The sequence below is a fragment of the Dipteris shenzhenensis genome, chromosome 10, assembly GCF_047967505.1.
Source record: "Dipteris shenzhenensis isolate YYH24624 ecotype China chromosome 10, Dip_SZ_1.0, whole genome shotgun sequence".
In the NCBI taxonomy this organism is placed as follows: Eukaryota; Viridiplantae; Streptophyta; class Polypodiopsida; order Gleicheniales; family Dipteridaceae; genus Dipteris; species Dipteris shenzhenensis.
This window is the reverse complement of record NC_141605.1, coordinates 23,537,037-23,590,805: the sequence shown is the minus strand read 5'-3', so window position 1 is coordinate 23,590,805 and position 53,769 is coordinate 23,537,037. Positions and strand designations below refer to the sequence as shown.

The following is a 53,769-nucleotide window of genomic DNA, read 5'->3' as shown; positions in this document are numbered from 1 at the left end:
AGTACTCCATAGGAGCGCACCGGACGCGACGGGGTGCTAGTGGATACTTTGTGTGTTAGCTGGGGACACCTGACTAGCTTGTGTTTTGCCATGCTAGATGGTCAGTATTGTGGGTGATTCCATGTTAATACTGATGTCGCTAGTGTTGTTGGTGTTGTGCTTGATTATTGTGCTTTGAGCGTGGTTATGTTGGGATCGGTTGATTTGGTGATTCATTCAATCAATTGTTAATAACTAATGTAATTGGCGGCTTGAGTACAGGTGATGGAACTCATAGCGAGGATTGGAGTTAGTGCGAGGGTACCGATCGAGGTGTCGCACAGTGCATTTATGGCCATGGGCCAATTTTGTATTTCTTTATTATTGCTAGTTTGAGCAATATATTTTGGAGTGAATTATTTTTTTGGACGTTTTTGGATGGGAAACCAAAAAAGAAGATACAAAAAGGGAAAAAAGAATGTTGCCACATGACTCGGGTAGACAATTACAAAGAAAGCCGAAAGGGACTATGATTGCTGGTGGCCATTCTCAAACCAAGCCGTGCCTTCCAAAAAGAAAGCCATCACCTTGATTTAGCACATTCACTATATAAAGTATAATAAGTAGCATGAGAAAAACAGCCTTGTTCAAAGCTCTGTATCTACCAAATGGTGCACGATCTTAGAATAATGAATAAGACAACATTTTAATTGTCTCTTCATTCTACAACTTTGCTATTCATGTCTTTGTGCCAAGGTCCATCTTCGTCGGCCTCAAATCTGACTTTTAGAATTTGACACAAAATCCCAAGCAAAAAAACAGTCCAAAGTGCTTTTCCATGATGTTTGGATCATCATTTCACCATGCAAACGATTGAACCATGTAAATTTCAAAGTATCAAAGTTGTAGCTTGTTGGAAATTCTTATAACTCTTTCATATACAATTTTTTTATGAATTGATTTCCCATATTTGCGTTTCAAAAAGGAGCAATATCAATATTCGGATGACCAAAATACCAAAAATGTGATAACAACAAAACATAGAAACAAAATAGAGTGCCATGATCTCAGGTCCCACACAGGGCTTCAATTTCCAAATTGCAAATGATAGTGCTTGCCCAAACCATAGGATTCACATGCCACACTCCTCAAAGAAGGAGTGTGGTGGCCACATCAGCAATTTGTCATGACCCTTAAACTTGAGTGGCAATAGGAGAAAGAAAGCAAAACATTCGAGCAACACTCCAAAGTGTCAGTCGCCTCTACAATATTTCCATTGAACTAATATGAGATTCCTTCCCCTTTCATACATGTCTCATGTTGGGATTTGTCTACCCCTTTGATTTCAAAGTCCACTAGAGTGAGTTTTGCTTGCCCCTTTGATTTCAAACGTTGATGGAGTGGATTTCATCTATGTGTCATGTCAAATGGTGTGGGTTCTTCGTGCCCTTTAATTTCAAAGTCTTTGAGATAGGGAGAGTCATCACTTTTCTTCTTCGCAATGTCTTGAGATGGATCCTGCCATATGACTTTGATGTACTTGAGTGGTGTGACCTTAACCGTCTTGAGTACTTGATGTACTTGAGTGGTGTGACCTTCACCTTCTTCACCTAGTCGTTTCATCTATAGTTCAAGCGTTGCTTCCACTCACTCATTTTGCTTTCAAATTCCTCGTTTATCATCTTTGTCACATTAGTACACTATGTTGCATTGAACCCATCCCATAGATTCATAGGATGGGCCTTCCTCCCCAGAGCCCACGACTGCACCTTGAGAGCTCTCCCCTACAATTTTGTTACCCACCCCTAATGTCAAAGAAGTCTGCATAAGATTTCCAATACAAGCTGCTAGCATGGTGACGAGGCATTAGTCTTCAAAGCTAAAGTTCATTTTATGTCTTTCATCCTCATCCCAAAATGTTACCTAGGCTACCTTGATAGAACAATCCCCTGCTTATGATGTCAACAAAGTCTTGCAAGGCAATTATCAACCCAAACTACGATGATCTGGTTCCACGTGTCCAATCTAGCATCCCGTCTTGAGGGCCTAGCCCATTCAAGAGTGTTGACAGCTAAGGTGTCTCTGTGATACATGGGATTACGGACTCAAATATGACAGATCCACCGATCTAGACCTTTATGGTTCTATTGATGCAAATTGAGATGGTAGTTGGATGATAGTATACACCATTTTCTCAATAACCTTGTTATGGTAGAGCAAGAAGCATCCAACAATAGCTTTATCATCTATTGAATCAAAATACTAATGCTATCTCTTGAAGCAATCTGGTTCAAAAGGATACTCTCAGAACCTAAGTGATCCCACTACACTCTATTCACATAACATGGACAGCATCCAGTTGGCAGTATTCAGTTGGCAAGAAACTCATGCTAGAACAAAGCATATTGAGGTTCATTATCACTTCATCTGTGAGAAAAGCTCCTCAATGGGTGAGATTGATCTTGTTTATGTTCTGACACAATAAAAAGTTGCAGATATCTTTGCCAAACCAGTATCCCTCCACAAATTCTACTACTTTTGTCAACTTCTTGGTATTCTTCAAAACAAACTGCAACTTAACAAGAGGAAATAATGGTTGAGTTGTCAAGATGTACTCAATGTACATACTTGCAATTGCATAATCACTGTGCTCAGGTATTTTTCTTGCTTGATCTTGGTTGCTATTATATGCACTAGAAAATCCAAAAAGACATCTTGCACATGCACCCTACTCACCCAATGCATGTTACGAAAAAATTACACTATTTCAGAGAGGACTCTAAAGAGCATAGGGACAAACCCTAACCCTAAAAGATAAAGTTGTACTTGTCCATTATAACATTAATCATCTTATGCATGCACACCTCTCTCTCTCTCTCTCTCTCCCCCCCAATCCATGGCATTCCAATTAGAGGGATCAATTACCAAGGTCTCCATGGTTAAGGATGAAGGGCATAAATTCCTACTTTGAGTTACAAAGGTACTTACATTTGTGTGGAGGAATCTATCTCACAAATTGTGCTTGGTCAACGCTATACTAGATATAGCGCACAATTAGCCTTAATTGAATGGAAATGCAACCATGTACACCATCATAGTCAAATTTTCAAAATCCACCACCTCCATGTGACATACCTAAGACAATCAACTAGAACAAATCTATGAGCGCGCGTGTGTGTGAGACGGAGGGGTGGGCACCTTAAGTAGGAATCAGGGAACCAATAACATCCAAACTTGATTGTCATTATCAAATGAACCCCATTACAAGGCGACCTTCCTAGGCTTGCTCGAAAACACTAGCGCATATGCGCATTGTTGCCTCTAAGTGGGGGACTCATCACTAAAAAGCTTCACACCTCGTGTGTAAGCCTCATGAAGTTTCTTAGAAATGAGCTTGTACGAGATTGATGATGTCACTGACAAATTTAACACAAGTTAGTAGCCCAAGCAATTTAAAATCTCAGTACCGCATTTGACTACGGTGACAGATTCAATTGTTCAAGTAGCAAATTCAAGTGTACTGAGATGCAAACAATTAGGGAATGTGTAGGTAGAGAGTGGCATTTTTCTCCCGCAAACACACAAAAGCGCTTCAGCAAAGATAAAGCACTAAGTTGCTAGGGTTCCCAAATCTTATGTTCGAAAAATGGCTTGCTATGTCTACAAAATAAAACCTTTTCTTTTTTCCAATCATTTTTGGCAGAAACGAAGAACCTTTAAGGAACTTGACCAATTCCCCTTCTATCTTCAAAATTCTTTGGTTCCTGAAGGGATGAATTGCCGATTGACATGGGGCAAAGTGGGAAAAGAGCAAGTAACAACTACAGTCCAATCCATTCCCCAAGTAGGGGCCCAAACGAAGCCTGAGGAAGTGCCATCTCCCAAAACCAAAAGATTTTCAAAAAATGGCTGAATCAGGTTTTTTATGCTGATTCTGAAATATGAATTTCTTTCCCACCCACTTCTGCATGACCAAAGTAATATGCTGATAGAACCGCATTGAATATACCGGTACGGTGGATTCAGGAATGGAATGGGCTCTCCTTGAGCTAGCTGTTTTTACAGGGCTCCCTCCTTTTACTGATTTTGCACTGCAGGAACCCCCAACCAGCTACTTCACTAGTGGGGGGGCATTCACTGCCCAAAAACTGGCGAGTGGAGATACCTCAAAAAACAAGTCAAATGCCTCCGACAATGCAAGTGCTAGTTTCCCTGCTTGTACGCTGGCCTTTTTGCCTGCAGATGATTGGGTTCCCCGATTGGTTACGACGTGATCATGCTAGATCAGCCGGACCCCATGTCTGCAGGTGTGTCAATTGTATGACTGATGGCCTTACACCCAGGTTGCTTAGCACATGAATTTCTTCCCCCTCATAACACAAAGGCAGTGCAGTTTGAATGTTGCAATCTCATAGAGCGTAAGTGTGTGATTTTTTATAAATCTCACCCAGACAAAGAAACATGGATCATGTCAACCTCTACAGATTAAGACATTACAAGCACCTTAGTATGTCATAGAACACTTTTTGTTTCATATTAAGTATCCGTTGGTCCTATTAACTGTTCATGAAATACCACTGCAGCAATAAGGAAACTGGAGGTTCTTTTCAACAACAGGGACAAGGTGACAGAAGATTTAAAGAAGGGCCATAGAATACAGACATTAACAGAGACAAGTCCAAAGCTTTTGAAGTACAGATAAATATAGGCAATCGGCATTTTTTACAGCACCAAATTCTTTTGCATCTCCAGCTTGAAAAAACGTACCGAGTCAACAGGCATACACACTACAGGTTTGATATGCTGTTCTGCATATCAAGCTACAAATCATGCTATCACAAAGATGCAAAAACAGAGCATTCACATATATTTGTGCCCATCCTAGGTCTTTGGCTCAGTTTCTTTGTCTTGGTTCTGACCTACACTGATCATATGATGTGCTCCAGGAAAATGCCACAACATCGCAACATTTGCAAGAAATGTAGCAGGTAGCAGATTTTTCCATCATAACAATAGAACTGAATATGAGACCAGCTTTCTTTCATTTATCCAAAACTCTCAAGCATTAAGCCTTCATACTAAGTAGATTTGACGTACACAGAACTCTTGCAGTATGAAACTTTTAAGCTGCTGGTTGGAACCACCAAAATGGTTTCCAAACTATAATTCTTCACTGCAACCAGACTGCCTAAACTGCTTTTGCAGACAGTAGTGCACGAGCAAATTAGAAGCTTCAGGCAGATAATTTCTACAGACGACACTATATTATGAGGGACCCTATATCCTAAAAATGGGTGACTCGTAAACTTTTGCATGAAAATTGGATTCTTCTGCAGCCTGGGACCAAACGTTTGCAATTTTTTCTGCATATCCCACCTACAAAGCCACAGAACACAAAAGATGAGAAAGTTACTGAAGCAGCTCTCTCTCTCTCTCTCTCTCTCTCTCTCTCTCTAAAACCAAGATAATCAGGTCAACAAGCTGTAAAACTACATGTCGAAGTATATAAGGCATATGCAAACACGGCTTCACAGCCATTAAACCCACCCTATTGACAAGATTGGTTGCATGGCTTTCACTTCAAGGCTGCATCACATGATTTACGGATCTCCCTCTATCCGGAATATGAAGGAGATGTCTGCTTAAGAAAAGTAGTCCTTTGGTAATGCCTTGGTGAAAATAGCTCCCAGACCATTTGTGTAAGAAACATCAAACAGATATGAATGTGCTTTCTTTTCAAAAAATTCACAGGTATCGTGACCAAAACTATGAAGGATTGGTGATCAATACCATGAGAAACTGAGCTTTCCTCTCTTAACCCAAGATCACCAATTAATCTTCAAAGCCACATTCCTTCACTTATGTCTGCAGTGGCTGCCATACACTCAGACTCGATGATGTTGAGAAGGAGGCTTTGATACGCTTGACAGAGCTTCAGGAAAATGCAGTGATCTAGAAGGGGTCTACAGCAGAGGGATCAGCAAACAGAGCCTGTTACCTCAGCGTATGTTTGCTGATGGTGTTGCCACGGTTATGGCTATATTTTGTACTTGGACATACCTCTATTTATGAGAATTGTTTGGTTGAATATCTGTGTGTATTCTCTCCATATCCAAAGTATTCTCTCTATAAATCAGCTCACAGAGTGAGTTGGCATTAAAGTTTTTGTTGTGAAATCTCAATACCTTTCTTTATTCCGCTGCCTTAGGGTTGGCTGTAGCAAGCAACTTATCTATATATATATATATATATACCTTTGTAAGACTAGAATATATATACCTAGATGAATCCAGGAACAGTCCCAAACTCATCCTCTAAAAACACAACATAGTGCAGTTTCAATCTCATGATCGTCACTCATAAGGTTGAAAACCATAAACTCAATCACGCATAGCAGGGACTAGCTACTATGACATCCCCACTGACATCATCAGCGCCCAACAGTGGGTGTAGTTGAGCATCCATTTATGCAAAGTCTTCGTACTGAGTTTCTATCGGCACTCAGGAGGTGAAGGGCAGACTCAGCCATGACGAAGGCTAGCACTAAAGGAGAAGGCTAATCAAAAAGTAGTCCAAAATCTCTTCATTCAAGCTACAACTCCTTGTGAAGTCTAAACGATTTCATTTAGTCTCTCCCAAACGAGCATCTAAATCTAGCTGATAGGGCAACACACCATTTAGATAGAAAGAATTATCACAATACCAGCAGGCCACAACATGGACGAAAACTTCACAAGGTGAAATTTGCATGTCCGCTAATACGACATAAGCATATACCTAGATGAATCCAGGAACATTCCCAAACTCATCCTCTAAAAACACAACATAGTGTAGTTTCAATCTCATGATAGTCACTCATAAGGTTGAAAACCATAAATTCCATCACACATAGCTTATCTCTAACATGGTATCAGAGCAGAGCATCTCACAAGCTCTAGCTTCTTGGAGATCAACACACGACGGGCATTCACCACACTAAAGGGTGGAGACCATGCCGCGGAGGAAGAGTATTCACATGACTTGCAGTAACTGATCAGGACAGTTCCAGTCATCTACACCTACCATGGGATCCAATCCACTCATTCCAAACTTTGGAGAGTCTAAGAAGCTGGACGGAACTAACTATCTTATCTGAAAAGTGAAGGTTCGCAGTCATCTAGTGGCCGGGTAGATCTAGGAGATAACAGAAGGCACGATGCACAGATGTAGACTCCGTGATGGAGGATGGAGAATGTTGCTCAGTCATGAACCAGGCCCAGCACCACCTGCAAAAGCAAGGGACACACCCAGAGATGGAACTTGATGAGCAAGAGCTTACTAATGAGAGCATAAGTACAAGGTTACCCATAGGCATGGAGGATCATGGTACTTTTGGGAGGTACATAAACTGAAATTCCAGCATATGTGTTATAATTATGTTTTGCTGGAAATTTCAATAGATTGCCTGGGGACTAGTGTTCTTACAGGTGCTCTCAGTTCAATGGAGAGTGGAAGGTAGTACAGAGAGAGGGGGATCTCTCATCACGGATGCCTTCAACGTTTGCTGCAAGATTACCTTCAAGGTTAGCAACAAAGAGTTTGACAAGTTCCAGTTGCGGATCAAAGGTGATGATCACAAGACTACTCCAGGCAAGCCCAGTTACATGATGCTAGAAAGACCAAATGACGGTTCTGTCAAAGCCTACAGGAGGCGGATGGTGCCGGTTTAATGCACGTACCTTGCGAGGTTTGGTTGGTCCCTATCTTCTAAGAGCGATGACTGGATGGTTATGTTGATGCCTTGGGATTCTGAAGTCTCCAAAGCATTAGCGAGTTGGACCAAAGGTGTACCAATGTTCCAGACTGGATTTGATTGTTCGTGCATTTGCGGATCAGGACCTAGAGATGTGGGTAGATGGATCAATGTTGTTAACACCCTCTACTTGTCTCAGAGATCTTTTTTGAGGGAGCTGATGGAGCATGAGCATGAGAATCGACATGTGGGTGTGGTGAGGGGGTGTTGGAATATGAGGATCACCTCCCCAATTGTGAGCCCCCATGTCAGGACATGGGGGAGAATGACATACTGTACCAGATGGCACACACTGAGAGAGATTAGGGGTGCCATTATGGCAGCTATATATGTACACACACACCACATGCCTGGCTGCCACATAAGATTTTTCGTTACTCGGATAGTTGCACCTTTGGCTGTCGTAAGAAGGCCAAAACCTATGGCCAGCTTCTCACAGTGTCCAAATAGGGCATCTTCCTTATCCTTGTCAGATATTGAATCGAACACTAAACATAAATCTGGTGCATAGCCTTCCTCTTTCATTACACTTTTTAACTCATTTAACTTAGCATAAATCATGGCTCTCCTGATGGTGTTGTCACAATTCTCACTATATTTTGTACTTGGACATATACCTTCTATTAATGAGATTTGTTTGGCTGAATATACGTGTGTATTCTCTCCATATCAACGTACTCTCTATAAGCACATAGATTGAGTTGGCATATTAAAGTTCTTGTTGTAAGATCTCAAGCCCTTTCTTTATTCCGCTGCGTTGGGTTGGCCGTAGTAGCAAACAATCCTTTTCTCTAACAATAGTACCCATGAGTCTTTCTTTACTGCTCATTATAATATTTAGTAGCTTGCTCAAATCTCTAAGCATGTTTAGCAGGTCCAACAGATAAGCAAAAAATTAATGGCTGCACATAGCACATTGCTGCCCCCCGCACTGTCCCTTTGCTTGACCCTTGACAGGGGGCCTACAGGCTTCTACACTGCCCTGATGGGACTCTATTTGCAAAAGCACCCTATGAACCTGGCCTGGTGCTCACAGGGCAGCCATGAATCCTCATTGCTTAATAAATCCGTCTTAGCATGCATAATATGTTAGCAGCAAATTGAAATTATTCAATTGAGAGGAGAAAAACTTAGAATGGTTGAAATCTTCTGGGGCTATTATACTCTCTCTCAAGATAAATGTGTACCTGATTGTGAATAAAACCTTTGAGCATCTCTGAGAAGTCTCTTTGCCGTTCACGATCAAAACGCTCTAGCTCGATTCGGTTGATTTCCTGTAAGTCCAAAAGAAACCAGGTGAGTTTTCTTTCTTTCTTTCTTTCCTTCTTTTTTTGGGGGGGAGTAGGGGGGGGGGGGACACGCAAAGGTAAGTTCACTTTTAGATTAACATGGTTTATTAGTGGAATGCACAAACCAGTTATTAGCAGAAAACAAATGAGAATTTAAAGCCGACATACAATGCCAATTCAAAGAGGAAAATGTTGTTTTTCTGAAGTTGGCAAAAAGAACTAGTTCAGGACACTTAGGAGTTACATAAGAATGTCATGTCAATTTTAACAATCATAATATTAGATGTTGAATTGATAAAAAGGATGTTTTATTGATAAGAAAAAAAGGATCAAAAACCAAAATGCACAGAAACTCCATATGTGATTTGACATAGCAATTATATAGAATGGCTTCATTGGACAAAAACAGGAGACAAAGATAACACCAACTTGGCTCCAAAATAGCTTGCTTAATCCTGCCACTTCTTATCTTCATCATGCGTAAAATCAATGTCCTGAGAATAATATTCAGCTTAAAGGCGGAGAAGAAAGGTGAGATGGCACACCTTAATGCGTTCATATTCCCTCAATGCACTATCTCGTGCTTCTTCAGTCGTATTAATTGCCTCTTTCAGCTCTTCTATTTTATAATTCCTTGATCTGTCACCGCCAAATATCTTTGAAGAGGCAACCTCAAGCTTTTCAATTCTTGTAAACATAGAAGAGAGTTCTGTCATCAATGTTTGCACAGTTAGCAAAGCATTTGACCGATCATTGAAGGCTGTATGCACTGATTGCATCAAACTAAGATACTCGTGCAGTTGATCCTGCCGCATCAAGAAAGAAAAATGTCACCATAAACTGCATTTTCAAAAAATCGAAGATAAAGAAGCCATGAATTTCACAAATATCAAAACTTTATAATGCAAATATACCCAATTAATAATATCCACATGCATCCTTGATCATTTTTCTTAACTCTTATTCAATTTGAAAAGGCCCCCATTTCTTTTAAACTAGATTTGTCTCGAGGCTTCATTCCCCCTCCCCAAAAAAACAAGGAAATATATTTAACAATTGTAGGCCATCTCCTGGTGGTTCTAGTGATGCCCTATAGGCCATGGTATGTGCCTTGTAGGCATAAATATAGGCACTTGTAGTGTTAGTGCCTTTTAGGCCACATAGGACACTTAGTCCTATGTGACACCTAGGACACTTAGTCCTAGGTCTAGGTACAAGTACCTTGTACTCTCTATTTTCATTATCCTAGTTGACGTGACGGCAGACTCTATCAACCCTTGCACCTTGTACGTGTTCACTTTGGTCTACCCATCCCTTCAATGGTATCAGAGCTAGGCTCGACTTGTCTTCCTGCCCCCCAACTCCCTGCACCCCCTTCCGTACAGTCCGGACGATTGTACGGACAATTGTACTCAAAGCCTGCATACAGGTCCGTACTGTGCCGTACAAGCGTACGGAAGGTCTTGTATCCATTCTGTACATGACATGCCATACAGTTCCGTACTTCAACCACCGTACAGATCCGTACTTCAGTACTTGCGCCACCGTACAACCCCGTACAACCTACTCAGTACTATGTCTATACCACCTGTGTACATGCGCATGTACATCGTACAGCCACGTACTTGCGTACTGTTCCGTACAACCATGTACTTGCGTACTGTTCCATACAGCCACGTACTGTTCCGTACAACGTACTTGCATCGTACAGCCACATACTTGCTTCCGTGCACTGCACTCAATACCTACGCCGTACGTTGTATCTGCACCGTACTTGCTCCGAAATTTGGTACAACCTTTGCACGTGTGAAATCATTTGCAGAGTATTCTCAAAATTTGGGGCTTTTGAGGGCTTTTGCCCTCCTTATCTTCCTTCTACTGTTTGAAATCTTCTCAAGCCATTTCAACAGCTTGGAAAGCCTACATTTTGAGGTCCATACTTTGGGACAGGTGCACTTTTGCAGACAATTTGTGAACAGCAAGTCCTAATTTTGCAGTTGCAAGCCTTGAGGCTATTTTTGGGATTTGGTCTGCAATTTCGCTTTTGATTGCAATACATTGGGACAGATTGGAGATGGGTCACATTTGCAAAAATTTCAGCAAAATTTGGGGCTTTTTCTGCATTTTCACGGATGGCACTAACTATCCGATGTGGTCTTATCTCATGAAACATTTCCTTGTTGCAAAGAATTTGTGGAATATTGTTTCTGGGGTTGATCTGAGGCCAGCCAATGCTACAGTGGTTGCCTCTACTGCTGGTCCCTCTGCAGGGGATACTCCTCATGATGCCTCATCTTCTAGCACTCCTGCTACTACTCTTCCAACTCAGGAACAGCCAAGATGGGATGCAAGAGATGCAAATGCACATTCATGCATTGCTTTATCATGCAAGAGAATCATTATTCCACACATCCGGTCTTGCAGGACAGCAAAGGATGCTTGGGATAAATTGGCTTCTCTCTATCAGATTTGCAATGAAGCACGTGTTGCATATTTGAGAAGGCAATTACAGGAAGTCAGTATGAATGAAGGTGACTCTATGGATGCATACCTGACAAAGGTCAAGGACCTCATGGAACAACTTGCCAACATTGATGAGGTGGTGCCAAATTCACAGCTTGTCAGTACCACACTGAATGGACTGCCAAATACATATCAAGGGTTTGCTACAACCCTTCGATTAGTGGCCATGGGTAATCCAGACCACTATTCTTTTGATCAGCTAGTTACTTTGCTTTTGCAGAAAGAGCAAAGTCGAGCTAATAGACAAGCCATTATGGATGAAGGTGACTCTATGGATGCCTGACAAAGGTCAAGGACCTCATGGAACAACTTGCCAACATTGATGAGGTGGTGCCAAATTCACAGCTTGTCAGTACCACACTGAATGGACTGCCAGATACATATCAAGGGTTTGCTACAACCCTTCGATTAGTGGCCATGGGTAATCCAGACCACTATTCTTTTGATCAGCTAGTTACTTTGCTTTTGCAGGAAGAGCAAAGTCGAGCTAATAGACAAGCCATTATTCCTGATCATGCATTTGCTTCACAGCAGACAGGAAGAGGCAAGGCTTCCAAGCTTATGGGCAAGCCAAAATCTACGCATAGCAGCTGCAATTCCTCCCATGCATCTAAAAATACAGCAAATAAGTCAAAGAAGAAAAGATGCAACTATTGTCGCAATCCTGGACATGACATTTCAGAATGCAGGAAGCACATTCCTTCGGAGAAAAAGAAAGCAGGATTGACAGTTAATGCCTCACATGCTATTGAATCCCATGAGCCAGCAGATGCTTCACATGCACATGCTCTTCAGGATGATTGGGCATGGGCTGTCCATTGCTCATTTGATCCTTCCAAAGCTGATGCATTCTTTATTGCTAATGATGCTCAGTCCTGGTACTTTGATAGTGGTGCTTCCAAGCATGTCACATCTTGCAGACAGTTGTTTCACTCTTTAGCTGATGCACCTCGAGGGGGGACTGTCACATGTGCTAATAATGCTTCATATGCTGTAAAAGGAATTGGAGATGTGCAGCTCACATCTATTTCAAGTCATCCTGTCACTTTGACAAATGTTCTCTTTGTGCCTGGAATTGAAGTTCGTGATGACAATGCCATAGTTCTCACTGGCTGTCAACAGTTTTATCTGTCAACGATTTTATCTATAGCCTGAATCTCTTTTCCTACGTTAAAGCAATCACGGGCGATGGCTATAAGTTATTCCACCCAGCCTATTCTCATGGATCGTAGATCGTCAGATCTATGCGTTATTTCATTCATACTTATCCATGAGACCCTCATTTCCCTAGATAGTTCTCCTTGCCAAATGTCATCATTATAGCCTCTCCACTTGGTGCACCATTTTTACCCCTCTCTTGGGGTACATTAAAACCCACTTGCCCCTTGGCATTATTGCACATTTAGGTGCACCTAGGCATTAGCACTCAGAACTACCTAGTCAATGCCATTCCACCCTCACCTAGGACCTTGGCAGTTACTTCTCTTGACCATTTCAATTACGCACATTAACTATTACAAAAGTTGGTCATCTAAGAGAAAATGCCCACCGATCTATCCGAGGTCATGCTATCTCGGCTAGAGCATAACATTCCTTCTCTCTTCAAGCATCAGCGTCCTCGATGATGAAATCTGGGAACGCTCTCCGTAACTGGTATACGGATTCCCAGGTAGCTTCCGATAGAGGCTGACCATGCCATGCAACCAACACCGTGGGTATCTTCCGATTTCGTATTTGCATTGTTCCTCGGTCCAGGATTCTTGTTGGTTTGCGCCTCGCAATATCCTCTATCTCCTGAAACAAAACCACACCTTCGATTAGTGAGTCACCTGTATGCAAAAATTTCTTTAAGCGCGAAACATGAAAAACCGGGTGCACCTTACACCCCTGTGGCAATTCCAATTTATAGGCTACACTGCCTATTCTCTTTAGAATTAACCACGGCCCACAGTATCGAGGTGATAACTTAGCACACTCTCCTGAAGTCAACGACTTCGAGTGCGAAGGAACTCTGAGAAAAACTTTTTCTCCTTCTTTAAATACTCTTATAGACCGATTTTCATCCGCATACACCTTGGCTCTATCCATAGCCTGGCGGATATTAGCTCTCGCAAGTCCTAGCATCTCCCGCATCTGAACTACAAAGTTCGCGGCACTAGGCACTTTCTGAGGTACTCCAACTATAGTTGGATTGGCTGGTCTATAACCATAGTTCAGTTCAAACGGACTGAACCCGGTAGAGGAATGTTTCCTATCATTGTAGGCAAACTCCAACAATGGCAACCACTTGTCCCATGTATGTTGCCTCAATGACACATATGCCCACAGCATATCCTCTAAAGTCTGGTTGACCCTCTCCGTCTGACCATCCGTCTCAGAATGATCCCCACTACTCATTCCCAACTCAGTCCTTAGTGTCTCAAAACCGCTGTCCAAAAATGACCGGTAAATCTGACATCTCTGTCTGACACTATGGATCTAGGCAATCCATGCAGACGAAATATATGTCTGATAAACAAATCCGCCACTTGCGGGGCACTAACAGACTCCCTAGTCGGAATGAAGTGAGCCATCTTGGTTAGACGATCAACCACCACAAGGATAGAATCATACCCTCCTTGTGTCGTAGGCAGCCCTACAATAAAGTCCATGGAAATGCTCTCCCACTTACTTAGTGGTATCTCCAAGGGCTGTAAAAGTCCGGGTGGCTTCACCCGCTCGGCCTTGCTTACCTGACACGAAAAACACCGTGTCACATATTCATGAATATGCTTTTTCATCTTTGGCCAAAAGAAATCTCGCTTCACGAGATCATATGTCTTCTCGACTCCTGGATGTCCCGCACACGGGCTATCATGGCATTGTCGAATGACTCTCTGCCTGAGATCATTCTGACCAGGTACTACAACCTTGCCATTTCTAACTAGCATACCATCCCTTATGGTATATCTTGCATATGTTTGGCCTTTTCTGGATGCCAGGTCATCCTTCACATTTTCCCCGGGTTTTAACACATGAGCCTTAGGCCATAAGCTCTGGACAAACTCGTCCACTTTTTGAGTTTCTCTTATCTCGGTCATTAGAGCACTCTCTAATACCGTGAAACTCAGGTTGTGCATAATGCGAGACAACGCATCAGCCACCTTATTATCTTTTCCTCTTCGGTACCGAATCGTTAAATTAAACTCTTGCATGAGCTCTGCCCACCTAGCTTGGTGGCCCCTCAAGTCAGGCTGTTTACAAAAATGTTCCAGAGTATCATGATCTACATCCACATAAAACTCTGAACCATACAAATAATGCCTCCATGTTTTCAAGCATGGATAACAGCATACAACTCCAATTCATGAGTTGGCCAATTCCTTTGAGAGGGAGAAAGCTTCTTGCTTTCAAAGGCTACTGGCCTTCCCTCTTGAAGGAGGACTGCTCCTACCGCAATGCCACTTGCATCGGTTTCTAGGAACAACGGTTTCTGGGGATCAACTATTTTTAACACCGGTCCTGAGACCACAGCTTGTTTTATGGTGTTAAAACTTTCCTGTTGATTCTGTCCCCAAATAAAAGGTACTTTATCTGAGGTCAGATCAGTCAATGGCGATACTATTCCGGAATATCCTTTGATATGCCTTCTATAAAACTGGACAAATCCCAAGAATGATCGCAACACGGTCAGACTCTGAGGGATTGGCCAAGTTAGTATCGCAGCCACTTTCTTCGGATCCATTTCTACCCCCTGTGGAGTAATTATGAACCCTAAATATTCAAGCCTAACCATACACAGTATAGTTTTCTTTTTATTTACATAGAGACTGGCTTTCCTCAAAGTACTGAACACTACTCTTAAGTGTTCACGATGCTCAGTAATACTTTTACTGAATATCAGGATATCGTCAATGAAATGTACTACGAACTTTCCGATATACGGACGTAGTAAATCGTTCATAAGCATGACGAAGGTCGCTGGAGCATTGGTAAGTCCAAAGGGCATTACCAAAAACTCATAATGACCAAACCTGCTTCTAAAAGCGGTTTTATGCACATCCTCGGCTCTAATCCGGATTTGATGGTAGCCGCACTTAAGATCTATCTTGCTGAAAATCACGGCTCCATGTAATGCATCTAGCAAATCATCAATCCGAGCCATCGGATACCTGTGCTTAACAGTGATATTATTCAATGCTCTGTAATCTATACAGAGGCGAAACGTATCGTCCTTTTTCTTCTTTAATATCACTGGCGAAGCAAAAGGTGAGAAACTTGGTTGAATTTGCCCCAACTTGAGGTATTCTTCCAGTTGTCTACGCACCTCCGCCTCTTCAGTAAAACTCATTCTATAGGGAGGTCTATTTACAGGTTCTGCCCCCAGGATCAGTTCAATCTTATGTTGAACTTTCCGCTCTGGAGGTAACCCATAAGGTAGTTCATCCCTAAAACATTCAGAGAACTCCTCTGTTATAAGATTAGCCAGCTTGGCCATCTCACCACTTTGCGTAACATCAGTGCTAGCCGAAGAATCATCAACCGGCTCTACCGATGCTGTGCAAAGGAATAAAAACTCTACTTGAGCTTTTCGGATTTCCATCACGGAAACCAACGGTCCCTGAGGTATATCTTTCTGACCTCGCAAGACATAAAGCACATCATTCATCTTGAATTGATATACGTGCTTTTTCCAATCAATGGCTGGATTCTTCCTAGAATGCCACGCCATACCCAGGGCTATATCTGCATGAGCAAGCTTGGTCATTTCAAAATCAAGCTTCTTAGCATAGTCCTGAATCCGAAGCTCCAACTGGGTAACCCTTTGGTCCCACACTTCAGTTGAACTTCCATCTGCCATCCTGACTGTATACGCATAGTCAGATGGACTTGTCTTTAATTTCAGCCTCTTCACGAGCTTGGAGTTAATCACATTGTGAGTTGACGCCGAGTCAAACAACACAATGACATCATGACTGGCCACTTGCCCTTTCATTTTAATTAACTCCGTATCATTAAAGGATGTATACCCCGTTGCTGCGGGCTTAGATAGGATGTTATCAGGTGCACTCGTCACTAGCTTAGCAACAGACACACATAACAAACAAGGTACTAACCTCTGAGAAGATCCTGCTAGCTGAATCTGCATCTCTTCCGCTCTGGGACTTCCCTCCATCTCCACGTCGCAATTCTGCTCACTATCCCGATTTCAAGTCCCAAAAAAACAGTCGCGATATACTGTTGTTCTTCACTTCAAACTCCCTGCTCGGCTACTGATTGCTCGACGATTCACTCTTCCTGTCGAACCTGCTCCAACGACCCCGTCGAATTCGAGCAGACGTCGACAACCTCGTTTACCCGTCACCTGCGACTGTTTTTCCACGCTAACAGCCCGTCGCATGTTAGTCACGTCACCTCCTTGGACTGCTTATCCCCCTCGACCAGTCGCGATTTCAGAAGCCCCGTCGGGTTTTCTTTTGGACTCTTCTTCATACAAAATCAGTGTCGATTTGTTTGACCCATAAGCTCTTGGCTATGGCGGACGATTCTCAAAAAACAGCCACCAACGCTGCGTCACGTCTGACCCCGTGACGAATTCCAGGCTTAACGACTTTCTCTCAACGTCAACAGAGCCCAAGCTCAACACGTCTATCCCTTACTAGACCCTACGCTCCTCTTGGCGCAGATCAATCACCCGTCAGCGCCTCACTGTGATCAGCGTGTCGCCTACACCAGTCGTCGTAGCAGAACACCAACCAAAATTGACCGTCCACCTTCCCTTCACAGGTTTCGTCGTAGATCACGAATCCCCTTTCATCCTCTAACCATGCTCTGATACCAAATGTCAACAGTTTTATCTGTCAACGATTTTATCTGTAGCCTGAATCTCTTTTCCTACGTTAAAGCAATCACGGGCGATGGCTATAAGTTATTCCACCCAGCCTATTCTCATGGATCGTAGATCGTCAGATCTATGCGTTATTTCATTCATACTTATCCATGAGACCCTCATTTCCCTAGATAGTTCTCCTTGCCAAATGTCATCATTATAGCCTCTCCACTTGGTGCACCATTTTTACCCCTCTCTTGGGGTACACTAAAACCCACTTGCCCCTTGGCATTATTGCACATTTAGGTGCACCTAGGCCTTAGCACTCAGAACTACCTAGTCAATGCCATTCCACCCTCACCTAGGACCTTGGCAGTTACTTCTCTTAACCATTTCAATTACGCACATTAACTATTACAAAAGTTGGTCATCTAAGAGAAAATGCCCACCGATCTATCCGAGGTCATGCTATCTCGGCTAGAGCATAACACTGGCACTTTGCAAAAGGGGCTTTATCACCTTGATCATCACTCAGCTGCACTTTCTATTAAAGCATTTGCTATTTCAGATTCACAGCTTCCTGAAACTCATCTTTGGCATGAGAGAATGGGTCATCTCAATTATAGAGCTCTTGCAAAGCTACATTCACATCAGATGGCAAATGATGTACCTCATATTCATACAGTTTCCAAACATGTGTGTGAGGGTTGTCTTTTGGGTAAGATGCATCGGTTTCCTTTTCAAAAGAATTGTCCAAAACTCTCACAAAGGAAATTGCAACTAGTGCACAGTGATGTCTGTGGCCCAATGAGGACAAAAGCCATTGGGGGGTACAAATATTTCATTACTCTCATTGATGATTTCACAAGATATTGCTGGATATATCCTTTAAAAGCCAAATCTGAAGTTTTCTTACGCTTTCACCCTCAACACAGATAGGGGGGGAGAGTATATGTCAAAGGAGTTTGATGCATTTCTGTCTCCAAGGGGCATTGTTCACTCATGCACTACTCCTTACACTCCTCAGCAGAATCCTGTTTCTGAAAGGAAAAACAGGTCCACAATGGAGATGGCCAGATGCATGCTTAAGGCCAAGTCTTTGCCCAATAAATTTTGGCTTGATGCAGTGATGTGTGCCAACTATGTGCTGAATAGATCACCTACACGGGCATTGAAGACTGTTACACCTTATGAAGCATGGAAAGGTAGGAAGCCTTCACTTTCACACATGAGAGTTTTTGGGTCTCTTGCATATGTTCATGTACCATCTCAGCTGAGCCATAAGCTTGATGACAAGGCAATCAAATGCATATTTATTGGTTACAGCCAGGACAGCAGAGGGTATCGGTTATACCAACCAAATACTGGGAAGATTATTGTCAGTAGAGATGTAATCTTTGCTGGACATTCAGCTTCTCCTCTTGTGGACTGCAAAGCTAAGCCAGATGTTGACATGTTTGATGCCTTTGAATCTTGGTTACCTCTGCCATCCTCAGAAGAGGACTTTGACCGGCAACATGAGCCTCCTGCAGGCCCTCCACCAAGCAATAATCAGCCACTACCTCATGCTGATTTGCAGGTTTCTCTTCCGGCACAAAAGTGTGTTGGTTTGCAGACCACGAGTTGCACAGTTCTGCCGTGGGGTTGTGATCATTCTTTGGAGGTTTTTTCGGCAGTACTTGCAGAGTTTTTCCTGTATACTCTGGTGCGGTCTATTCTCTCTCTAGTCACAGTTTGCTGTCACTCTCTATTCACATATCTGCTCTCTATCTCTGTTTGTATATTCTGCTGCATTTTGACAGCAGAGAGGGGCAGTAGTATAGCAGCGCTTATGCAGGAGGAGTGAGGATAGCAAAGCCTCCTATGGGAGCCAACAGGCTCCAAGGAGGAGGGCAATTACAAGCCCTGGGGAGGGGGAACCGCCAAGGGCCGGAGGATCCCTACCCCTCGTTTTATAGCCCCAAGGGTGGCTAGGTCTCCTTTCTCAACTGGCAGGTGGTGGAGATATCCCTTGAAATTTGGTGAGCTGGATTGACATTGCCTGGACAATAGTTGGAGTAGAGGACAAGTAATGGAGTAAGGGGACAAGTATTATGACAGGTAGTGCATGAGAGACATAAGTGATGCATGCAATCCAAGTGTCCCAACATGTCAACTTTCAAGTAGACTCTCCGCAAGTAAGCCATGTCTTGGACAGGTGGCCACTTGACAAGGACAATTGCATGGCTGCTATGCAACGCTGCTGTCACATCATCCTGCCACCTCAGCATGCCCCATCATCAGCCTGCTGCTATGTATCATGCCACATGTCACAAGCTGATTTAGACGTATGCTTTAAATTGGGATGAGGGTTTTTCAACCCCTCTATTTGTCTGACTATAAATTTCAGTTTGAATGGTCACTACCTTTCCGATTTGACTTCTGATTCCAATCTGAGTTTCTTGGTGATGCCCTATCCAATGGGCTAATCTAGGATTAATTCCAGACTTTTTGGTTTGGTCGGCCTTCTCAAATATCCCATTAGGCCTATTTAGTTTGTAGTCTTGTTATGTATCTCCTTGTCTCTGTCATATTCACAAGCTCACACCCAAGGCACTATAAACATTCTCCTTAAGAATCGCTCTGTCGGTATCTATTCTGTGCATTTGGGTAGGGAATAAATCTGAAGGGAATTTTTCAAGAGTACAAAGCAAGATCGATGGCCACTGGCTGCAAGTAGTTTGAGGGTGTTACTCTGAAACTTTTGCATCTATGGCGAATATGAGCACAATCAGGACTATACATCAGGATGCTATGAGGATCACACTACATCATGACACAACAAAAACGAGCATGACAAAAAGCACGAGAATAAAACACTTGACCTTCTAAATCCGAAAGCAGCTACACATGCTTTCGATGCACAACAGCAGGAAAAGTGCTACTTCAGACATGCAAGACAATTAGATACATACCAAGTTCTTAACCGTTTGTGCATTTGCCTCCCGATAGAATCGACTTGCTTTTACAGCTGCTGTAGCCACTCGTTTTGCATCTCCTGCATGGGTTCTCTGAGCATTGTAGACAGCTTCTTCTGTCTCGTATTTAGCCATTTTGATAAACGCTAAACCCAGCTCTCCCATGGTTTCACCAACTTCTTGCTGGGCCTTCACTAAAGCCTCCGCCTACATACAAAACTTTTACCGCTTAGGAAAAAAAGCACAGCCTGTGCAACAAGGTAAACTCTCGTGACAAAATGAAGCAATGTCATGTTTCTCTCCTAAGAAACATTATACTCTCAAAAAGATGATATAACCAGCGCCTTGCTTACCCGTTGTGATGCCTCACTCAAATGCTGTTCAAAATCCTGTAATTTCTCTTTCCTTTCCATAAATTCTTTGTCTTCCTCATTTACTGCAGGTTTCGCTCCACCCCACTCAATTGTGACCGACTGCTTCAATTCTTTGAACAAACGCATAAGATCTCTGCCTCCTTTAGCGGGCTGGGCAACATCTTGTGGTGTAATTACAGCACTTCCCTCACCAAAAAGCTGACGTGGGAGATTTACTGCACCATCCAACATTCTTGAGGCCATGTCCGTGGTGGGTAGCAGAGGCAACTTCCCCTGAGACTGCAGGAACAACCGTAATTCATCACTCGTTCTGATAATCGGATGGCTAGCTAATCTACCAAGATATTTCTCAATAGCAACCCTCCGCTGTTCAATGAACTCTTGCTTTTGCATGACTTGTTTCTCCACGACATTCTTGTCTGGACGAGAGGGAATAAAATATCCCCTGTAAGTTTCTGCCAGCCTATCAGCTAGAGTGACCACGTCCCGAAAACGTCTCCTGACGGAGAAATTGTTGCCCCCATACCGTGGAATGTTTGTGCGAGTGACTATGAGATACGTCATGTAGCTGTTACCCCCCGGTACAATCGACGAGCTGGCATTATCTTGCACTCGTTGTGGTTGCGAGACGTTGATAGTTAGATACTCAGAGAAGGAAGATGATGACGATGACAAAGGTAGAAAATTTCCCGACTCTCTCAAGCTTCCATTACCCATTGCTACTCCAACGTAAGGAGTGAACATCGTATCAGAATAAGATGGAGGCTGCACGTGTTGATCTTCCCTCACATTGCTTCTGGGAGAGTCCTGGGTAGTCTTAGCAAACGATTCTCTAGAATTTCTTTGGAATGGATCTTGTTTCGGGGAAGATAGAGGATGAGATTCCTCAATGGGTAAGCTCCCTGACATAGCACTTTTGTAGTCACTAGTCGACAGATAAGTGTGAGGAGACGAGTCAAGAACTAAACTTTCCATTGCATCCATGGACGAGTACAGCCGCGAGTTCTGATCATAGTCGCCCTCAGGACCCATCATCATGACCGCGCTAGGAGCACCTGTTCAATTCAGGGCTCGAATTCAACTCTGAAAGCTCAAATTTGACAAGAAAAGCACCAGAAATCCCGAACTTGACAAGAAAAGCACACCTGTTCAAGCAAGCGGTGCGAAGGCGGCTGGAGCAGCAACGAGATCCGAAGAAATTAGGTCTGGAAGGAGGAGATCTGCATTGCGCTCCGCTGCTGAGGCCTGCCGGAATCCGAAAGCATGAGGAAGAACTCTTTGCTTTGATTGCTGGCACTGCAGTTCTTCTCCCTGCGAAGAATTCCGCGCTGTAAAGGCATGGATTTTCTTCTGCTATCGAAGAGTTCTGGTGTTTGCTCTGGATCTTGTAGTGCGTATCATCTGTTCCCCTGGGATTGCATCCTTTGATCTGGTGCTGTGCGAGGTGTGGCTATGGCGATAGCTAAGCTATGGCGATGGCGAAGAGCGGCAGGTTGAAGAAGACGACCCTTATGACTATATAGACCCAAGTCAGCCAAGTCATACACCTCACACGTGTGCCGCTTTGCCGCATGCGCCGCGGCCTTGTGCCGTGTGACTTCTGTGCATCCTCGTGTGAGTGTGCGTGTGTGTGTGCATGTCAGTGTTCACAGTCGAGTTTTACGACTATATAGACCCAAGTCAGCCAAGTCATACACCTCACACGTGTGTCGCTTTGTTGCATGCGTCGTGTGACTGGTGCGCATCCTCGCGTGCGTGTGCGTGTCAGTGTTCACTGTCGAATTTTACGTCTGTCACCTCCTTGACTTTGGCTTTGAGCGCGGCCACATGCACGAATGTTTGGCAGTCTGGACATTTGGACGTGAAAATCTAGGTAGCTCCATTACCCATAGAGCATGGCTTTTGGACTCCTGAGTGTGCACCAGTGTCAGCCTCTCATACCTCTCCCCTCCTCTCTTTCTCTCTCCTTGCTCCTACCACTGAGTCTGCCATCTCTGATCCCTGCGTGAGCATGTGAAAAAGCAGCAGCTAGTGAAATTGAAGGCCATGCGTTTCTTTATGGCGGGGGAACCATCCAAACATCCTTGGTGGTTTGAGCATATCCTCCAGCCACCAGTTCAAATCTCGGAGATTCAGCCTAATGCATCTGTGTGGGGTGTGTGAGTTGACCACGGCTGTGAACCCTCTACCTGTTGCCCCTCGATAGGACCACAAGTGGGTGAGTGTGGTGTGTTTTTAAACAAAAAACAAAAAAAGTTTGTAGATATGGAAACCTTAAACTTTCCGATAAGTTCTATAACTGAAATATGAAAAACAAAATACGACCTTAAAAAACTACAAAGATAAATCTCTCGGTAAATTTAAAAACTTGTTTCATTGTACACAGTTTGACAATTTTTGTGAACACCAGTGCATGTGCATTTGCATCTCCGTGATGGATGGCACTCAAAGAAGAAGCACAAACAAACAAACCACTCACTTGAGTTTAACTCTTGCATGTTCAAGCTTCACATGATCAACCAAAACCCTTGAAAAATGTTGATTTTGATTTTGCAAATATCTACACAACTACCTTACTAGCTTACAACAATAAATGTATTGGTTATCCTATGGGTGCATTTTTTTGGAGAGCGTGTGCAAAAATGGCAAGCATACTCTCTCTCTCTCTCTTTGTGTGGACCTTTTGTATGCACTATCAAATAAATCATTAAAAGTTCTTTTCCATACTCTCTCTCTCTCTCTCTCTCTCTCTCTCTCTCTCTCTCACTCACTTTCCCATTAAAATAAAAAGTTTACATTGCAAGTACCCCATGCTTATGGGTTTGGTCTTAAAAACATGAAGTTGATATGTTTGTATGACTAGTTTTTCTTGTCATTGTGTTATTGCGCTCTCTCTCTCTCTCTCTCTCTCTCTCTCTCTCTCTCTCTCTCTCTCTCTCTCATCCTTTGTCACATTCTCATTGAAACAAATTATTTTTTCTTGTCATTGTTATTGTGCTATGACTCTCTCTCTCTCTCTCTCTCTTCCTTTGTTGGTTGGCTCTTGTATCCATGTGATGGGTTGACCTTTGTGGGGAGTCCAGTTTGTGGTGCCAAGATCCTATATTTCAAGGTCAGGATGCTGTTTCAAGTGCGAGGGGTTGGAATATGGGTTGTGTGGCTCAAACCCCTTCACAAGGCATGAGGAAATATATGTGTGGCTAATAAGATAAGGCAACTATTTGAAGGAATAATGCCTCAAGAAGGCACTATATAACATGTGGATGAAGGAAAGATTGATCCCATAAGCATGGGGTGCTTATAATGTTTAAAGTATATGTAAAACTACTTGTGGAGCCTCTCGCGTAATCCCGCTGGCCTTTTTGGACATTGAGAGAGGCAGCGTGGCTAGCAGGAAGGGGGATTGGGAACCCCCTCTACTTCGCATGATTTTTGGGCGATGTGTGTGGCCAACAATAGTTTAAACAAGATCGATATTTTTTTCCAAATCCCAAATCTGGGCACAAGTGCAATTTCGAGTAATTTTCCTTTTTGAACTGCTTCAATCCGAGTTATGCATAAAAAGTTATGAGCCTTCGAAGTTTTGGCTATGTATATGTGAAAATGGGCATCCCAAAAAAAACAAAAAAGTATCGTGGCATTTTAGATGTCGAAGTGCCACATGGCATCACATAGACACGTGTCTATTTGAATGCCACTTGGCACTTCAGCAGTCGAAATGCCACGTGGCCTTTTTTCCCTACTCTACGTAGCCAAAACTTTGAAGGGTCATAACTTTTTATGCATAACTCCGATTGAGGTGGTTCAAAAATGAAAACTACATGAAATTTCAAGCTCTTTCGACTCGTGTACTCAAATTTGGGATTTGGAAAAAACTAAAGGTCTATTTCAAGCTACAAAGTTTTAGGTGTGTGTATGGGAATGATGCAAGAGCATTTAAAAGAGGGATGTGCATGCGTGCATGCGTGTGTGTGTGTGTTCCCACACACACATGCTCTCTCTCTCTCTCTCTCTCTCTCTCTCTCTCCTACCCTTCACCTCCCTTTTTCTCTCTTCTCTCTCTTCCTCTCCCCACATCTCTCTCTCTCTCAACTACACTTCACCTCCCTTTTTCTCTCTTCTCTCTCTTCCTCTCCCCACATCTCTCTCTCTCTCTCTCTCTCTCTCTCTCTCTCTCTCTCCATTTTGACAGTTGAAAAAGACTTGACACCTAGAAAAAAAACTTGCCACATGGCATTTTGACAATTGAAATGCCACATGGTAGTCTTTTTAAATAGTATAAATTATCCTTTCTTGGGCTGTGTATATGTGTTCGGTGAAATTTTTTAAGAAGGCAAACTTACTTGCATTGCTTTCTGTTACATTTTGTGGCCAGAACTATCTAGAATTGCATGCATGCTGTGCACATAAAATGTCGATTCAAGCTATGCTATTTAATTCACCACAAAGATTGAAAAGTTCGAATATAGGCGATACTATATTCCAAAGAAAGATGACATCTATTGACATAGAGAAGACCCGACTGCAAACCTAGACATTGGCTCATCCCTACTTTGATTTTTGCTCTAGTACTTGCAATGACATGATAGACTCCTACAAATTACATGTGAGATGAGAGTGAGGGAAATAGACATTCAAAGTGAGAAGAGAGAGGTGTGTGGAGGTAAAGAGTCATTGGGGGGGGGGCGGAGAGAGAGAGAGAGAGAGAGAGAGAGAGAGAGAGAGAGAGAGAAGGGGGGAAGGGAGGAAGGAAGCGAGGGAGGGAGGGAGAGAGGGAGGGAGGGAACGAGAGGGAGAGGGAGAGAGAGAGAGAGAGAGAGAGAGAGAGAGAGAGAGAGAGAGAGTGCCGCGGGGGAGAGAGAGAGAGAGAGGAAGGAGGGAGAGAGAGAGGGAGAGAGAGAGAGAGAGAGAGAGAGAGAGAGAGAGGAAGAGAGAGAGAGAGAGGGAGGGAGGGAGGGAGGGAGAGAGAGAGAGCGAGAGAGAGAGAGGGGGGGGGGGGGCAAGGGGAGGGATGAGGAGAGAGATGTTCATGTAGAATGAGAGAGAGAAGAAAAGGGACATGAAGAGAGAAGAGAGATGAGAGAGAGTGTGTTTGCCATTTTTGAGCAAGCTCGCCAAAATATGCTCACCACAAAACATCGCCCGTTATCCTTGATTTAGAGTTGATGCATGCAATGAGTGACAAATTTTTGAATTCTAACTTTTACAATCAAGAGAATTTTGAGCATGGTGTTGAACTTTGAAGGGCATGCTCCTACATTTGGATTGAGACAAAAGAAAGCAGTAAACCTAGAGACATCACAATAAAAGTAAAAGACTTAATAGGAGAGAAAATATTTAATCAATCATCATATTGTATAAAGCACTTGCAACATGCATGTTTCCCTATTGGTCACCTATATAGAACACATTTACCAAGCATATTCGTGCGTGTATGTGTGTGCGTGTGTTCACAACAAAAGAAAAAGTGTGTTTGTGTGTTGCCCACAAGATGTTGTGCACGTGTGCTCGTACATGTGTACATACATGTGTTTATGGTGCATATGTGCATGTGCCTTTATGTGTTTATGGTGTGTGCATATGCATGTGAGTTCTATTTAAAGTGAATGAAGTGCATGATACCTTGTATCTACACCAAGGTGTGAGTATGTACATACATGCACATTTTACTTGAAGACAATGCACACAAGTTGATTCCATGCCCCCAATACACCAAGCATCTACATGTGTATACTAGCATGACACTTGGGTGTGCACTTGTATGAGGGGAATAGTACAACCCTAAGTTTTAGCATTCGTAGCACAACAAATATGAGAAGGGCAACCGACATACAAATCTCACAATGAGCTAAGCACTCAAGCAAGCAATGAATAAGATGTTAGTTTAAGTGCTACAATAAGCAACCAAGCAAGAGGCATTTCAAGCAGCCAAACAATAATAGAAGGTACAAGTAACTAGCAGTAACAAAGAATTTTGAGTAGTAGCTAATCAATCATAGCAGAGCAAGCAAAAGATATAGCAGTTATATGTAATCAATTAGAGCAACAAGCAAAATTTATAGCAGTCATATGTTATCGATCAGAGCAACAAGCAAAAATGAACATCAATGGCAAATAGCCTCAACAACATGCACAATTTGCAATAGATAAAAGTGAATACAAAAAGTAATATGCAATGAAAAAAGCATAATGACTTAAGAGATAGTAAGGAGATAAACCAAGCAATTAAGTTACGACAAGCAATACAATGGTAGGATAGCAACCAAGCAATCAACAACCAACACAAAAGAAAAAAACAAGATTGCATGAAACAAAGAAGAAGCAATAGATAGCAAGGGAGTGAGAAGGAGTAGCAATAAAGTAAACTCAGAAATCCAAAAATATCTCCTCGAAGATGAAGAGAGATGCAGAGACCTCACAAAATCCTATAGAGACAAAGAAACCCTCTGACCTTCATAACACCATAACATGAGCTCCATATATTAGATCTAGGACTTGTTTGAAGCAAAATGAAGGGCGAACGGAGCTTTACAAGAAGAACTAAAGATTCCTAATGAAGGAGGGCTTGTTGTCTTGACAGAACAAGGTCTTTGACTCTCTCTCATTGAAAACTCTTTTGTAAATAAATGAACCTCACGAATCTCACTCTCGGAGAAGAAGCATGCCTCGTGAAAGGATGGCTTAGTGCCTTGACGAGATGCAAGGGCTTGGGAGCACCTAGTGCTCTGATAATATGATGAAGTGGATAGAGAGAGAGAGAGAGAGAGAGAGAGAGAGAGAGAGCACGATATAGCTACTTGTACACTAGGTTGTATTGAACATATACATGTGAATCCCTTAGGGTTAGGGTTTTCCCCTAATGCTCTATCTTGATAGTGCAATTTACACTATCCTTAATAGAATAGAGGCAAGATATGAGTAAAGGTGTAAAGTCAATATAATTCTACCACATGAAAAGGAGACATTATCCCACATGTGAGCAAGCAATGCAACTATGTATCAACTCCTACAAAGATTAGGTCATTTTCTTGCAATGATATATGCAAGCTCTAAAGTCTCTTTACAAATACACGTCTCAATATTATAACATAATTGAACTTGATTCTATGATTCATTAATGTAGCTCTTCTTCATAATGTTTGCTCTTACGCTCTACCCACTCTAGATTTGTTTAGACTCTACATAGATCCTGAGGCACTCATGTTTCTTCACATGGTAGTAAATCATGTTCATGCCTTCTATGAAGAATTTTGGAGAGTATAGATCTTCCTTTCATCTTTCATTTACTTCAAAAAGCTTTCCATTTGGTGATATGGAGTACGAGATTTTGAATTTTGAAGGTTCATGAGCTTCTTTGAGCCTTCTTGTGAGAGAGAGACGTCATGTTCTGAGAGTTTAGGAGTTAAGCTTTCCTGAGACTTCTTTGAGTGTTTTCTTTATTGAGATTTGAGGGTCCTTCTTATTCTTCTTTAATTTCCAAGTTTCAAGTCCTTTATTTCAATATAATGCCTATAGCATAGTGTACTCTATAGCCCACCTCAACACTTATCTACAATAGTCTATCTACAAAAAACAACAACTACGAGGACTAGCAACACAACTGATCACATTGCCCAACAAACATATACAAAACCAACATAGAGCAATGAGCAACACATTGAATATGATAGGAAAATGAGAAATGAGCATCACATTGTGTAAATGAGAAATGAGAAATGAGAAATGAGAAATGAGAAATGAGCAACACATTGAGTAGGATAGAGCAATGAGCAACACAAGTAGGACAGATGACTCTAGCAATGAGCAACAAAAGTAGGACAAAGCAATGAGCAAGGACTAATGGCTCTAGCAAGTGACTAGCAAAGCAGTGACCTAAAACAATAACAACGATGTGAAGATAGTGTTGGCTCTTTCCCACGGCTTCCGCAGGAAGAGCCGGGTATTCTCAGTTATGCAGGGTTTCGAGGCTTTTTGTCACCTACAGATATATCGGGGTTATCGTTTGTAGTATACATGTAGCTTAGGACCTTGAGTTGTATTCCGATGAGAGACGAAGGCTTAAGTGTGGTAAGCAAACATAGTGCATGCATGTGTAAAAGGAACATGTATCATCATGGTTGAGGTAATGAAGGCTTTCGCCTTCATTGGGGGTTGCAGGGTTTAGGAGGAGTTTAAGGGTTAGAAGGAGGTTCCAAGGTTTAGAAGGAGGTTCCAGGGTTTAGAAGGAGGTTTCAAGGTTTAGAAGAAGTTCCAGGGTTAGAAGGAGGATCCAAGGTTCAGGGTAGAGTACATGGTGGAGAACTCATCTTCCTCGTAGATCATGGAGGTTAAAGGTTGAGGAACTACGGGTTTAGGGGGAGCATAGGAGTGGGAGAGAAAGAAGGTGTAAGAGCATGGGGGAAAGAAGAGAGAGGAGGGAGGAGGAGGAGGAGGAGGGAGAAGGAGGAGGGAGGAGGAGAGGGAGAGGAGGAGGGAGGAGGAGGAGGAGGAGGGAGGAGGAGAAGGGAGGAGGAGGAGGGAGGGGGGAGGAGAAGGCAGGAGGAGGAGGGAGGAGGAGAGGGAGAGGATGGGTTGCAAGGTTGGAGGAGAGGGGAGGAGGAGTTGCAAGGTTAGGACATGCTTTTGGACGTGCAGTGCAAGGAAGCATGGACACTTGAGACAATTGCTTGGAATACCAAAGTAGAACTCAACACAATGCCCCAAAGAGTGTGGGCTTCATTCCATTATGGGGTATTTATACAAGTTGGAGAGCTTCTCTCTCTGCATGTAGGAATTGTAAGACGTTCTCTCTCTACATGTAGAACTTGCATATAGAAGTTGCATGTAGGAGTTGCAAGTTGCATGTAGGAGTTGCATGTAGAACTCGCATGTTGCATGTTGCATGTAGGAGTTGCATGTAGAACATGCATGTAGGAATCACATGTAGGACTTGCATGTAGGACTTGCATGTAGGAGTTGCAAGTAGAACTTGCATGTAGGAGTTGCATGTAGAACTTGCATATAGAACTTGCATGTAGAACATGCAAGTTGGATTTCTAAGAGGAATTATTTCTAGCCTTATGCAAGTACAAGCGGAGCTTTGCCGCTACTCTACACACACATTCTGTACTACCTAAGCCCATGTTGGCACAGAGACAACATACTCCCGGATCCATTTGATTACCCGTCCTCGGGTTATGGCTTATTTTGATTTCGGAGTTGGGATGCCATCTGCATAACCCAGTGGCTGTTGAGCTTGTGGCATGCGAGTCATTCCTGTTGTAATGCTTTTGCACCATACAATTTGTGTTTTGCAGTCAGAAAGCTTATCTCCTCTTAAGGAGGGGTAGATGGCTGTGAATTTCAGAGGGGATCTCATTGCTGAGGTTGCGGACTCTGCCATCGAATCTTCTTGGGAAGAGGTTTGGCGGGGTCTCATTGTTGAGGCTGGCATTTCTTGCTATCTTGCATATATGTTGGATGCGATTGCACCCGTATCATTGAGCTTGTAAGATAAGTTTGTATGCAAGTCTGATATTTTTGCATATACGAGACAGCTATGATGTTTGGTGGGGGTCTTGTTGTTGTTGAGGCTGCAGACTCTTTTGCCAATTCATCTTGAGTTTTGGCATAGCTTCTTGTCCTACTTTGTGAATTCATTGCATGCTTTGAGAGTATGGAATGAAAGTGTGTGATACTATTATTGATGCAATCTATTATATGCCTATGAAAAATCGTGTGAATGCATGTGATGTGTCGATTAGGTAGGGATTAACTATATGCTTATTTGTGGGATTTAATAGGGAAACTAAGACTTAATCATCCCTAATACAAAATTGAGTAGGTCTTCCTAAATGTGAAAAAACGTGCATATGCTAGTGAGTGTGCGTGTAACAATCTAGTGCAAACTATATGTGCAAAAAAAACGTGCATATGCTAGTGAGTGCGCATGTAACAATCTAATCCTAAGTAAGGAAGACTTGGGTTTCCCAGATCTTTGTTTTTGTCGAGGATGGCTTGCGTGTTGAAGTAGTAGCACTTCAGTCGGCTCCCGTTTATTGTTGTGTTGAATTGGACTCCATCCAATGTTTCTAGCAGCATAATTTCATCTTTCTTACTCAATAGGGTCCTTGACCTAGATACTTCACTTTCCCCTTGTGTACTTTGGCATTGTATAACATTTAGCTTTAATATTTCTATCAAACCATGCCTTTCTTCTGTGTTTTTCTATTGTCATGGCATGGTAGGCGACTAGGTATGCTTCTCCAACTGATAGAGTCTTTCTTTCAAGGATTCATGGTCTCCCATGTGTTCCTGTACTGCTATGCGTAGGCTTGGTATTACAAAATTCTAGTGGGACCACAGCTTCAAGGCCATACACCAATTGAAAAGGTGTGTTCCCTGTACTGACCTTGAGTGTGGTTTCGTATGCCCATAAGGCTGCACTCAGTTTCTATGCCCAATCAGAACGATGTGGTTCTACTACCTTGGTGAGGATAATGCATAATATTTTGTTGGTGGATTCGGCTTGTCCATTCCCTTGGGGGTAGTAGGGTGTGCTTTTTCTATGGATTACCATAAAGCTAGACAAGAGTTCTTGGATTACCTCATTGACAAAATGTGTGCCTCTATCCGACACAATTTCAATGGGGCATCCGAATCGGGTGATCACATTTTCGTATAAGAATCTAACTGTGCTTCTGGCATCTACCTTTCTGACTGCTTTAGCTTCAGCCCATTTTGTAAAGAAATCAGTGGTGGCCACAATGATGTAGCGTGCTTGTGTTCCTTTTGCTGCTGGATGGATGGGACCCACATAGTCAATCCCCCATTTTTCAAATGGTTTTTGTGCAACAACTATTGTTAGGGGATTGAAGTCTTTGTGTTGTGGTTTAGTAGTCCGTTGGCATACATCACAGCCTTTTACATATTCATAGGCATCTTTCCACAGTGTTGGCCACCAGTAGCGTGCCAGGACTTTTCTTGCTTTGGCTTCCCCTTGGAAGTGTCCTCCTGTAATGCCTTCATGGACTTCACTCAGGATTGGCATGATCTCATGAGGCATTACACATCTTCTTAATACCTGGTCCTTGCCCATCTTATACAGTTGTCCTACAATGAGTTGATAGGGTGTAGCCTTAAGAATTAGCTTTCTGTCATCTACTGCTTTCATTTCAGAGGGTGGTCTTCTTGCCATTAAGTACCCAATGATATCTCCACACCACTCTAGAATAGCATCTATTTGAAATAGTGTGGCATCTGGCAAGTCGTCTTCTACTCCAGTGGCTTATTCTCCCGACTTGACACGAGACATGTGATCGGCAATGTAGTATTGGGCACCTTTGCAGACCACTATTTTGAAGTTGAATTCTTGAAGCAAGAGGAGCCATTTGGTTATTCTTCCTGTTGTACACGGACAGTTCACAAGATAAAGCAATGCTTGATGGTCGGTGTAGAAGACAAAATCATTTGCCGGTAGATAGTGCCGAAATTTCTTAACGCTATACACCATTGCTAGGTCTTCTCTTTCTGTGGTGGTATAGTTGATCTTTGCATCATTGAGTTGTCGACTGGCAAAGTAGAATGGGTAGTCTTTCTTATGTTCACCACGTTGACAAAGCACACTCCCAATTGCATACTTGGATCCATCAGTATGAACATGAAAATCAATATCCCAATTGGGAGATATAAGGATGGGTGCTGTGATTAGGTGCCACTTTAAAAGCTCAAAGGCTTGGTCGCACTCTTTTGTCCATAAGAATTCCATTAATAATTTGTAAAGTGGTCTAGCTATCATGGCATACCGTAATATAAATCTTCTATAATAGCCGGCATGTCCCATAAAGACTTGTACACCTTTGGAATTTGTAGGAGGCAATTCCATGATGATTTTGATTTTGTCCATGTCAGTTGCAATCCCATGTTGAGAAACAATGTGTCCCAAAACAACTCTGTGGGTGACCATGAACTGGCATTTTGTTGGATTTAAGGAGATGCCATACTCCCTGCATTTGATTAGTACTGCTTCAAGACATTTAGAGTGGTCTTTTTTGTTTGAATGGATGCACAAATCATCCAAGAACACTTGTAAAAACTTATTCAGAAATGACTTGAAAGCTGTGAAGATGACTCGCTGGAATGTGGCCGGGGAGTTGCAATCCCATGTTGAGAAACGATGTGTCCCAAAACAACTCTGTGGGTGACCATGAACTAGCATTTTGTTGGATTTAGGGAGATGCCATACTCCCTGCATTTGATTAGTATTGCTTCAAGACATTTGGAGTGGTCTTTTTTGTTCGAATGGATGCACAAATCATCCAAGAACACTTGTAAAAACTTATTCAGAAATGACTTGAAAGCTGTGAACATGACTCGCTGGAATGTGGCTGAGGCATTACAAAGGCCGATTGGCATGACTCTATATGCAAAAATACCCCATTCTGTAGCAAATGCTATTTTTGATTAGTCTTTAGGAGCAATTTGCACTTGGTTATAGCCACTGAAGCCATCCAAGAAGCTATATATTTCGGAACCTGCCACCTTTTCCAACACTGTTTCTGTTAAGGGTAGGGGATAGTGATCCCTAATTGTGGCAGCATTCACATTCTTTAAGTTTACGCATATTTTGAGCTTCTTGTTGCGCTTAGGCACAATGACAATGGGTGAAACCCAATCAGTGTGCTCTATCTCATAGATGAATCCGGCATCTAGGAGTTTTTCTAGCTCGTCATGAACCATGGTGCCATACTTAGGATTTGTGCGATAAGGTCTACATACCTTAAGGTGAACACCTTCCCTTATGTGTACTGCCACGTCTGGTGAAAGTCCTTTCATCTCTTTGTATGACCATGCTAGGCAGTCACGGTATTCCATTAGGAGTGCTTTGAGTTTGGTTTCATCTTCCTGTCAAAGCTGTTTCCCAATGAAAACCAGTTTTTCTTCCTCCCCTTCAAGGGCGAGGTTTATTGTGCGTGTTTTTGCCGGTCCCTCATAGATTGGAGTTCCTCCAATGCTATCAGTTTCTTGAACTTCAGATTCTCTTAGTGGTCTTGGCATTGCTATTAGGGCACTGCCACGTGTAATTCTTGAAGTACTCTAGCACTTCTCAAAGATCGGCCTCTGATGGTGTTGAACTAGCCCGACATGTGCCATGTGTACTGGGTGGCATAGTTTCATTTACCAATTTGTTAGGCTCTTTTTGACTTTATTTTTCTGAAGTCTCTTGATCGAGCTTCATCCACACATGTGGCTTATATTTCTGAAACTTCTTACATGGGGAACTATGGGGTAACTTTTCCACTGGTAAGGTGTTTCCAAGGGTTCATTTGTTGCGCATACTCCTTCGAGTCCCTCAACCATTCAAGGGGTGGTGGTTCTGATTTTCAGGGAGCTGGCTTTGCAAGATACAATTCGACGATCCTTGTTTGGACTTGTTCGAATTCATTGAAGTGTGCGGTCTTGGCTTTTCTGCGATTTTCTCCTTTAGCTTTCTTGCGGGATCTTCTGCTATTATTCAACTTTGGAGGTTCAATTTTTGGGGGCTCGCCTACCATCAGGGCATGCAGAATGGCTAAGTCATTATCAAAGATTTGTTCTTCAATTTCAGCATTCTCAACCTCAGTTTCAAGGTCCCAAGGAAAATCTGAGTCATCATTGGTATGGGTAACTTCTTCAGGTTCATTATTCCACTCAGCCATAAAGAATGGCATCTCTAGATCGATTGGTTCTTCGTGTGTGAGTGGAGGATCTACCTGTAGCACCTTAGCATCTATTTGTAAGAAGATGGGGTCTAATGAATGGCAGTTGTCGATGGTTGCCAATGTTTATATCCAGTTATTGACATTGCTTTGTGAATCGCCCGCTATGGCATGCTGTTGCAAGGGAGTTGATTTGCTTGAGATTGTCATTGAAGATGTGCCATCCAACGCTCTAGGCACAATTGGTTTTATAGCTCCTGTCCCCACATTCACCCTGACTATGGTGTCGTGATTCTGGATTATCAATCTATCAGTTCTCCAATCATGGAGGGTACCATTCAGACACTTCATCAGTCAAGGCCATGGGAAACTAGGCCACCTTGGTTTCATGGGGACTGATCTCCACCTGCTCGGCATGCGGCATTAAAGTGTTGGAGGAAACAGGCTGGATCTCCCCTACCATTATATTTAGGAAGTTCTAGTTTTTCCAAGGGGCGCCTGCCTTGATTGTTATTATTTCTGCGATTAAAGAAATTGTCAGCCTCTGTATCGAGGTCAATATCCCCATCATCGTCAGCGACAGCGTCTAGCCATGTTGTGGCGTGGAGGAGTTAAAGGGATTTCTTGGATTTCAGGGAGGGAATCGCGGTAGAGCATTGTCAGAGGCGGTGGTTGCAGCAGAGTTGTATGCGGATTGGGTGAGCGTTGGAGTCGGGCCTCTCTGCCATCCACCACGACCTCTTTGGCTCCCCCTGCCTCTAGAGTTACCACGTCCTCCTGCATAGGACTGGTTTTCTTGCATTTGCTGCATATTCTGATTTCTACCACGGCCTGCAGATCGGCCTCCTCTACCTCTGCCTCTACCTCTGCTAGCATTTGAGTAGAAGACAATTTCTTTTGAAGTTCCTGCTGAAGAAGATGCATCACCATTTCTCTGCTCTTCAGAAATTAGAAGAGCAATCAACTCCTCAAAATCAGGAAATTTTTCACGGACGGCAATGGATGTCCGGAACTGTGCATAATCCTTTCCTAGACCATTCAAGGTCACAGAAACTAAATCGTCATCATCCACTGGCGACCCAATGGAAGCAAGTGCATCTGCAATTTTCTTCACCTTCATGTGGTAATCATTGATGCTCATATTTTTTCTCTGCACACATTGTGCAGCTCCTGCTTGAGCTGCATTTTCTTGGCTTGCGTATTTGTGCTGTACATTTTTGCCAAAGTATCCCATGCCTCGTTTGGCGTACTTGCATCCTGAATATGCACAATCATGGAGTCCGAAACACTGATAGACAGCTAGTATATAACTTTCCTGGCTCTCTCATGCCATCCTTTAAATGCCTGCATTTCCTGTTGATTGGGAACATTAGGAAGAACAGGTTCTTCTTCATTTCGTGTAATGAAATCCCAATAGCCTTTTCCCATAAGGAAATTCGTCACTCTAACCTTCCATGCCTGGAAGTTGTTCTTGTCAAGCTTTTCAGTGACAATCTGTGAAAGAGAATCAGATGCCATTTCAGAACACCACAAAATATTCTGTCACTGCAAAAAACACAGCTTTTGCCTCACACGGGTAGATCTGCAAAACTGATGAAAGTGGTATTTCACCACACAGTCACTTCCTAGTGACGATTTTGCATCAACAGGCAACAAGCATGAATCTGCAACTCCCAATAACTCTGCACACAGGCATACGATGCAATTTCTGCGGCAACTTTTCACCGACTAGCCAAGCAGTGGTCGCACAGCCAAAACATGGCCTTTTTTTGAGTGCCTGCGAAGAACTTCCGCCTTCAAAACGGGCCCCGAGATGGCCTCGAATCAGAAAAATAAAGTAACTTAGGGCATCGCCCTTACCCACAGCATATACTGCACTCTCGCCACACCACGAAGGGCGTCTCAATCTGAGACAATGCACTCTTGTACTTCTGGCTGTGCTACCTGCTGAGATTTGTGCCCAAACTCGAAATAGGAAAGCAACACTGGTCCTCTTACTAGGACGCCGTGAACTTGGTTTGCTTTGTTGAGCTCCTTACCACGAACAAGGCTCTGATACCATGTGAAAATAGTGGGAGAGAGGGAAGGAGTCTCACTTGCGGCTTTCTCACATGCACAATGGGGGAATACACACAAAGGTGGAGGCTGAAAACAGTTTTCCTCTTCTTAGTTGTGAAAGCCAAAAGAACTCAAGTACAAAGAAAATAGAAGAACCCTATATGTGGGTCTCAAACCAAACTCAACTAACTAAGGTGGCATACTAACTGAGCCACAAACTAGAGTAGATAAGGATAGTTGTCATCCAGCTATTATTCGTGGGCGGTGTACCAACCGCATCTCCAGCTAACAAGTCGGTGACATAAATACACAACGGTCACCCTGGCATATCGCGAGTGGAGCGCTCGATCCTTCTGATCCTTAAAGTAGCAGTCATTGTGTTAGCCTTAAAGCAATGACTCAATGAGCCGCCTGTGGTGTCAATCATCGCTGCATTACAATTTCAAGGCACTTCAAAAGTTGATGATCTTATTATGTCAACAATATCTCTTTAGCATAATTATTTGAAAGAGTATCATGGATTATACCCTTAGTTAATTGGCAAGTGTCAAGCTAGATACAATATCTATTCTACATGAGAATTTTAAATGAAGAATGTCCTTATTCACAATAGAGTACGATGAGCTACTAGTGCTAATGCTTGACTACAAAATGATCAGCAAAGCATACCTGAATAATTGGTTTGAAAAGAATCATGAAGCCTTGTCTTGTATCGGTATTTCTCTTTTCAAAGGTGTGCATGGATATGTTCATTTGCATAAATTTCTTGGAAAAACATCGAACAACCATTTTTAGATATCAAATAAAGGACGAAAGATTGCACTTTAGAATTAGTCATATTCTCTTCAAATGAAAGATTTTGAATTCATTTTCATTTATATTATAGTAACATGTGACATTAGAATTCAAGCTTCAAAACATCATAAGACCTTTGAAGAATTAGACATCATTAGTTTAGTAATGAAAGGTTTGATAAGATATAACATCCATTTAGGATTTATTAAAGATGAGACGAAATAACATTTCTCGGTAATAACATGCATAGTATTGGTAATAACATGAATAAAAAGAAGCTTAAGCTTTTTTAGCCAAGGACCAAGATAGATTTAGACAAAGAAATTTCATGAATAGAATGAATGAATCTCAAAAATCAAAATCCTTAGATTTGACATATCCAAAAATATGTTCAATAATAAATAAACAAGGTACAATATACTCATTATGAAAAATGTGGATGGATTGAAGGGGGATCGAGAAAGAACATTAATTCCAAACTTAATCATATGATGTTAAAAGAAATGAAGAAAAACATAGGTATAAAACACACTTCCACAATCATTTTCATGAAAGTAATTATTTTTAGAACAATATTGCTCTAGAAAAGGGAAATCCAAAAGCTTTTATTCTTTAGGACAATTGTGAATAATGCAAATGACAATGGGTACCTAGACACTAAGCTAGTAATCATATGATAGGTAGAAAGAATTGGTTCTCATTGTTTCAAGATGTTGATGGTCATTGGAAAGTTAATTTTGATAGGTCAAAAGAGAAGTTGAAGACAAAGGTACATCATCAATCAAAGATCGTACTCTAATGAAAAGAATCTTGAAGATGCTTTCCATGAATATCCTTTCAATTAATGCACTATTGCGCAAACACAAATTGGTGTCCTTTCAAATACTAATCAAATATCATACTCAAATGAAAATAAACTTGCAGATATTCTCTATGTTTGTGGAATATGTAACAATCTCCTTTCAGTTAGTGTAGTTTGTGGAATATGCAACAATCTCCTTTCAATTAGTGTAGTATCACCACTCAAACACAAAATGTCTTCTTTGACAATGGTAAAGATTTTATATGTAACAAACCTAAAGGAAATCAAAAGTTTGCAAGAGAAAATGAGGAAAATGGTTTTTTCAACCTTTGCTCTTTGTTTCAAGTAAAAGTACCAAAAGATATTCCATGAGAGTTTTGGACTTGTAGCATTTCAAAGTTTACTTGTTATGAAATAGACCTTGTTCATGACTTCCATGAACGTCTTTATGAAAATTCTATCATGGAGAGTAATCATCCATAATCATTTCCAAAGAATAGTTGAAAAACAAAGCTCCATTGTAACTTGTTCATGCAAAGATGTTGGACCAATGAAGACTCTTTCAATAGAAAAAGTTAGGCACTTTGTAGCTTTTGTGATATTTTTAAAGAGAAACTTGGGTATAATCCTAAAAGCCATTGGCGACACATTTTAATGTTGGAAGTTTTTAAGGATGAATATAAACAAAGAATCAAAGGACTTCAAATACATTGTCACGTGAACAATTTAAGTTAAATTTATTCAATTTTGCAAAAATGATAGCATGGCAAGCCAACATGGAAGTAAATGTACTTCTAAAAAAATGAGGTCGAACGAAAGAATACATGGTATGGTGTATGCTAAAATCATGGATTACAAAAAGTGTTTATGGTAGAAGAAGATCACTATTAGAAGTTAACAACATCCTTGATGGAACCACACGTGAGCAAGAATGGAAATGTACAAAGCTAGCAAGAAAACATTTGCCTATTTTTTGTTGCACAACTTGTGCTCTAATTTCAACTCAACTAAGAATATATACCTATGTAACACTATATTAGGGAATTTGGGAATTCCCAATATGGTTAAGATTTGAGCACATGTTCAAATCTTAACCCATTACTTAAAAGTGGAATACGTCCTAAATACCATATTAGGGAATACTTCGAAATCCCACTTTCAAATAAGCGTTCAAGTTTTGGCCACATGGTCAAATCTTAACCCCTTAGTTGAAAGTGGGACTTGAGAGATTCCCAAACTCTCCAATATAGTGTTATATGCCTATATCTATCGATCTGTAAATAAATAAATAAATATATATACATATATATATCTACATACTCGCATATGCATGCATATACACATACATATATGCATACGTAATATGTATACGTATATGCATATGCACACATATACACATATACACATGCATACACATAAGTATGTACGTACATACATAGACATTATGTTTTGTGAAGATCAAAATCAATATATTTAGTTTCCAAAAACAATGGCGACTAAAGAAGGTGAATTGCGACAACGATCATATCAAACTTTATTTGACATAGAACCAAAGTGTTATGAATTCTAGTACAAAAATGGGATGTGAAATCACATTTTTGAAAGGTACTCCAACCATGAAGGTGGGGAACCACCTTTGCAATTGGTTGAGGGTTGGTCCATGATTTATAGCATTCGGAGTGAAGCACAAGTTCCATATCTCAAAGAAAAACATGACCCCAAAGTTTTAACTCTTATGGAACAATCACAAGGTCCATATCTCCAAGAAAAGAATACCATGTTTGCAAATTAAAAAAGAAGCTATATCCTAAAGTGATAAGCCAAGAGCTTGATCAAGGAGGACCTTAAGCTACACAGATAAGGATCTCTTGACCATTTGCATGGGACAATTTTGTAGGACTAAGTCATCTTGCCACTACCATACTTTTGAAAGAGGATGGAACATTGCAATATAAGCCCTAACACTTGTCATCTATAGTACAAGCTCCAATGGCATCCTACTATTAGATCCTCGTGCCACTTCCAAGACTTTTTGGATAACCGCTCATTGAATTCTTTCCAAGGGCAGAGTATCATAGTTGTGGGAATGTTGGTTAATTGCTAGTTGTGGGAATGTTGGTTACATTTGACATAGAACCAAAGTGTTATAAATTCTAGTACAAAAATGGGATGTGAAATCACATTTTTGAAAGGTACTCCAACCATGAAGGTGGGGAACCACCTTTGCAATTGGTTGAGGGTTGGTCCATGATTTATGGCATTCGGATTGAAGCACAAGCTCCATATCTCAAAGAAAAACATGACCCCAAAGTTTTAACTCTTATGGAACAATCACAGGGTCCATATCTCCAAGAAAAAAATACTGTGTTTGCAAATTAAAAAGAAGCTATATCCTAAAGTGATAAGCCAAGAGCTTGATCAGGGAGGACCTTAAGCTACACAGACAAGGATCTCGACCATTTGCATGGGACAATCTTGTAGGACTAAGTCATCTTGCCACTACCATACTTTTGAAAGAGGATGGAACATTGCAATATAAGCCCTAACACTAGTCGTCTATAGTACAAGCTCCAATGGAGTCCTACTATTAGATCCTCGTGCCACTTCCAAGACTTTTTGGATGACCGCTCATTGAATTCTTTCCAAGGGCAGAGTATCATAGTTGTTCATCCTCTGCATACACCGGTCGATCAGCTGCATGACGGTTGTCACAAACTAAGATTTCTTTCACAACACGTGTGGGTGTCCCCTTGGTGTATCAAGTATGGTATTATGCAGTAGCCAGTGTCTCACTGTTGCCACATAACCCATCTTTTTTTGGCACCATCACATCTATTCTGGTTTTGCATATGGATCTTTGCTTTGAAAATGTCTTGTATTTTCCAGCGCAAAGTATGCACAATTTTCCCAATTTTACCATGCTTCTTGTTTCACTCGCATTGCCTCGATCTCCTCTTTGTCCTCGTCCATGTGAGCATCTGAATAGATGTTTGACATCAAGCAATAAGCTGCAGCATGCTTTTGATCTAATCGCACTGAACGTTCAAAGGCATGTCTTCCAAGCTCCACATTACCCCACTTTCGACAAGCAGCCAACACAGTGAGCCATAACGTAACATCAGGTTGGAAGCGCATCTTCTCCAACACCCCTATAGCCTCGGCTAATTGGCCTGCACGGCCAAACAGATCAACCATGCAAGTGTGATGCTCAATTGCTGGAATGATCCCATAGTCTTTGCTCATGGCCTCGAAGTACTCCTGGCCTTTTTCTACTAGACCCGTATGACTGCAAACAGTAAGAACAATAAGGAATGTGACCCTGTTTGGCTTTATGCCTTCTCCTCTCATTCTCTCGAGCATCTCGAAAACAATCACACATTCTCCTAACTGGGCATATCCTTGAATTAGTGCATTCCATGAGATGACCTCTCGAATTGGAAGTTCATCAAACACTTCCTGTGCTTTAGCAAACGAGCTACATTTGGCATACATATCAACCAAACTGTTGCCAACAAAAGGATCTCTTTCCAACCCCCTTCTGGCAATCTCAGCATGTATTTCTTGGCCCTTGTCTGTTGCTCCTATGCTGCTACAAGCTTTCAAGCTGCAAACAAACGTGCCAGCATCTGGAGAGGTACCCTCCAGCTGCATCTGTTCGAAACAATTCAGAGCCTCCTCACCAAGCCCATGTTCCACATATCCCGCAATTAGTGCTGTCCATGAGACAACATCTCGAACTGGAAGCTTGTCAAACATTTCCCACGCTTTTTCAAAGGAGCCACATTTGGCATACATATCGACCAAGGTGTTGCCAAGAAAACCATCACTTCGCAGCCCCTTTTTGGCAATCTCAGCATGTATTTCTTGACCTTTGTCTATGGCTCCTACGCTGCCACAAGCTTTCAAGCTGGCCATAAACGTGACAGCATTGGGAGACACACCCTCCAATTTCATTTGCTCAAAACAATTCAGCGCCTCCTCACCAAGCCCCTGTTCGGCATATCCTGAGATTAGTGCATTCCACGAGACTACATCTCGAACTAGAAGCTTATCAAACACTTCTTGTGCTCTTGGGAGCGAGCCACATTTGGCATACATATCGACCAAAGTGTTGCCAAGGAAAGGATCTCTTGCAAACCCCTTTCTGGCAATCTCAGCCTGTATTTCTCGGCCTCTTTCTGCATCTTTCAGTTTGGCACAAGCCTTTAGTAAAGCCACAAACGTATGCTTGCTAGGATGCACACAACTCTTTTGCATTTTCTGGTAGAGGTTGAGAGCGTGTTGTGACTGCCCACATTCCATGTAACCCGTGATGAGAGAAGTCCAAGAGTACTCATTTGGATCAACCAACCCGTCAAAAACCTGCAGGGCATCGGACATGCTTCCACATTCCACCAACATTGGGACAAGGTAGTTCCCAAGGGATTTATGAGCTTCCATCCCACGTTTGCGCAAGTAAGCATACAAGCGCTTGGCATAAGCTAGATTTTTATCCTTTCTGCATTTCTGCAAGATGCGTATAAAGTCCTCGACTACAAGCGCCTGAGGCATTCGTTCCAAAGAGGTGACTGCCTCCTCTAAGCTCCTCACCTCCCAACTGCCGTTGTCACGTAGTTCTTGTGCTTTAGACGCGTTCAACTGTTTTCCAAACCTAACACTGCCCTTACCATTGCTGAGACTCTCTGCCAAGTTACGGCCTTCAAATGTAGTCCGGGTAGTCTGGGCTTGGCCAGTGTATGCTTTGGCTCCATGCATTCCCTTCCTTCTGGATTCAGTTTTCTCCAGCATGTCTATGACCCAAACTGGATTTTCGTCTATCCATATCGACTCCTTGGTGAATTTATACTTGAAATCTGGAACCTTTGGGCTTCCCTGTCAAAATAGGCAAGACAAGCCAGTATGAGCAAGTATTTCTGCAGCTTCACGTATGCGATTCGTTTTGTCGCACACTTACTTTGCTCTTTCGATTATCCCACCACGGTGAGGGATCTGTGAAATCCTCTTGCCGCAAGCGCTCTGTCCGTAACCCAACTGCGAAAAGCACGACTGCAATCAAAACGAAGTGCCAGAAGGGGTGAAGAGCCGGAGGATGAAATGCAAGGTCTGAAGGAAAGTACCTGAACACGAAGTGACTGAGGGAGATGAAGGAGAACCATGAAAATTGGACTCGAGGAGGGATATAAATGCAGAGGCTCGATGGCTTCCCCAAGATGGAGCAGCCATCGCCATGAGTATCTTCAGCCTTGAGGCTGGTTTCCCGCATTTCAGTGAGGTTTTATCAGCTTGTCAAATCTTTGCGATCCCAAATTGTTCTTCTCAAAGAAAAGCGATGGCCTTGAGGCTTGATGATGATGACAATGAGTATCATCATCATCATCATCATCATCATATGATAGAATGTGAGACTCGCGTGCCAGCCCTTTCTCGAGGACTGCCACCTCAAACTCCCCCCATTGACAATGCAAGTTCCACCTCAACTTTACACTCTCGTGCTTGGGTGCCAAAACCCAGCAATCAGTTCACCCGCAGTGGTGGAGGTGTGCGTTGGATCAACTCTCCTTCCATCGAACATCTCCCATCTCGATAATCGCCTCTTACCATTTCAATCAACGCCCCATTTGGACAGATGCCATCTATCCCCTCTCGACCCGGTCGCCGCAGTTGCTATGCACACCAATCGCCCAAGCATGGTCAAAAGGGGCCTGCATTAACATTGTCAACCTCAACCCCACGTCCATACCCCACCCATCCATAATATGCTACACTCACCAATCAAAAATATGTGGTGGGCCATCCACGCTTGCTATCAATGCTTCTTTTTTTCAAGGTAACTTGGGCCCCCGCCCCTTCTCTCCCATGGATAGGTACTAGGAGTGTGTAACGGCTCTCATGCACCCAAACAAGGGGTGGGCCATACATACGAAAGCTGGAACATCCACTATTGCATGTTGTTGCTCATGGTACCATCCTGCAAAGAGAGCCTTTGAGAGTTTAACTATGTATATGGGCCAAGAATGCACTCCTAATGAGTACAACTATGTATATGGAGTATAACTATGAATGTAGCAATGGGGACAGCCGAGCTCTTTGGTTATTTAAATGAGAGGAGCAAGGACTTCAAAGACTTCTTCATTGATGTAAGTACTCATAGGCAGGAATCTTAGCTTTAACTTTTGCTGCAACCCCTAAATTTATATGTTGACCTTTGAATTGGTGGTGAGTAAGAGATGCAAAGGGATAAGATGCATGCAAAGGCTCAATAAATAGGTGGGGCCATGGGCAATAATGATAATGAGGGTGAGGAGTGCTCAATGATAATAAGGGTGAAGAGGAAGACGACGAGGAAGTGAATTAGGCAAAAGTGTCTGCAAAACTCATTGAACTCCTTTGACTTCTATTTTCCTCCATTGTTAGATCAGAGGATGTTTATGTACTTTCTACTTTGCTTTTCCACGAGGGCTTTGAACTCTATCAATATATTGAGTGCATTGATTTCTAATTGAGAAAGTAGATCCATAATTATCAGTGAAGGGGATGAAATATAAAGCTTTGTTCGGTAATAAAGTTGAGAATGAATGATCTAGATTATGCAGTGTCAACGTCCTAGACCATCAATTGGAAAGATTAACAATGTTGCTTTTCCATACAATATGATTCACATACATCTTTTTGGAAGTATACCTGTAGAAGGCCTTGTGTCCAAACCTCTTATGCCATAGTGTGCTTAAGTAGTCATCATGATTTTGATTAGAAGTTGTCAAGGATCTTGAACTAGTATAGATGATGGAAGTCAAAACGTTCTTTTAATTTTCGTACCTTTTGTACTAATTGTGTTTGATTACACAGTTCTTGGACTATTCAACCAAACTTGTTGAATACTAGCTACATTCTCTTTCAATCATTAGACCAATGCACAAAATATCTTGACTCAAAGAAAGCATCCCCTATGCTTAGTGTAAAGTCTTCATCATAGAGATGGAGACCACCTTTTACATGCACACTATTTGGCCAACAAGACTAGGTGTTGCATGAGAGAACAAGGTACGATGGAGACGGAGGATGACGGTGATAGCGACAGAGATGAAGCCTTTGAGGGTGATGTTAGGAATGACCACCCTTACTCTGCATCTCCTATCAACCCCTTGGATATCCCCTTTGACGTACCTCGTCGCATGTATGCGCCATATTTCTTGTCGGAGTTTCCTCGCGCTTTTGTTGCTCATGCTTCTCCTCAGTTGCCAAAGGGTTTGAACATCACTGACGAGCTGCGCTTCCCAACGTTGGCTCCTAGCTCCTTGGAAGAACGTGATCTACCCTCTCCGCATATGGAGCTCGAGCTAGCCCCCGCGATGGGAGAGGAGGAAGAGGAGGAGGTGTTGTGCGCCCCTCTTATGCGCATGCAGCTCAGAGGCCATGGGGGGGCTTCTTCAGTTTTCCCCCAAGAACAGGTTTTACTCCTATCACTTCCAGTGCAGATGGGCCCTTGGCCTCCAGAGAGCTACATAAAGCCTACGCAGCTCCTTCTCCCCAGTGCAGAGACAGGATTGGAAGCAACTCCGAAAGTCAAGCTCCAGCAGGAACCTCCAGTAGCCCTGCCACTACGCATGCAACCACTTCAAGTGGTGAAGGAGGAGGTAATCACGGTGATAAACAGTGGAGCCAGAGGAAGTGGAGCAAATGCGTCCAGAATCGAGCTGCCCTCAACCAGTGGAGGCACAACAAGCAAAGACAAACGAGCACATCATCTCAATTCTAAGCAGGCTCCGAGAGAGTCGAGGCTCCCCGCGTCCAACGAGGAGGAAGTTGAAGGTCTCCCGCCACCGACAATCCAAGAACCCAAGCATGCTACACAACAAGATGCTGGTAGAACACAACAGTCTGATGGAGAGAATCAAGCAGCTGGAACAAGTAAAACAATAATGGCCTTCCTGGATGACATATTGTTGCATGACTCTGTGGTTTGGTTGAGAACTCATGCATTAGTGGGTTTTTTTCCTAGAGTCAGACCTCCACTTACCTTTATTAATTCTTGGATCAAAACAAACTAGATTAGAAAAGGGATCAATGTTTTGAATGTTAGACTCTTAAAGAAAGGCTTGTTTGTCTTTATTTTTGAGAAACTTGAGATGGCTTCTAGAGCTATGCAACATGGTCTATGGACCATTAGGAATTAACCCCTTTATTTGGAATGGTGGTCCAAATATTTTTCTCCTGATGCCCCTAGATCTACCAGGATCCCTGTTTGGGTGGAACTCCCTGATCTACCTCGTTATTTGTGTAACCAACTTCCCTTATGTTGTGGGCTAGGAGAAGTACTGGGTGTAGAGCAAGAGAACTTCATTAATCCCAGAGGCAATGCATTAAGATGGATATAGCTGAGGAGATGCCCAAGACTCTCACTATTATTAACAGAAATGGTAGTGTCTATAGAGAACAGCCTGTGACTTATAAAAATCTTCCCCACTCTTGTTTTTTGTGTGGGCTATCTACCCATGTGGTAAAAAACTACCCTTTGAAGAGAGGAAAAGTTAAAGAAGCTGAACCCTCTGCTGATAAACAAGTTACTCCTGTTGAAAGGTGGGTTCCCAAAGCTCAAAGCTTTCATATGAGCAACTAGATTAATGTTCAGAATGTCACAAGAGTTAGTGATAAGGACAAGGATCACAGTCTGCCAGAAATAGCAAACAAAAACTCCTTTGAAGGATTAAGAGGAGAGCTTAGAGAATAGTCACAGAATCAGTCAAGAAGATAACATGGTGATAGAGGCTAGATGGTCCAAAGAGTTTGAAGAGAATGTTAGCAGAGAGAATGCCATGGAAGAGGTAGAAGAGAGTGAGGAAGAATCAGAGGAAGATCAAGGGAAGGGTACTCTAGTCACCTCAACAAATCAAGAGGACACTAGTCAAGGTAAGGCCTTCACTGTAGTTCAACACAAAAGGAGGCAATCTAAGGCTGCTACAGTCCAAGTGAACAACCTAAACCCCAGGGCTAAAAAGGGATAGAAAAAGAGTGTTAGATAAAGTATTTACTTTCTTGACTATAAATGTTAGAGGGTTGATGGAACTTGGTAGGAGTGAGGAGCTAGCTTTCTGGTTGAGAGCTAGCTCTTTATCACCTCTCTTTCTAGCATTGCAAGAGATCAAGGCTTGTAGGGATACTCTAGAAAATAGACTAAAAGTGATAGTCTATAGAATAAGAACTTGGTACTACGCTTCACATGAGGAGGGTAAAGGGGGAACAACCATTGGAATATTATCTCATTACAAGGATTGTATCTCACAAGTCATAGTAGATGACCACAATAGATGGATAATGCTGAAATGTTGTATGAAAGAGATTAATTTCTCAGTTATCTCTCTCTATGCCCCTAACTCAGGTTTGGAAAGGAAAATATTATGGGAATCTTTACAGTGTGCAGAAGGTAACTGCATTGCAATGGGGGATTTCAATGTGGTGGAAAGCAAGGCAGACAGATGGATGGGAAAGGGAACATGCATCAGAGGCACTGAATTACTATCTTGGGAAGAGTGCAAGGATCACTGGCAGTTGGTGGATGTGGGATCATGTAGGGATTTCACTTGGTGCAACAGTCAAGTTGGGAACAATAAAAGGGAGGCTAGATTGGATAGGTTCTATGTCTCTCAGGGTTTACTAAATGGTTACCTTTCTTTGAGAATAGAAACTTTCTGTTCTTTAAGTTTATCAGATCATAAACATGTCCCACTTAGATGTGATTTTGGTTCTAGTGAGAGAAGCTCTTCTTGGTTCAAAGCTGAACCTAAACTCTTCTTGTTAAAGAGTGTGCAAACTCTAATCGGCAAGGCTTGGCATAATGCTTTCTCTAGGCACACCTCAGCTTCAAAATCTTGGGCATATGCTGTCAATGATACTCAAATCATTTTAAGAACAGCTAGAAAGAAAAGAGCTCAGATTAGGGCTCAAAGAATGGAAAGAATTCAGAATAACATCAGTGCCTTAGAACAAAAAGAGGTCAATTTTGTTAACTTGGAGATGTGGAAGCCCAAGCAGAATTGGTAAGTGCTAAAAAAGATCTCAAGAAACAAGAATAGATTAGATTAAATGATTCTAAAATATATTTCAGGGACTGGTGGGTAGGCAAGATTGATAGATCCACCAAAGAAACATTTAGAATAATAAGAAGAAAGATATTGCAAGAGGAGATCGCCCTTCTTGAAAGAACAAATGGCTCCCACTCTACAAATACAAAGGAAAATGTTGAATTTGTCTAGCAACATTTTCAAAAATTACTATCCAATACAATTCCCCTTGATGAGGATACTCAGAGAGCTAGACAGTTATGTCAAATCATAAGAGAGAAGGCTGTCAAACGTTTTGATCTACCCTACTTGGAGAGACCTTTCACTTTGGAAGAGTTGAAGGAAGCTGTGTCAGTCAGGCAGATGGTAAGACACTTGGTGGAAGATGGGTTACCTATTGAGTTCTATAAGTCTTTCTGGGAACTAGTTGGCCCTTATCTATTATTGCTATGGCAAGAAAGCTTAATGAAAGGTGCTCTCCCCCTTAACATTAATGGGGGCATTATCAAACAGATTCCTATAGAGGGCCCCAAAGATGAGCTTAAGAACTGGAGACCCTTAACAATGTTACAAGATTTTTGCAAAAGCTTTAGCTCTTATGATACAAGGCAAAATAAAGATTGGATTCTCTCATAGCAAAAGGGATTTATCAAAGGACGTCACCTTCTTGAAGCCATTATTAATATCTGGGAAGGATGTGAGTATGCTAAAAAAACTAAACAGGATATATGCTTTCTTAAAGTTGACTTTGACAAGGCTTATGACAGAGGCTGGAATGGGATTTTATAATTTAATCTTTATAGGATATGGGTTTGGGTCCTTCTTTTGTGTCAAGTGTCAAACTTCTTCTCACTAATGCTACAACCAAGGTCAATGTCAATGGGAAGATGAGTGACCCCTTTTTTCTGAAGAGATCAATCAGACAAGGGTGTCCCTTAGCTCCTCTTTTGTTTGTTATAGCAGCAAATTCCCTTTGGTGGCTCCTTATAAGTTAAATCCAAAAGGGAAGCCTTAAAGGTATTGAATTGATGAATGGTAAACAATTGGTCTATCAATAGTTTGTTGATGACACCACCTTAACCCCTAGAAATACTGATCAGGATGTTAAGTGTGTGATGGATTGCCTTGAGGTTTTTTGTCAAGCCTCAGGATCCTCTATCAACCACTCCAAAATAGGGTATGACACTCTCAGTGGCAAGGATCAAGGGATTCTCTAACAACTAGGATGCCTCAAAATACCAAAAGGGACAATTTCGAGACTTTTGGGCATTCCAATGGGATTTGAGGTCACAATGAAGTAGAGGTGGGATTGGGTACTGGATAGATTTCACAAGAAGCTGGATAAATGGAGAAGCTTCCAAGCAAACTTGGTTGGAAGAAAATTGTTTCTTAACCACTACCATTACCCCATAGCGATTTTTAATCTTTCCTGTTGGTCTCCTTCCAAAATAGGTCTTGACAGATTCATCAGGTTGTGCAGATCATTCTTATGGGGAGGGAACAACAAAATATCTAAAGTAAGGTGGGACTCTCGTATCAAGCCCAAAGAAGAAGGGGGACTAGGGGTGATAGACATCTCTTTTGCTACCAAAAAGCTTTCTGCTACATGGATTATCAAAGCTTTATTACATCCGAATGATGATTGGGCTCAGCTACTAATGAGAAACATAGACACATGAGACACATTAGACCTTGCATGGCTCCAAATTGGAAAAATTATCCTTTTACCTTTGCTTTCTTTAACCCTGAACCTTGTAAGACCAAGGGGAGTCCTCTTTGGAAGTCTATCTGGGGTGCATTTGAAGAAACAAAATATTTCCTACAATTCTCTGGCAAAGGAGCATTTATGGCCATTGATTGAGTTTGGGTGTCTTCAATATTCAGAAGCTGCACGTTGACAGATGAACAGTTTACAGTGGCAGCCATCTTATTTAAGAAGGGTATCCAATCTTGGGGTCAGCTGTGGAATAAAGAGCTTTTTAGATGGAAGACATGGCATGAAATCAGAAGGGAATTTTCCCTAACTAACCAACATCAAGGACTGGTCATGGAGAGATTGGACCTATGGAAGGGAGAGATTAGTTGGAAGGGAGGTTCAGTCCTTTGCCTACATAAAGAATTCAGCTGGGTAGGGTGCTCCTCTTTACTGCTTATACCAACACTTACTACAAACATGGAGAATCTATTTAGAACCCTCAATGCTAGATGGAAACTGAAAGATGATAGATCAAAATGGTATGCCAGGTCCATCTCTAGAAATAATTTTCAATTAGCCATTCTTGTTCATGAGACATGTGATTGCTTGCACACAAGTCAAATCAACAAATAATTTCATCATTGTCCAAATTCTTTGGACTTTAAACATTTAAATATTGAGGAAGAGTGTGAGAGCATACCATACAAACCTACAATGTACAACTCTATCAAAAAATTAGGACCTAATTGTCTTATATACAACCTTACCTATTAGGGTTAGGATTAGGATTAGGGTTTTCCATGTCCCCTTTAGGGGTCCTCTAAACCTTAGTCTATGGTGCATTTACACCATTCTTTACATGGTCTTCCTATCACCAAATGAGGTTAAATGCAATAACCTCATTGGTAAAAATGCAGAGTCTCAAATACTTCAATTTACTTTCTATCAAGGAAAAATCAAGAAACCTCTCGACTGTTGAATCTACTTTGCCATATTATGGATGCTTCTTTTTTTTATGGCTATACAAACATTGAAAAGACACCTTTTCATAACATTATGGTTTACATGTGTGAGGAATTGTGTTTAAGCATTCCATAGATACTATTGGGTGATTGGAAAACTAGAGCATATCATAGTTGCATTAAAATAGACTATCACGAATGTGGGCCTTGAATATGTTAATGTTATCATTAAAAATGTTGTAAGTTGCAAGTTTGATGACGATCTCAAGCAATCTCTCATGGCTAAGAAGTGCACCAATTTATCTCCGATATAAGGCATCAACAACTATGTTAGCCAAAATTTTCTAAAGTGAATTTCATGAAGCCAAGTGATACTCAAGTAAACTTTATCATGCTCCACGGACCTCTTGATCAAGTTGAAGCTTTAATGAAGTAGATGTTCTTCAACAAAGTCCAGGATGATTGGAGAGATCACAAAAAACAGGGCTTGCAATTCAAGCCACCATACTATGACCCTCATTTTGGGATGAAGCAAAGAGGTGAATGTATGTGGACTATCATTCTGCTGTTACGATTGGTGGATAAAAATGATGCATGATTTGGTGTCACTCATGAAGTAATTGATCAGATGCTTAAGAGAATATCAATTCATCCTACCAAAGGAAATCAACAGTATAACATATATGAAGAATTAAAAGAAATGGCTAAGTCGGTTGGATATGCTTGTCTTCTCCATGCAACAACCTTTCTTCCAAATCCTAAATACTTCAACTCCATATAAACATAAATTGTAACTCTGAGGTGGGGAGGGTTCTTCACTTTTGGACCAAGTATGGAAGCCATCATCCTTATGTAATATCGTAGTGCCTATGTGCATGTGCACCTGGAAGCTTTAAATTGATTGAAAAATGTCATCTAGCTTGTAGCTGAGAGTTGAGACACATCACATATTCTTCAAATAATTAAGTTTTTGCAATAAAGGAAAATTTTCAATCTACTATTCCTTTGAGTCTATTCAGCTAGTTTGACATGTGCTAAGAGTTGATCATTTGGTCCTAGAAGTTGAGTTAATACTTATGATTGAGTGCCTATTTCTTGCATGACATTTTCTATTCTTTTAATGCTACATATTTTTTGAGCAATTGGTACTCCCTCATGGGGGGGTGTTTGTGGTTCTAAGGTTTCAGAAGGGTTGAAAAGCTTAAGAGTCCATTGGTTCATTGAGTTTTAGATATGTGGTCATCAAGCTGGTCAATCGGCCTTGATTGGCTGATGCATAATACTCAATGGTGATTGGTTGCCTAAAGCGGCTAGCCTATGTATGAGTTACCCTTGGCAATATGTGTGGCACTTGGCAGTTCAAGGAGATACTTGGCAATGTGACTACAAAGGATCTGGTGGCTCCTATTCTCTAGAGAGGCAACATCTGCAACTTCCTTTTACGCGATGAGTCCGTGAAAATTCTAAGCAAGAGTTGCCTGATGAGAGTGGTGTGTTATTCTATCTTTTAGTAGTATATTACGTAGAGCAACTCCTCATAGTGATAAATAGTAAGTTCTAAGTCCTTAGTTGAGTCTCTTTTTGTGAATAAAAATTCGATAGGGGCAAGCCAATGATATGAATCCAATCATGTGTCGGTTGAATATATGAGTTTTGAATTTAAAAAATAATAATCGTTAGTTTTGACAGTGGTATCAAAGCGGATGATCCTTACATGTGGGATTTTGGAGTTGTTTGAGAGTCTAAGAGCACGCGGTGAGGTTTTGTAGGAGTTGAGAGGTGTTTGGTTGGGTGACTTGTCAGTGAACACTGTCTCTTGCCTTAGAATATGCAGAACAATTCTCAGATGGGTATCATGTTTCATCAAATTTTTATTGTAAACTAGGATATCATCCAAGAATACCACCACAAACTTGCCCAAACAAGGCCGAAATATATCATTCATTATTTGTTGAATGGTGTCTCCAGGAAGCATTCATGAGACCAAAGTAAGACTAGGAATTCATAATGCCTAGACCTCGTTGTAAACCTAGTGTATCTAATGATACCTCATATGCAAATAAATCTTAGTGAAATAATTAAATAGTACTTGCTAGTTGGTCCATCCATTCTAGGAATGGAATGTTTATTCTTTAAAATAAACTTATTTAGTTTCTTATAGTTAACATATATGTGTATCCCACAATCTTTCTTTTGAACCAATAATACCAGTGTGCCCCATGGGGGTTAACTAGGCCTTATATATCCCATCCTCAAACATTATGTAATCTGCCTAGCTATCATATCTTCTTCCTTTGATTCAACTGATATAAATTCATGAAAACAGGTTGAGTACAAGGGAGTAGATCAATCTTATGATCAATACCTCAAGAAAGTGGTAATGAGGAAGGCAATTCTTTCAAAAATACATCAATGTAGTCACTCTTTAATCTTTTAGTTAATGATTCCTCGTGAGAATTTGAAATTATTTCAATATAAAACATAATAGAATACTCAAAAGAAAAGAAATGGCAGTACATTGATACATTTCAAAATCTTGGTCATGAGATGCATTGCATTTTTTAGGTCTTTTTTTTAACATCAATAAAATTTGAATATTGCTCAACAAAATTACTCTAAAGATAAACATAATTTTTATAATCTATTCTTAGCTCGAGTTTGCAATAATTTTTTATTTTTTCATAGCATTGCTTGTCAATCATGTGCTTTGAGTTTGTGATCACATAATCAACTACATTTGACCATATTGCATGTGTACACTCACTCAATACACTCACCACTCAAATTTCTATCAATTTTGTTGTTGCAAGCAAACAAACGCTCTTGCATTACACAAAAAGAAAGAATACTTAGCTACACTATGCAGCTCTATCCTTAGGTCGGCCCCTCAAGGCCTAGGTGTATTTGGGTCAGTTAGGTGTTGTCCTCTCATCACCAACTATGTAACACTAAATTGAGGAAAGATAACTCAACTCTCAAATCTCACTCAATATTTTCAT

General features: G+C 41.7%; 2 protein-coding genes across 2 annotated transcripts; both read right to left on the bottom strand.

Moving 5' to 3' along the window:
• Positions 1 to 4,680: 4,680 nt before the first annotated feature.
• Positions 4,681 to 22,222, bottom strand: LOC147897579 (sorting nexin 2B-like). The gene is made up of 6 exons (XM_087380812.1): positions 21,869 to 22,222; positions 20,703 to 21,778; positions 20,347 to 20,556; positions 9,606 to 9,866; positions 8,959 to 9,045; positions 4,681 to 5,355 (listed from the first exon to the last, which is right to left on the bottom strand). The coding sequence occupies exons 2-6, from the start codon at positions 21,759 to 21,761 to the stop codon at positions 5,257 to 5,259; spliced, it is 1,716 nt and encodes a 571-aa protein (XP_087236938.1). The 5' UTR covers positions 21,762 to 21,778; positions 21,869 to 22,222; the 3' UTR covers positions 4,681 to 5,256.
• Positions 22,223 to 40,723: 18,501 nt separating this feature from the next.
• On the bottom strand, positions 40,724 to 43,379 carry LOC147897578 (pentatricopeptide repeat-containing protein At1g06140, mitochondrial-like). The gene is made up of 3 exons (XM_087380811.1): positions 43,172 to 43,379; positions 43,009 to 43,085; positions 40,724 to 42,926 (listed from the first exon to the last, which is right to left on the bottom strand). Exons 1-3 carry the CDS (start codon positions 43,281 to 43,283, stop codon positions 40,968 to 40,970), a joined length of 2,148 nt encoding a protein of 715 aa, XP_087236937.1. The 5' UTR covers positions 43,284 to 43,379; the 3' UTR covers positions 40,724 to 40,967.
• Positions 43,380 to 53,769: the final 10,390 nt, after the last annotated feature.

Excerpts from the sequence above, each read along its gene's own strand:
- LOC147897579 (XM_087380812.1), bottom strand. The coding sequence starts at position 21,761 with ATGATGATGGGTCCTGAGGGCGACTATGATCAGAACTCGCGGCTGTAC. Across the intron at positions 9,046-9,605 it reads GGGAATATGAACGCATTAAG|GAAATCAACCGAATCGAGCT; the intron begins GTGTGCCATCTC and ends TTGGACTTACAG. Across the intron at positions 5,356-8,958 it reads AAGGTTTTATTCACAATCAG|GTGGGATATGCAGAAAAAAT; the intron begins GTACACATTTAT and ends GTGGCTTTGTAG.
- LOC147897578 (XM_087380811.1), bottom strand. The coding sequence starts at position 43,283 with ATGGCGATGGCTGCTCCATCTTGGGGAAGCCATCGAGCCTCTGCATTT. Across the intron at positions 43,086-43,171 it reads CTCAGTCACTTCGTGTTCAG|TTGGGTTACGGACAGAGCGC; the intron begins GTACTTTCCTTC and ends TGCTTTTCGCAG. Across the intron at positions 42,927-43,008 it reads GGGATAATCGAAAGAGCAAA|GGAAGCCCAAAGGTTCCAGA; the intron begins GTAAGTGTGCGA and ends CTATTTTGACAG.